We start from the raw sequence: 61,325 nt of genomic DNA, 5'->3' as shown, positions 1-61,325 counted from the left end.
TATCTATAAATGAGTTCATGTCCTTTTCTTAAGACCATAATATGTATCCAGGTTTGAGGGGCAGAAACAGACTGGTGAGATATGAAACAGATAAAATGGTTCCTGCCTGTGTGCATGCGATAATCAAAGCCAAAAATAAAAGATGTGCCGGAACAAAACGAGATAAAACGAGATAACAGTGAATGTGATGTATCACAAACTAGATATAGCCTATTAAAAAAAATCCACTTCCACCCAGTCCACAATGAACAAGCCCCAGATTTTGAGAACTTTTTGTGTGTTGATAATGGCGCGAGGCTTTGCTGCTAAGATGGGCACAATTAAGATGGCGGAATGACTGGAGGACAGTCAGAACTCCAGGCTGGATCCACTTCGCTCTTGGGGGTGTTGGAGGTATAGAGACCTCCTTCCTTCCTCTGTCTGCTGTCTGAATGCTTAGTGAACACCACCCTCTGCTGGGTCTGGGTGGTACAGATCTCATCCGGATACATGATGTGTTCAAATCCCTGAATAAAATGACTGCTAGATCCACAGATTGGTTGTACCGCAGTGTGTGTGTGTGTGTGTGTGTGTGTGTGTGTGTGTGTGTGTGTGTGTGTGTGTGTGTGTGCGTGCATGCGTGCATGCGTGCGTGCATGCCAGACAAATCAATCTTGAGTCTTCAATGTCAATGCCACACCCTGCGTTCAAGATTTCATGTTCACAGCACTGTCCTCTTGGTCTGCAGAGAGATCACATGCAAACTACCTAAAACATGGCTAAGGTGCTAATGCTAACCATAACACTGCGTGATAAAGACTTGGAAAAAACATTAGATACACTCTGTTCAATGCAGAATGAAGTTTGTCAAACTTTGTCTCCATCTACTGGGAGTTTTGGGAGAATCTCTAAAATAGACTTGTCCCACTCTTCCCAGCAACCTATTATAGCCTTTTTATTGCAAATATTGAGTATTTATTGCAAATACTCAAACCATTGCCTCTGACCTGAGGTAGGTGTGCTAGTGGTTGATGTAGACAAAGAGGCATTTCTATAGAATATGAAGACCTAGAATAAAACTCTAATTCTTGTATCTGTTTTGACACTAACAGTGATAGCTTCTACCTGCGATGTCATCAGAAAAAGTAGTGTTGAAGATTGTTCTGAGGCCTAAAGGACTGCAGGGACCTTTATAGCCCACAATGTGACACACTGCATAGTTCCATCCATGAACATACCGCCATGTTTCATTCTGTGAGATGTTGCTCCATCAATATATGACTGGACATATTATTAAAAATATATTGTACCACACACAGACCCACCGACAACATCAACACAGATGAATCACAATGACAGTAGGATCCAACCGCCCATTAAGTATCAACATATCCCTCAATATATTTAATCACTAAGGCCGGAAAGATTTACATTTCTGAAAACGTGCAGTGCCAAGCCTGTGTACGTTTGGGAGCTATTACAGATATATTTTCAGCAAAATTATGAATTATTAAGTTTATGGCCCTGTTAGACCACAAGTAAAAGAGGAATCTCACTGTCCACAACAGTACAGTATCTTCCCTTTCCTGTGAGTTTACGTCTACGGCGCTGCCAACTTGCCCTACAGTAGCTACAAATTTCAGCGGATTCCAGTAAGTAGCATTTGACAGCTTTCCTGGGCTTAACGGGAAATCTCCCGAAGGGGACGAAGATTATAACCTCTGCAAACCGCCGGTCAATGGAAAAGTCTTAATCCACTCATAGCCAACCACTCCCTGGTGTAATATTGGCTTCGAGAGATACGGAGGTGGCCGATTTTGACCAAAAGCAAATAAATTCTGCGAAGAAGAAATAAATGCCCCAGGGGAACAGGATGTGAGGGGTAGTAGGATATTTCAGGTCCCTCAGCCTGCTGCTCACTGGTAACTTTCCTTCCTAGGCTACTTGTTGCAATTGAATGCCAAAGGAACAAAGACTCAGTCATACGCATGTCGGTGAAAGTGAACTTCCATGGTCCATGGTATCTAGTATGGCGGCCCCTAGCTTCACTCAGTTTCGTCCCCCTGTTCAGGGCCCCACTCTATACTGACTATTGATCTAGTTTTAGGTTGTAAACAGAGGACACTTGGGGCTCAGTGGAAGGTCATACTGTACCCAGACAGCAATCCGATCAGGGCCATATACAGGCCAGATCTGGCACTTGTGGCTTAGTTCCGGCCCATGTATGGCCCAGATCCGCTTGCTATCTGGGTAGCAACTTATCCCACTTAAAGGTCTGCTGAAGGACAATTACACGACACTCCGACAGAGTCCCCTCGCAGGAGCTGCTGAGGAACTCGACGCCCCAGTGTGGCCGCTACGTCATAGTTCAAAGACGGCCTCTGACCAAACCGTCCCTTAATTCTCAACGAAAACACATGCAGTGAACTCATTTCACCGCAGCGAAATAAAACCAAACGGGAAGCCTTTCAAGTCCGACAGCTCGGCTTTATAGCAGGGCTTACTCTACCGACTGAAAATGTAATTTTCATCGCTGCGGCAGCTGAGGTAATGACTTGAGTGTGGCGTCTCCGCTGCCGGCTGTTGTCACCTCAGTCATGCACACAACAGACGGACGGACGAACGCGAACGGAGGTGACCGCGGATAAGAAATGGCAGAGGAGAAGAGGGAAACCGTAACCGTAGACAGCCGCAGACCAAGGTGCCCTTTGACCTCGTGTGGAAGAACCCAGAATGCTCTCTGCTGCTGTAGTTGTGTTGGAGTTCAGCTTCCCAGCAGGGGAGTCTGGGTCGGCAGTGGTGACAGTCTGTCCCGCGTCACCATGGAGAGGTCTACTTCCCTTTCGCATTGACCAAGGGGAAACCAGGGGCCGACAGACAGACAGATAAACCACAGGCACCCACACTCGCCTGAGTTGAAATAACGGTCATTTCTCACAGGAAGTCCAGCTCAATATGATGCTCCATCTCCGGGACACGACAAAGCAGGCTTTTCAACGATAGCTTTTCAAGCTCTCACAAACACAAGCATGGATTTCCCCTCGGGCCAGTTACAAGATGAGAGTGTGTCTTGCCTACAAATGTTTGCAGTCAAATTTGCATATTTCGTGATCCGTGTCCTTGTTCGTCTTGAAAGTAAGGGTGGCATTGGCCTAAACAGCTTCTATGAGAATCATTGTACAAGATATATGCAAAACAATACACAGTCCTTTTCAATATGTGTATTGCTACAGTAATTTACATTACCAAGCAACATCCACACACTGTTTGACGGTTAGCAACACCAGACTCTCTCTCTCCGATTGAGATGACAGGTTACTGTTGTGAAGTTGGTGGCCCAAACAAGCAGTGGGTAACGTATCCATCTAAACAGTCTTTTGTATGTGTGAGGCCCTGTATGGGCTCTCTCCCCACAGACACAACAACAAAGACCTGTGTTTGACAAGTAGCCTCATGCCAAACCTGAGGCCACACGGCAGACTAGGACACTCTGAACTGTTAGAGGACACACACACACACACACACACACACACACACACACACACACACACACACACACACACACACACACACACACACACACACACACACACACATACACGCTATACTGTAGATGAGACTGTTGTACCGATTGCTTTCTGGTACATCCAGAAAGAATACAGTATTTACTAGGGCTGCCCCCAACTAAAGATTTAGCTGCCCCTGTCCCTATGAACACTTGCATGCAACTTTGCAATTTTGTTATGTTAAATTAAATTTGCTAATGTTAAATTATGTTTTAATTATTTAGCATAATGGAATGATGAAATATTTGATCATTTTAGTCCATAAAACTATTGGATATCTAGAGCAGCCACTAACCACCTGGCATATGCTGCTCTAGATTTAGCCAGGCTTAAGTTAGAATTGAAGTTAAGTTAAGTTAGAATTAGCCTGCATGTTTCAGGTTATTAATCATGTTTGACGTCATTGAATGATATGCAAATGTTTATTTGCAAAGTTTGCATGTCACTTTCTTAGGGTCAAAATGATCCAAGTTCAAAATGATCCAGTTTGGATGATTTCCTGCCAGACATCGACATGTCTAATAATTGAACAGCTCCAGAATGGATTTTGAGTTGAGGGTTTTCTGTGACTAAGTGGAAAACCTGGCCAGCTAAGACTCTTCTTGTTGTGTCGACTAAAGTTTAGTTGAATATTGGGGGCAGCACTATAGGATAATCCTTGTCTAATCACTGTATAATCTTTGTCTATGCACTACCATGTACTAGGCATAAGAGCCAATGAGGAACTAGTTGATTAATAATAATAATTTAGTTTAAAAATGTTAAAAATGTTTAATGATGATTTCATTATAAGTTAAGGTTTAAAATGCACAATCTAGTAATGTATGAATGATCATTAATGATGGGGGGTGGGGGGTGGGAGGGATTTCCTGCCATATGGATATGATGTCATGGTCTAGTGCGGGTAGGTACGTGACTTTGGTCAGTTGAAGTCAGATATTAATGGAAACAACACCGTTTTTTGACTGGGCGTTTGACACTGTAATTTTATGTTTTCAGAAGTAGCCTAAACATAAAAAATGAAGTTATCTTGTCCTATCGTTTGCACTACAAATACTGTCTGCTACATTGATTATACCAAGTGATACATCTACAAAGAAAAATAAGTAAATGGATTGCCACTACAAGGCCAGTTCTGTAACGAGCCACCCTTACGTGTAGCGGTACAGGCTCTAGCAGTAGAAGAGTATATTTTATTGAGTATAATGTTGCACATTACAAGAAGTCTGGCCATGAAGTATGACAGTGTTGGGGAGTCGATTTGCTCAACTAATTGCTTCTTATCTGAAAATTATCTACAGTATCATCTCCATTTGAATAGAGACCCTTCCTTGTGCTCTGAGAAAGGCACAGACTGTTGTGACAAGAAGCATTTCTATGTAGTTTCTTTACACCGCAATATTAGTCCACCATTAGGCCTCACTAACAGTTGCCAAGCCATCAATGAAGATGTGTGAAAGTTCTAGAAGGCCTGCCTTGATATCAATACCTAATGTTTGATGTTATGATGATTAAACATGGAGAGACCTTGTATCACTGCCAAGACAGGAAACCACAATATCATATCTAAACATATCAGCCTGTATTGGAATAAGAACCTTGAACTGCCAAATGTCATGTACTTGTGTAAAGGTAAACACTGTGAATCAATGAAGGGCATGGTAGGAGAGAACGAGAGCTGGGTGAGAGTGAAAAGAGATACTTCCTTTAGCGTGGAGAAAACTCACTAACCTCTGCCTTATATGGGAGCCTACTGCTCTATGCAATAGCAGGCTTGAACAGAACTGCCTTGCTGTTCTCTTCTGACCAGTTGAAATATTCACAGCATGAAAAAGCAAAACACCATCGATCAGTCGATCAAAACAGGCGAGGGACCATGCCATGTGCATTGCTGAGATTCCGATGGATTTCTCAATGAACTCGGCCCTTGCTTTTTCAAGGGATTGTGTTCAGACGCCATCTCTCTTTGCCGTGTGTGTGCGTGTGTGTGTGTGTGTATATATGTGTGTACAGTATGTGTGTATGTGTATATGTGTGTGTGTGTGTGTGTGTGCGTGCATGCGTGTGTGTGTGTGAACAAAAGCAAGGCCTTTGAGTGTGGTTGAATGAGTAGGGGACGGAAACGTGGGCTGTTTGAACTGGGTGCAGAGCAAACACAGACAGTGCACTGGCCATTGTGTGGGAGAGAGAGAGAGGGGAACGGACAACCCACTAGCACGGCAAACACCCCCAGCTGTTCATACGGCTAGGAGAGGTGTGTGTGTGTGCGTGTGTGTGACCATGACTGTGGTCAGGTGCAAAGACGAGGCCACACCTTCAGTCAATGCACTCCGTTTAGCTTTTACAAGTTTGTAAACGCATGTGGACTGTCTGCACATTTTATGTTTCCGAAGTGTTTACCTAATGAAATTCTAGGGCATTAAAGTTTGTGCCTCGGCCTCCCAGATAATTCCCTGATATCGATCCATATGAAACAAAACAAAGCTTCATTCAGACGTTCATAGCCAATATGTCTGCCACCAAGTGACTCGGAGGCAAGCTGGTTGGGTTATTAAAGACGAAAGTACTTTACAGTATGTCCTTCTGTCTTGCAATAATATCAGAACTATGCAGAGCAACAAACGTCACCTCATGTCTCACTACTTTATGATTGTCTGTCTTTGTCATGTCATCTTTTTGAAAAACAAAACTGCAATTATCTAGATGAGCTGTTGCCATCTGACACACTGTAAAGTACATTATAACACACATTTTTCAGATGAAATCATGTCCAAAGTGCTAAATTACTATTTCTATGTCTGTTCTGAGCCATTTTCTCATATCCTCTGCTTTATTAACATAGAACTGAGGGATATTGCTTGTATTCTCTTCGCTGTACAGAATGTCTGAAGCCATGTGTCTATGTGGATTTTATTGCACATGTAAATTCTTCACCCCCATTCCCCGACCGGCAGAATGAATGCGGTTTATGTTTTTTGGTAACAGACGATCATTTTTTGTTTTGTTTTTGAATAATGAATTCACATATGACTGCATTTAGCCATTCTCCCTCTGTCTGCTATGAGATGAACCGGTCGCTCTCAATGGGCTGTACGAAAACACAATTAAACTGAAGCTCGATGCCGTCGTCCGTCTGACGCACAACCAACGTCCAGCCAACGTCCTGTCCTCATTCCATCTGACAAGCCCGTCCACAAAAGTGGTGGGATGGACTCTTGTCCCTCTGATTTCCATTGAAGCATCCGCATCCACATAGCTGCTACCCAGAATGCAATGCCCGAACTAAGCCTTCACATGGAATGAATCAGATTATTGATACATAATGACCGGATCTCAGAATGGATTAAGAAGGAGTACATTGTCTCTGCATGCGGTTGGCTTACATCTTGTATGGCTATGGAGACAATGGGGATTATGAAGGGAATTCTGGGGTTTTGCTATGACTGTCTCATAAATTGGCCAGTGTGTTTACTTTTTGTTGTGTCTGTTGTCTCGGGCTTTGTGGAGGACAAGTCACACAATAGAGACTAGACGTGGGTATAAGTCACGAGAGTGTCACCGTCTACAATCATGACCATCATGAGTCACCTCTCTGGGCCTTCTCTCCACCTCTGCAAGTATATGTGCGGGCATTTCTCCAGTCAAAATGCTCGTTAGTTGTTGAACACACACACACACGCACACGCACACGCACACACACCCAGTGACCCAGACACATGGCAGTAGCGCACACTAATCTCAGACATAAAGAGGTCCTCTCCAGATTGAAACTGGACCCTCTTCTTTCCTCTAAGCCACCGGGTCTTTCTGTGAATGTGCTCGTGAATAGAAGGGTTTTGGCGTTCAATCCCGCTCTGTCAGATCTGCGTAAATGGATCCCCCTGCGCTGCACTGTCTCTGAGCCTCTGCCTGACCAGGAAAACACACTTGACAGGTTGGCCAAGGGCCTCAGTGAGAAGTGAGCCCCTATTTAAAATAGCAACATCGCAAATTTATGTTTGAAACTTTAACATGAGAAAAACACCGACTCAGCTTTAGGTTGCCCAGATAGCAAGCGGATCTGGGCCATATACAGGCCAGATCTGGCCCTTGTGGCTTAGTTCTGGCCCATATATGGCCCAGATCTGCTTGCTATCTGGGTTTGCGATTCAAGCTTTCTCCAAGCTCCCAATGTGGCGTTGGGGCTCTGGCAAGCTGGGGGAACCCCCAGAAAACCTGCTTTCCATCGGTAGGGCATGGTGCAGCATTTCAGACCCCCCTAATCAGCCAGTGGAGATACATGTGGACACAGTTTGGCGGATCCACACACACACACAGACACACACACACACACAAACACATACACACACAGGCGGCCCCCTCGGGGTGGGGGGGTGAATATCAGTCGGAGAATGAATCAGGCCGCACCCTTTGCCGCCATCCACAGCTGTGCCTGATCGGAATGAAGAAAGGTCAAACCCATTGGTCAGGTAAGGAAGCCCTGTCCTGTGTATCTGACCTTTGACCTCTGGGTGGTGAGAACCTCCCACTAGTTTATGTACGAGGAGACATCCAACTATTCATTTTCTTAGGTCACTGCCCCCTCTCTCACTCTCATTCAGTCACGATCTCTCTGTCTCAGTCCATCTCTTTCTCTCTCTCCTCCCGTCTTTTGATCTGTTTCTCTTCCTCTCTCCCTACCCCTCTCTCTCAATCTCTCAATCTCTCTCTATCCTGCGAATCTCGTCTCTGATAGCTTCTCCTAGCTCTCGTTGGGCCTCCTTTTCAGGGGTAGCCTCCTTTCACCAAAGCAACTATAACAAAATAACTCTGTGCCAAACTAAATCTTCCCTTAGCTAATGAAGGGAAGTGTTAACGCTAGGGGAGCAGAAAGATCTGGTGGAGCAGGGGCCGTTGGGGGGGGGGGTCGGGGGGCCGTTGGGGGTGGTTCTGCCTGCCTGGGGCCCTATGTAGATGTGGCGGAGCCCCAGACGGCTCTTCTCGGTTTGGCATGACCCACTCATTCATTTCACTGCACTGTTACAGACTCTTTCCAGCTGAACGGGCTCCTATGCAAACATAAGGGTGCACGGTGGGTTTTCTTATTTAGTTGTCGGTCAAGAGCACTTAATAACATTCAAAAAGACAGTGCGACATATCAGCCTGCGCCTGCCAAAAATACTCTTTTTTTTCTTCACATTTTCCCCCTTCCCTTGCAGAACATTGCACATGAAAAGAGGCAGATAGAATTGTGAAATAGTTTTTCTGACAGTTAAAACTTTTGCTGCTGTATGTATCCCCAAAAGGTCACCAGACTTTCACCAGGTTAAGTAAATTACATATATACGCCGCTCAAAGAAATTAAGGGAACGCCAGTCATCATTCATCATTGTGGATCTCCATGATCGAATTAACCAAGTTGAAAATCTTTATGATTACAATTCGCAATTGTGCAATTCGCCAAGAACATAATGACGGTCAATAGAAACCACAATCATTAACCCATTGAGGGCTGGATGTGATTAAGTATGAGTAAGTGTTCCCTTAATATTTTTAATCAGTATATATATAAAGCTGCTTTATACATTTTGATTTGTTAATACTGATAACTTATTTGACCATCAAAAATCTTTGTTGTATGGGTAGGTTGGTTTCGTTCTCTCCCCCCAGGCTCGGGGCCGAGGGGCTATCTTTTCACCACTCCGAGCCTGGGTGAGGGGGTCACCCGGGCTATATATCCGGGCACACCTCCAGGAGCCATGTCACCGTTTCATCATCCACGACCGTCAGGCCACGCATTCCATTGGGTGTCTGGTATATTGGACAGTCCTGGATGACGTGGTCTGCGGTTTGTTCCTCAGCACCACACTCGCACGACGCACAGGATGCCAAGCCCCATTTGTGCATCGATGAGCGGAAGCGTCCGACGTCGGTCTGGAGACGGTTAGGCCTCACCCACGCCGGTCTGGGTAAGTCCATCCCAGCAGGAGATCCCATGCAGCTGGCACAAAAGGGTGTCTCGACTTGAGACGCCGGGGAGGCTCCGCTGTTGCAGTGAGCCTGTCGTGGAGCAGGTGATTAGGCTCCACGGCCCGGCAGGCCAGACGTGCTGTGGTTTCTGTGCGGCGAAGGCCAGCGGGCTGGATGCCTGCGAGGATGGGAAGGTTGTCCACAGGAGTGGGACGCAGGCATCCTGTCACAATGCGCAAGGCTTCGTTTATAGGTGGATCGATGAGGCGGTGGAGTAGACCAGGGCTAGGGCTGCCGTATGCAGTGTTTTTGTGCCGGCACCCCTGCCTAAATAGACCAGTTGCCCCATTAATGCAACACGAGCTGGTAACTTCTTGTGCAGTGACTCGAGGTGTCGGTGGAACATGAGCGACCTGTCCAATGTCACGGCGAGATAGGTTGGTTCGAGTTCCATTGATGTGTATTTGGAGCTCACGTTTATCTTCCTTGTTGTTAAGGTGGAAGGGTGCTGACACCGTCTTTGCCTCGCTGAGCTTCAATCATTTACGGAAGTATGCCGCTAGCGTCTGCATGTCCTGGCTCGGGGTCTCCTCCACGGCCTGCCAGTCTCCAGCAGAGTACACCAGCGCAAGTTCGTCTGAGTAGGCGTACTTCCTGGAGACTGTGTTCGGCAGGTCGTAGGTGTAGATGTTATAAAGGAGGGGGGGCAGGACAGATCCCTGGGAGACGCCACTCTTAAGGCATTGCAACCGGCTTCGCTGTCTGCTACCGGTGGTGAGGGTAAAGCTGCGGTTTCGGACAAGCTCCATGATCATGCAGACCATGTGCCTGTCTAGCAGCAGGTGGAGCAGCTTGCAGGTGAGGCCGTGGTGCCATACTGTGTCGTAGGCAGCCGCCAGGTCTATAAAGATGGCTCCGGCCTTCTTTTTGGCCGAAAAGCTGTAATCGATGACTTGAGTCCCACTGTACATCACTTTGGTCAACCACTGTTGTTTTTAAATGTGCTTTATTAATAAAGTTTGACTTGACTTGATCTCCCACGTCGGAACCCAGCCTGCTCCTTTGGGAGCAGCGGGTCGAAAATTGGTTCGACTCGGGCGTTGATGAGGCGCTCGAGAATCTTGAAGGGGATACATAGCAGAGAGGTAACTCTTGGGGTCCCCTTCAGGCTTGTTCAGTTTAGGGATTGCGACAACTAGGGCTCTTCTCCATATTTTGGGGATCTTGAGTTTGGCGGCAGCACGAAGAGAGGACGTTCTTAACCAGGACTTCAAGGCAGGCGTGGCATGGAGTATAAGCTCCAGACAGATAGAATCAGGCCCCGGAGCTTTCCCTGGCTTTACATGCTGGAGGGCAGCAGCGAACTCCTCCAGTGTGAATTCACCCGAGATGTTACCACCGCTAGGAGTTGTAGCCTTCCAGAGGCCAGACATTTCTTTTGCCACGAGACGTGACGATTTGCGGTCTTTGCCCTTGTATGTCCCACTTTTCACAAATAGTGATGCGATTTTGTTTGCAGAGATGGGGCAGTGACGGGGGAGTGTCTAGACCTACCAGTGAGGTTGTTAAGGATGCTCCATGCCTTGCGGCTGTAGTGTGAGAAGTCGATGGAGTTAATGACCTCCTTCCAGCGCTCTTGCCTACTTCGGCTTTCACTTGTCTTGACAGCAGGGCAGAAGCAAGCCTGTCTGATTCAGCTCCTCGGGGGGCCCGGAGGAAGGCACAGTAGAGACTCTCGCACTCCACATTGCAGTACGGTTTGTAGCTGTTGCGACATCCGCATGGGATGGATTTTTTGGCCGCTTTCACCAGTATGCTGCAGAGTTCCCGGTACGCCTTATCCACATTGTTGGTGTTAGGTGGTTAGCTGGAACTTTCCTAGCATGTGTCTATGAGGGAGCCGGTTATCAACGTTGACACTCGCGAATGCCGGTGAGGATTCGTCACGGTTTTCCAGCGACCGGAGACAAAGCTGGCTGCGCCCTTGGGATCGTACAACAGGGCCAGGCTGTTGTTAGCTGCCCAAACAGCTAGGTTCTCTCTGTCGGGTGTATTGGTGCTGTACCCCCAATCCTCCTGCTGGCAGTTGAAGTCGCCAGCATAGAGACAAGAGCAGGGGAAGACTGGGAGATACGCTGGTGTGATTCGCGAGGGTGGAGGCTTGTAGACGTTGACGATTTTAAGTCACAAACAACCACTCAATCTCCAAGCCAGTCGAGGATTGTTCGGCGAGAGTCCAGTTCAACCTTTGGTGAGCAGAGCAAGCTCCGCCGGCTACCCTCCCCACCGGTGGCAGCCGAACACCAGCTGGGTGGTGACCCTCAGTTGGCAGACTTTGCTTCGCTTGTGGTGGTTAATCGCAACTACTGACGGGGGTGCGCCACAAGAAGGTGTCTGCCTTGCCCCCCCCAGTTCTGAAAAATCTGGGGGGGGCATGTAAAATGGCATGTAAAATGTAAAACATTTTACATCACATCTACAATGTGATGTAAAATGACATGAGGGTGCGTTATCATACATCCTATGACTTGCTCATATGTATACTTTCATTCTTAAGTGCTCATCGTTGCTTCTGTCCTCGAAGCTCTAAAGTTAAACAAACACTACGCCTTGCCACTCCAGTGTCTTGTGTGTGTGTGTGTGTGTGTGTGTGAGAGAGAGAGAGAGAGAGAGAGAGAGAGAGAGAGAGAGAGAGAGAGAGAGAGAGCGTGTGTACTGTATGTCTGTAACATGTCTGCGATGACCGTGCACGGCGGGTGACAAACAGCCCTGACGCACATTGTCCCTGGTCTTTGAGGATTCAGCTTAATAAAATATGTTGGCCCTTTGAACATTTTAATTAAGCTAAACAGGACCATCCCCACCCTGCCTCGACCCAGAGCAACAGTACGTTTGAAGACAAACAAGGCCATCTTTTACGGGGAGACATCAAATATGTGTCTTTTTATGTCACCCTGGTTCTTTATGTTGACTTCATTACTTCTGAAATCCATCTGGTATTTTGATGGCCATGTTTTGAAGGAAAGGCCTGCGGACCACAAAGCAAGGATGTCTTGAAACAAAGGTTTCAGCGGTTTCCTCTGTTCCTCGTGGTCAACAACAATTCACTGCGCAAGGACGTCTCATGTCTGTAATTTCAGTTTATGCGGTAATTATTAAACCAGTTTGGACATTTTCATGCTTATAGTTTTGTGCAAATATGCTATATGACTTATGTGTTGTTTTAACAAAATATTTCACAGTCATAAAACCTTGAAGACATGCATAATTTCTTTGCAAGTCGTTGCCTGCAATACAAATAATTTTGAATCATTTATAGCAAAGTTCAAAGTGCACCCCACAGTATTTGCATATTATGAAACCTACGTGCCAAAACATCAGATAATATTATATAATATCAGCAAATAACAATTAATTAACCTGTTGACAGGTGATATTTTATGTATTTTGTCATGTACTGGATGTTTAAGTGTCTTTAAGTATCTCCAAACCCGTTATCAAATATACATGTATTTTTACAGAGCTGTATCTAACACAGCAAAGGGACACCAGCCATTGTGCTGTTGGGTCCTCGGAGTTACAAGATGTCGCCTCTTACCACCAGGGGGTGTTTTCCAGAGTAGGCTACAGCTCGGATACTCAGGAAGAGAGCACAACTTTGAGCATCACACAGGTATCCTATTCTTCATCATCTTCCTTTCTTGGAAGCTTAAAACAATTAAACGGTCAATATTTCACACTAAGCACATCCCTGCCCATTCAATTATAAACATGGGTAATGTTGATCTCATTTATTATTGTTGATATTGTTCGGCTTTAGATCAAAAAGATAAATAACAACAATGTTGTGTAAATATCATGCTATAAATTCATTATCAAGCTATGGCAAATTAATCAGCTTATCTAACGATGACTAATTCCTTGTCTCACTACTTGAGATGGGCATAACTAGTAAAGGGTGGTTGGTGGGCAACGGCCTAAGTCGCCATCTCTCTTATACCAGTATATAAGGAAGTTCCAATTCCTTCCCCTGTTTAATTCTGTGGCTGTACAACAAGTGCACGTGTTCAGCTCAGCACTGAAGCCCTTCCCATCCGCTGCATATCCATGCAGATTGAGAGGAGGAGGCGTGGAGAGCTTTTGTTACCTGTACCCATTAGAATACCTGCAGCTACATGGAAAGAATTTAAGATGTCGTCAATAGAGAGGGACTGCAAGCGATGTGTCAAGGCTTCTGTACAAACGATATTCCTGCAATCTGGGTACCGCTGCACCCGGTGTAATTTTACCTGGCGTTAAAGAACAAATGAGAATTCATCATGCTATGTAACCCTATTTTTAAACTGAGGACGAAAACATTAACGCTTCCTTGGAGAACTCGTTCACCTCTCGACACCGTTCCCTCGCTCATGTTGCGTTTCCGAACCCTTTAATCACCTTTTGGAACAAACAACCTCACCTCGCGGCTCACCTGTGCACGCAGAACATGGATTTTAGACGGTTTAAGATTTCAAAGGAGTTAATCATTGAATTCGTGGAGAACAAAACTCATATTTGCATCTGGAAAGGTTGAACTGCACATGTGAAAGCAAGCGTGACCACTTGATTATAGTGAATGGCCCGTCCTCGAAGTGGGAATGATCATGCAGAGACCCCTGCGACGGTGGAGATTCTACGTGTTCTTGTGTTTTGGCATCATTTACCTGAGGCTTGGGTGAGTGTGAATGTCATCGTGTTTATTCATTCGTTTATCTTGTTTACTCTGTGTGGTTAGTGTATTCACTTGCATGTGAAATGCAATGTAGGTTATCAATCAACGTGTGTGGACTGGACACTGATGCCCTCTGACCGATTGACTTTACTGGTTTCAGCCAAAATTCGCCTTCTAGCCGATTGAGGCGTGCGTAAATGTGTGCAGTTATTCAACAATTGGCACTATATCGGATTGATTCGTGTTATTGTCAATGGTTGGTCATCCCCTCTCGAGTGTAGGTTTGTTCTTCTCTGTGGGCTCCAGCTCACTGCATACCTTCATTAATAGCGGCAGGCGAGCTGTATTTCCACATTCCATTGCCCAGACTGAGTTTTTACCTGTTTTGTGCAACAGGCCTACCTCACCTTGATGCACGCCAATGACTTATATCTTCTTGTCTGTTCACAATATGATAGCAAAGTTCTATTTGTTATTACTATTATTATTAATTACCATGTTATTACGTTTGTCCTGTCTGTTTTGTGAAATAGCATTCATGCAATTAGGCTATAGCCTTATATATAGAACTAGTTACTTTAATTTAGGCCTAGCCTACTATGTTGTCAGCTTTTCGGGTTATAATTGGAGCTATAATACATGAAGCTAACGCTGCAGTGCCCCCTTTGAAATTCTCAAATCCATTAATCTGCCAGACTACTGTAATATGACAAGAATTCACAAACTTTTGTTATCTTAGCAAAAACAACAGGTGTAATCCCTCCGCGTGCGTTGCTGGTGTGGGCCCTCATGATGTCAAATAACAAACGGCATGTCTGACATGTCCAATAACACATCTCTGCATGGCTCTGTCACGCACCTGGAGTAGCTCATGGAGGGTGCTCTTCGGTCTCCAGGAGTGTTCAGTCGACATTTCAAACTTCAGAAGCGAAAAAACGTCACATTACGTGAACATTCAACTGATATCTCAAGGGTTTATCAAGCCTGCTCTTCCCGCGCAATTCCTCCCTTGTTGTGCGTCCTGGGGAAGTCTTTCACGATGCCCTCTTCACACGCAAGGACTGAGTCTGCAGGTGAAGAGTGATGTCAGGTTGGGCTGAGGCGAGAGTGCAGAGAGAGCGCTTCACTCCACATGTTCATCTCGCTCTAGTCTAGATCATATGACATGCTTAACTCAAATGCAATAATGCCAGATATCAATTAATTCTGAAGCCTATAATTAGCTTATACATAGTCTAGCCTACATGTTGTCACGTTTTCGTTTATGTAGCCTAGTGCATCACCTATGACTTGGTGACACTTCGGCAGTAGGCCCCACATGTATAGGCCCTAGTGATTAATTAGGCTATAACTGTAGGCTACATTTAATGCTTGCACACCAAATCTGATGGCGCAAAGCGGGAATGATGCTACAGTCACTGTGTCAGAGTATGTTTACGTTTGCCTCAGATTTAGTGAATGAAAGCCCTGTCCAGTGGAATGGATCAGTGTCACCCTATTGTCCTGTTGTGGCGCAGAAGTGGGCGGATAGCAGTGTCTCTCTCTGCCCAATGGCAGCCACGAGCCTCAGAGAGTGGAGAAAGGCACTTTTCTGCCATCCAAAATCCCTAAAACCATCATCATTCCGGCTCGGGAACCACACTCTGTAACTGCCTCTACCGCTGAGAGATGACAGAGCCAATCTCCGCGCCCGCAGCACACTCACGGCCCTGGGAGCTAGGAGCTGCATAGCACCGCCACTCAAGCAAGCACCACAGACTCATCGCACCAAACTGGAGTCCGCTTTTTTGATTTTGAGCAAGGGGAACTAAAACGCGCGACAGGAATTAAGGAGTTTATTCTTTTTTTTTTCTCACTCAATCCCAAAGCGGCCATTTGTTCAATGTCATCATGATCATCTTCTCGTCGCGCAGTGTACTGCTGTCAGTCTACTATCCACAGATCTTCCTCATCCTCACGAGTGGGAGCTACCTGTAAGTTGACCCAATTACCGGGCCCCTAATTAGCCTAATTGTCTGTGTTCGCTCGTGTTCATGCACGGAGTTTATGGTTTGCATTGATACACAGGGTCCATGGGGAACGAGGATATTATTTTGCTGGGGATCTTTCTCCCAAAGAGCACGGAGCGCAGGTTGTTGGATATCATTGGAGAGAATGAAGATATCTTCTTCAGCGAGTCAGAGAGCCCAATTAAGCCCATCCGAAACGATTTCAAAATTATGTATTAAACCTGGTCAATGTAAACTACTCCATAGCTAAATGAGGATAGAAAATTCTGTGAGAGTTTGGGCGCATGCATGAGCACTTTTAGCGCACCGAATGAGATTTAAATAGGCTAGCCTATGTCATTTTAACTAAATTGTACGATATTTTGGCGAAGTCCTTAATCTATTGAACAGTTATTGAAAATATTAAACGCATGCTTGTTGCCTCAAGTAGTGGGGAAATCCAACTAGCCCACGTGGGTATAAAGTGATGAGATGGAGTTGATAACCCCCGCGGCCGTTCCGCAGGTGGTAATGCGCAAGATGTGATGCGTGCGAGTGAAAATATAGGGCTACGTTTTTGTTGTAATCGTTCAGAGCGACATACATTATACTGTAACATTGTTGTTATGACTGTTGGGCACGATTTAGTTTGGCCACAAAGCGGCAGAGATGTTCAAGACAATTGTGATGCAGAGAATATTATTTCATTATTTTCTGTAGAGTAGTCTACAAACTAGAATTGCAGATCAAGGTATGGATAGCTTTTACGCATGCGGGCATGGTTAGCCTACCTGTCAGAACTTGTGAGGGATTATACTTTATGCATTACATCACCGTACTCTTAGTTGCAGATTTTCGAGGTTATAATTTAAACCCACATCTGGCGGAAGGACAATAAAACATATCATGTGATTGACACCCGTTAAAATACTCGCCGAATCAAAAGAACGAGTTGCTCTCGCTGGAGAACACTGCTTTTATTTTAGTCTCTAAAATAATAACTGAAACATACTTTCCCCTTTCCGGCGATGGAGACCCCGAACTTGATACTGAAATAGATGTGGTTTCTGGTCGCAGTTAAAAGTGGGCATGTCTATGTTTAGTGTTGGTTTGCATATTACTGACTATACCATTTGTTTGTTTTTATAATTAAAAATGCTTGAAATGCAGCATACCGCAGTAAAATGTGCGTTTTATGGACGAGGAAGTGTTAAACATGGAATGTGAAATAGAGAGTGCGATACCCCCATCATCGAGTGTTCTTCTACATCACACATGTGCAGCTAATGTTTATGCGTGTTTAACTCACGGTGAAATTTGTTGAGCTGCATGGGTGGCAAATTAGCCTTCTGTAAGGGGATTCCGCAAAGCACGCTATCCATTAAGAAGATATCCTACACCTTCGTATCGCATCGTTTAATCCACGTGTAAGAGCTTTTTTGAAATTAAAGTTATAATGGTTTTAGGGTTATCTTTTATCACCTGAGAATTTTGATAGGACAGGACTTTCTGTTTTTGTTGAGAGAAGGCCAACCTGACAGATTTTTTTTTCCAGAGTTCACTAAATAAATCCTCCAGAATTAGTTGCTTCATGAGAAGATTATGTGTTGACACGCTATTTCTTGTTAAGTGTACCTTTGAGCTGAATGTGCAGCGTCAGATCAAAGTGTAGGATTGTGATGGAGTAGGTGTGTGCTGGTGTGTGTGTGTGTGTGTGTGTGTGTGTGTGTGTGTGTGTGTGTGCTGGTGTGTGTGTCAGTGTGGAGAGCCAGCCTTTCCTCAGGTCATAATCCTATGTCATGGAACTGCCCCCCCACCCTCCAACATCCACACACACACACACACACACACACACACACACACACACACACACACACACACACACACACACACACACACACACACACACACACACACACACACACACACACACACACACAGAGTTAGAACCACATGAGTATAGACAGGCAGTTGTAAAGCAGATGGAAGTGCCATACTCCTGTCCAATTTCGATGACGGTCTCTAATCGATTTAATTCAAACATTTAATTATTCATTGAGGTTATACTCTACGTTTGACTCTTTTCGGGTTCTTAGCTTTGTTTGGGTCTTAGTTCTTATTTTGCTCTGGTTCTCCTCTTGAAATGCTGGTCTGTGGGGACCTCATGGTTGATACAAGTATTGAATCCTGAGACAGATGTAAATCATTTTGTAAAGTATAATCAATATGGTGGCTTAAAGAGGAGTAATTCTTGTCAAAACAATTGCCTTTTATTCACCTGTTGTCACTGATAGCCTTGTGATTGCCCGCCACCCGATACTGATGGAGTATGACAGTGTATTCAAGTTCTACTGGGTCTCTCTCCTCAAAGCCTCTAATTGGAACGGGCTCTCTGGGTTTGAAACCGAGGCTACAGTATGACCGAGTGGTCCCAGACTGCCAGTGTGCACACAGAATCGTCACTAAGCAAACAGAATCGCATTTGTGCACTTTGATGATGCAGGGATTTAGAGGCTTAAGTATGGAATGCCCTGTTTTGCATTGTCTGATGGTTTTGTGAGGCCGTGCCCAGCAGTGATTCTGTGAATTGGCAGGTGGAAGTAGCAAGAGTTAACGGAAGGGAAGACACTTACTTCCACAAAAGATAAATAGCATTTTCATTTAAGTCTTTTAGTCACTTTAACGTTGGCGCACCGTGACTTACTGAAAGAAAGATGTACAAGAGTTGTATACTTTATGAATACAGTTTTTGGCACTGACGAATAACTCACCTGTCTCAGTGTATACCAGTATACTGTAACCAAATTAACTTATAATTATCCCTATCCATCCATATGTGTAGCCTATATAACCAAGTGGACTTTAGATTGTCCCTATCCATCAGGTGCACTGTTTACATCTTATGGACAACAGCAGTTCAATAGTACAAGTTCAGATTAAGATTGAAATAGTATTTTAAATCATTTCAAATACTTACCTGTGCCATACCTTGATTGATCTTTCCTGGCACTGTGGAACCAATGGACTGGTCCCAAAAATTGAAACTCCACAAACCTGATATTCTAGATAGACTCAAGCAAGTGTTCAACGTATTTGCAAGGATTTCCAATAATATTTTGACTCAGGTCTGAAGTAAATATTTTTTCTGTGAACCCTATAGGTCCAAAGGTCAAGAGAGGTCATGGATTTTAAATAACATAATTTGACTGGATATCTATTGGCAACAGGAATCAATTCCCTCTATGGACTTGAATGAGACACTGAGGTCCTGGTTATCAAGCTGTTACAGAAGTGAGGGGATTGTCATGCATAGTTTATTCTATTGCACATTAATTATGCACATTCTACCGGACATTCAACTGAAGATGAGAAATTTGGACTTCTTCGGTACAGTATATGTCCTACACACGTACCCTCATGTTTATAAGCTATCAAGTCAGGATTTGTTTTAATCTCACTTTCTTATGATGGTAATAGTGACTCTACCTTTGCAAAACCATGAACATGTGGCCAAGAGAGGTGCCTTATTCACGCTTCAGTAAATCTTTTGACATTGGGTTTCATTCATGATTAGCTAACTCAGTGGACTTAAGTTTTCACTTTGAAAAGGAGGTCGAGCTCAGTTTTGTCAGATACATGTCATCGTAGTTATGTTTGCAGTTGAACATGTGGTTTTACATTTGAAATTGACGTTGGCCTTTGTGGAGAGAGTTAATTACCAGGAAGGGAACATGGTTGCCCTTAAGCAATTTCCAATCAACATTCACATCTTTTGTTCTCGAAGTCAGGGGGGAATTTACAAAATGTAGTCAAGTCTCTCTCTCTCTCTCCCCTACTCTTCCCTTTCTCTCTCTTCCTCACGCACTCTGTTTTCCCTCACTCACACTCTCTCTCCCTCTCACCCAACCTCTCTCTTTCCCCTCACCAAACCTGTCTCTCCCCCTCACTCACCCTCTCACTCACTCTCACTCACCATCTCTCCCTCTCACTCACCCTCTCTCTCCCTCTCACTCACCATCTCTCCCTCTCACTCACCCTCTCTCTCCTTCTCACCCTCTCTCTCCCTCTCACTCACCCTCTCTCTCCCTCTCACTCACTCTCTCTCCCTCTCACTCACCCTCTCACTCACTCTCACTCACCCTCTCTCTCCCTCTCACCCTCTCTCTCCCTCTCACTCACCCTCTCTCTCTTTCCTCTCACCAAACCTGTCTCTCCCCCTCACTCACCCTCTCTCTCCCTCTCACTCACCCTCTCTCGCCCTCTCACTCACCCTCTCTCTCCCTCTCACTCACCCTCTCTCGCCCTCTCACTCACCCTCTTTCTCCCTCTCACTCACCCTCTTTCTCCCTCTCACTCACCCTCTCTCGCCCTCTCACTCACCCTCTCTCTCCCTCTCACTCACCCTCTCACTCACCCTCTCTCTCCCTCTCACTCACCATCTCTCGCTCTCTCACCCTCTCTCTCCATCTCACTCACCCTCTCTCGCCCTCTCACTCACCCTCTCTCTCCCTCTCACTCACTCTCTCTCGCCCTCTCAACCTCTCTCTCCCTCTCACTCACCCTCTCTCTCCCTCTCACTCACCCTCTCTCTCCATCTCACTCACCCTCTCTCTCCCTCTCACTCACCCTCTCTCTCCCTCTCACTCACCCTCTCTCTCCCTCTCACTCACCCTCTCTCTCCATCTCACTCACCCTCTCTCTCCCTCTCACTCACCCTCTCTCGCCCTCTCACCCTCTCTCTCCCTCTCACTCACCCTCTCTCGCCCTCTCACTCACCCTCTCTCGCCCTCTCACTCACCCTCTCTCTCCCTCTCACTCACCCTCTCTCTCCCTCTCACTCACCCTCTCTCTCCCTCTCACTCACCCTCTCTCGTCCTCTCACTCACCCTCTCTCTCCCTCTCACTCACCCTCTCTCTCCCTCTCACTCACCCTCTCTCTCCCTCTCACTCACCCTCTCTCTCCATCTCTCTCACCCTCTCTCTCCCTCTCACTCACCCTCTATCTCTCACAACCCTCTCTCTCCCTCTCACTCACCCTCTCTCTCCCTCTCACCCTCTCTCGCCCTCTCACCCTCTCTCGCTCTCTCACTCACCCTCTCTCTCCCTCTCACTCACCCTCTCTCTCCCTCTCACTCACCCTCTCTCTCCCTCTCACTCACCCTCTCTCTCCATCTCACTCACCCTCTCTCACCCTCTCTCCCTCTCACTCACCATCTCTCTCACCCAACCTTTTTCTCCCCCCTCACTCAACCTCTCTCTCTCCCTCTCACCTCTCTCTCCCTCACTCCCCCTCTCTCTCACCTAACCGCTCTCTCTCCTCTTTACCCAACCTCTCTCTCTCCCTTTCACCCAACCACTCCCCCCCACCCAACCTCTCTCTCCCCCTCACTCACCTCTCTCTCTCCCTCACTCCCCCTCTATCTCACCTAACCGCTCTCTCTCCTCTTTACCCAACCTCTCTCTCCCTCACTCCCCCTCTCTCTCTCCTCTGTACCCAACCTCTCTCTCTCCCTCACTCCCCCCTCTCCCCTTTATCCAACCTCTCTCTCTCCCTCACTCCCCCCTCTCTCCTCTTTACCCAACCTCTCTCTCTCCCTCACTCCCCTCTCTCTCCTCTTTATCCAACCTCTCTCTCTCCCTCACTCCCCCTCTCTCTCCTCTTTACCCAACCTCTCTCTCCCTCACGCCCCCTCCTCTTTACCCAACCTCTCTCTCTCCCTCACACCCCCTCTCTCTCTCCCCTTTACCCAACCTCTCTCTCTCCCTCACCCCCCCCTCCCCTTTACCCAACCTCTCTCTCTCCCTCACCCCCCCCCTCCCCTTTACCCAACCTCTCTCTCTCCCTCACTCCCCCCCCTCTCCCCTTTACCCAACCTCTCTCTCTCCCTCACTCCCCCCCTCTCCTCTTTACCCAACCTCTCTCTCTCCCTCACCCCCCCCCCCTCCCCTTTACCCAACCTCTCTCTCTCCCTCACCCAACGTTTCTCTCTCCCTCACTCCACATCTCCCCCCCCCCCCCCTCCCCCCCCCCCCCTTCGCCCAACCTCTGTTTTTTGCTGACACACCGCTTGCCTGCTCCGTCCTGCCCGGCTTGTGGTGAATGCCTCGGAGGGCCTACGTCACCCTTCAAAGCTGGCATCCGCCTCCACGCTCCTTAATGGCCCCTTGTCTCTTGACATGTTTGAAAAGGATGTATCTGTAGGCCTCGCACGGCTATAAACACAAGAACATTTTGTTTAGCCGGCCGTCAGCGGCCCCAAACCCGTCCAACATGTCGTGATGTTATCACATCCCGTGAGCCGATCAGATGGGCTCCCCCAAAGTGGAAGGATCGTTGTCTCGTCCGGAGTTATACGACATGATGGTTACATAGGGCTGAGTTTTAACCCTATAGTATCCAACAACCGCACAATACAGCGGGTTATGGGGTCAAATCCCCTGCATAGGCTACAGCCAGGCTTACACTGTACTGTGACACTGTGGATGACGACAAGAAATGTCACAGCGGAAAGTTATTAATAGGCGACGTATTACACCACAATGTGTGTGTTCACTTCACAAACACATAAATCTTGAATTATTAGGGCTTCCATATTTTTGCGTGACTTCTCTGTCGGGATGTGAACCCTGGATCCATCTTTAGAAGCCCAGTTACAAATTAGAGCATCTCCGTGCCAAGTCTTGCCCAGCTTCTCTCGTGCCTGGAAACAATTCCTCCCACGTTACCTAAAAATTAACGCAAAACCTCAACTCATTTCTCTAGTGTCGCCTGCCAAACCGATGTGGGGAGACATTGTCAGCAAGCAAATAAATACAATGTCAGTTTTTTTTTCTTGGGGCTGTTTTAGCATGTCTAGCTAGTGTTATTTTTCTGTGTTGTTGGTTTCAGAGGTTCCCTTTGAATCACTTCTAATCCATTAAAGCGAAATATTTGTGCAGCACAGCACACAGTTACAGAGGAATTCTCATCAATCATTGGTTGAATTTGAATCCTATCCTGAGGAGATTCATATGTGTGACTCAGTCTGTCTATACTCCTGTGGTTCTAACTCATTGTGTGTGTGTGTGTGCGTGTGTGTGTGTGTGTGTGTGTGTGTGTGTGCGTGTGTGTGCGCCCGAATGTGTGTGTGTGTGTGCGTGTGTATATGTGTGTGTATGTGTTGTGGCACATCTGAATGTGTGTGTGTGTGTGCCTGAATGTGTGTGTGTGCCTGAATGTGTGTGTGTGCCTGAATGTGTGTGTGTGTATGTGTGCCTGAATGTGTGTGTGTGTGTGTATGTGTGTGTGTGTGTGTGTGTGCCTGAATGTGTGTGTGTGTGCGTCCGAATGTGTGTGTGTGTGTGTGTGTGTGTGCCTGAATGTGTGTTTGTGTGTGTGCCTGAATGTGTGTATGTGTGTGTGTGTGCCTGAATGTGTGTGTGTGTGTGTGTGCGTCCAAATGTGTGTTTGTGTGTGTGCCTGAATGTGTGTGTGTGTGTCTGAATGTGTGTGTGTGTGTGCGCGCATCTCACTCTATCTCCACAGGGCCCTGTCCTCTGTGGTGGCTCTGGGTGCCAACATCATCTGCAACAAGATCCCCGGGCTGGCCCCTCGCCAGCGGGCCATCTGCCAGAGCCGCCCGGACGCCATCATCGTGGTGGGCGAGGGCGCCCAGCTGGGCATCAATGAGTGTCAGTACCAGTTCCGCTACGGCCGCTGGAACTGCTCCGCCCTGGGGGAGAGGACGGTCTTCGGACAGGAGCTGCGAGTAGGTCAGTCTGGGTCCTGTCTGGGGCTCTGTCTCTGCAGGGTGGGACTGCTCTTCTCCTCTCTGCTCTGCTGTGTGGGTGTTTGGGATGGTGTCCTCTATTTCTAATCAGTCAGTCAATCAATCAATCAACCAATCAACCAATCAATCAATCAATCAATCAACCAATCAATCAACCAATCAACCAATCAATCAATCAAATGATACTGTAGAATGGTGGGCAAATTGTTATTGAGAGATGCTGGGCTTTACATGCTATTTATTTGCATGGAAGCTTAACTTAGAAGATACGATTGGAAGTGGCAGAAGGCAGAATACAGCCTTTAGCCATGGCCTTCGATATCATCCTACACGAAATCATCCTACACGATATCATCCTACACGATATCATCCTACACGGCACGAATGGCCTAACAGAGGATATATTCTGTCTTGTATTCTCCCAATGATAAAAAAGAGCCGAAATAGAGCACCAGTTAGACAGCACTAGTCCCCTCTCTCTCTCTCTCTCTCTCTCTCTCCCTCTCTCTCTCTCTCTCTCTCTCTCTCTCCACTCTGGGCTCTCCCCAAGCCAAACCCACGCTACACACATCACAGAGTCAGACTTTAACCAACAACACACAGACCTCTTTGACTCGCACTCTATTGTAGAACCATTCACACTGGTCTGGCTGCTTTCTCTCTCTCTCTCTCTCTCTCTCTCTCCCTCTCTCCCTCTCTCTCAAGCAAACAGCATAATGTGTTACCATTCCTGCAGAGTCTCAGTGCCTCTTCGCTGCAGTTCACACTGGTTGCGCGTCTCCAGGCCGGTCGTGAGAGATCTGTTGATGTAAGATTTGCATCGAAACGTCTGGTTAGGGCCATGCCGCACATTGCTGGCTGCACCGGAGTTGTGGAAAGGTTACCAAAAGCACTAAAGCTTAATGGGGGAAAAGTAGGGTTGAAAAATGATATGTTAAAATGAGGAGACAACTAATGGTATTATTGTAGCGAACCCAAATTATAGATGGACACACATCTGTTGCTAATCTGGCTAAATTGGTTGTGTCCATTCCCTGCTGCTTTGTGTGTGCGTGTGCGCGTGTGTGTGTTTGTGTGCATGCCGTGTGTGTTTGTGTGCGTGTGTGTTTGTGTGTTTGTGTGCATGCACGTGTGTGTTTGTGTGCATGCATGTTTGTGTGCGTACAGTACATATGTGTGTGTGTGTTTGCGTGCATGCACGTGTGTTTGCGGGCATGCTTGTGTGTGTTTGTGTGCGTACAGTACATAATGTGTGTGTTTGTGTGCATGCACGTGTGTTTGCGTGCATGCATGTGTGTGTTTGTGTGCATACGTGTGTGTGTGTGTGTGTGTGTCTGTGTATTATAATGTACATACGGGCAGAGAGAGCTACAAGCAGACAAAACATTTACATTTGCTGTGCTTTTGTTCAAAACCCCACATTCCGCAGAACTCTCTTGCATGGCTTTGTTTTACAGGGACTTTTATACATTTCCTTTCATTTAGAGAAGTTTTGTTGCTGTTAAAGTGTGGTTTTCGACTGTGCATTTAATCCAATGGCTCTGTTAACAATCACCGCCATTTAGGAGCGGCTGACTTAGCTCCAGACCCTCTAAAAGCATTTCTCTTTGTTGTAAATGTGGCGTTCTTTGTAATGGATCTCCACTTCTTTTCTCCGTGGCCTCCGCGTCTCCCCATCGCGCTCCTCTCTACCCCCTCCTCAGTGGGACTTGTTCGCCACCGAGAGACCGATCGGGTTGTGTGCTCCTCTTTGGGGTCGGCGGAGTATCATCTCGCTTGTTTTCTGTTTTCTCCGTTGTAAAAAGCACCAGGTACCGTTTTTTAGCGGTTCTCTGTATCGTTTAAGTCGGCCTGAGCAGTAGTTGGTTTGTTGGGAGAGTTAGACATTGGAGAGACCCTTTTTCAGAGGGAACCATGATAGATATTATGTCGTTCAAACAAACTTGCTTTCATTTTACTGACGTGGAATGTCATCGGATGGTAAATAAACATTCCCTCAGAACTTCAGCCCAGAGATAAGCCAGTGTGGCTCATTAAGAGAGGGTACAGGTCACCGATTGGCTCCTAGGGAAGCATCTCTGAGCCAATAAATGGTGAGGTCACACTCTCCACTACAGTAGGTGGAAAGGTCAGTGGTTGGCGGAGACGGCCCAGGTTCTTACCCTCCCCCTAGGGAACCACCAGGACCACAACTGAAGCATCTCAACTTCCTGTTTGAGAATGTGGAAAAGTGGCTCATTTAGTGGTTCCTGTCAACACCACGTCAAAGCTGCCATTGGCTTGCTGTCCACCGTTAGCGCGTGTTTTTCATATGCGTTTTTCCATTGTAAGTTATTCCCAATTAGCTAACGAGAGGAGCAGTAGCCATGTCCTCTGACTCGGTCTGTTCTGCACACTACTGTATGTATCACAGTCTTGTTTGGTATGGAATATGAAATCATGGAATACACCCCTCTCAGATAAATGTTCCAGTCCCTATTCCCGAATCTGCAAATTCCCACATCATCATAATCAACTGCGGGGGAAAAAATTCTTGTTCCGCTCGTAGTGAAGTTTTTTCATTTAAATCCCCAAATTATGAACACTAAACCTTTCCCCCTCTCAGCGGTCCAGTCTTAGTTTGGGATTGGGGGAGATGCCGGCGTTTTCTTTCGAGAGCTAAAGATCAGCCGACCGCAAGCCTAATGCATTCTCTCTGCTCTGCCTAGTCTTGGACGTCGTCGGTCACTTTGGACCGGTTCCGTGGTATTGCCTTCGCTTTCCAAGAAAGCACACATTAATAGCTGGGTTATTGAGTATTACAGAACCCCAAATATATTTATTCAATGAAGGAGTCCGTTTCCGAGCTATTCGATTCTGCATTATACTGTAAATATACTGTAAATATGTATATATATAAAGTATATATATCCCTTTAAAAATAACTTTGCACTTTGGCAAATGCTGCATTTTAACACTGGAAGCTGTGGAATAGCACTTGAAAGGATGGATGGATACAGTAGATGGAAAAATGGATCGGACCCCATTGCCTTACAGTCACATCACTCAACAGTTCCTCCGTTGGCTCCCCTGTTCTGTTTGAACAGACAGATCTGAGAACGAGGCCATGAACACTGATGGGGTTTTGTTTGTTCGTTTTCTCTGCAAAGGAACATTTAGCAATCCTTGATCCCCATGCCTGGGAATGGCGTTGGCACGGCGTCTGTACCTCAAGTCCATAAAATGTGGAGTACATTATTTTCTGCTAACTGAAGTGGGTGGTACTGGACGGCATATTAAACCTTATAAAGATTTAATAACAGATTCAGATTCTGAGTTTATTCGTCACATACATAATACAACGCGGTGAAATGTAACAGTCGGCTCCATAGTAGGTATACACACTCGACTAATCTGACACAACAACAGACAAAAGCAATAACAGACAATTGAACACAGTTGAAGTTGAGTCCATTGTGAAGGCAGAGAGGGAAGTAGTAAGTAGTTAGAGCGAGGCAGATGTGAGGGAGAGTAAGGGTGAACGACTTTGTAGTGGTACTCAGCTGCTTACTGTAGCTTCAATACTGTTCTGTGCTGCATAGTGGCTTCACCATAGCGCTTTACGCACGGCTTTCCCTCCTAACTGAATAGTTTCTTACAACCTGTAGTAAATCAGTGACCTATTCTCAATGGTTTTTACACAATAGTGCGCTTACTTTGTGTTTAATGTTTCATACTACTACTGAACTACAAACCTACTGCAGTAGGCCTGTATGATTGCATCATCTGAAGCCGAACTGAGGCAGAAGTGTTATGTGATGGCGTTCTTGTTTCTACTGCAGACTGTGATTCGCTGCTCCATTGCTTACATGACCAATCATCAGATGGCGTGTGATGATGTCACAAAGCCTTATCTTGCGTGACATCACACAGCGTGTTTGTCGTCCACCTGTAACGGACGGACACCCCCGGGCTGAAAGACCCTGAACCTGAACGTCCGCGTCGTTAACGGCCTCAACGCAAACAGCCCACCTCCGCTTGATGTTAGCGTTTAGAACATGAAAACGGACACCTTTCAACGGCTACACTCAGCATCAAAGGCCGATACAACCCCCCCCCCATAAACTGGGCCACTCCAGTTACTCTCTGTTTAACTTTCGAGCCAGTTTGTCACCATTGTGATTCAGGCTTTTCATCTGAAAGAAGGGTTTTGTTGTGCCGACGGTGAAATATTGCAAAAGTTCAATCGCTCTGGCCCCGGCTCATTACACAAGAATGGATGCTGTGCAGGAGGGGGGGGGGGGGGGGGGGGGGAGGGCAAGTTGAACCACTCGGTGTAGCAGGGGCGTTGTGGCGTTTGTGTTATTTCGTACACACGCTAAACGACTCAGATTGGCGTAGCTGCGATAGCGACAGAGGACTCCACGTGTGGGACTCAGTGACGAACAATGGGACTCAGTGTTGTTCCTTTTGTCACGTCATGTGATCCTTACGCTAAAAATACCTGCTCCGTCACCACCGAGGGCGTCAGAAAGCAGGCTATTCTACTCTTTGACCTACATTGCCTGTCTCTCTCTCTCTCTCTCTCTCTCTCTCTCTCCCTCTGCACCTTTCCTGCGCAGCCTGCAGCGGACAGGCCCTGAGTTATAGCCCCCCGAGGTCTGACTTGATACGTTTTTTAAACTCGGACGGAGAAGGCGCGCCAAGGCACCGGCCAGGGGAGCGGGGCGAGAGACATGAGAAATGCCTCAGAGGCCTAATCGCTTGGTCACCGACTGAAAAAGAGGCGGGGGGGGGTGGGGAGGAGGAGGGGGGGGGGGGTTTAGACAAGGGGGAATACCAAACTCTAGGTGGAATGTGGCGAGCTGAGGGGGGTGTGAGGGTGGTAATGGAGGGTGGTGGGGGGGGGGCAGGGAGGGAGAGAGGGATGGATGAGCTCCCATGTCTGTCCCTCCTCCTCCCCTGGGCGCATACAGTATCATCCCCCCCCCCAGCAGGGCCTTCACTCCCACACTGCCCTCGGGGGGAGGGGTGGCGGGGGGGGGGGGGGCACGGGAGGGGGGGGGGGGTCACGGGGCCGCTGGCTGGGCACGGGGACCCGAAAACAGGCGTCTACTCTAGAGCAGATAAAAGATGTGTAAGTCAGCAGGTTGATTGAAATCCACTTGAGTGGAAAGGGCTCCTGGACAGGCACGTACACGATCAGGAGGAGTACCCCTGGCTCACAGCTCCTCCGACAGGGAGGGCGGGGGGAAGGGTCACCCCCCCCTGGCTCACAGCTCCTCCGACAGGGAGGGCGGGGGGAAGGGTCACCCCCCCCTGGCTCACAGCTCCTCCGACAGGGAGGGCGGGGGGAAGGGTCACCCCCCCTGGCTCACAGCTCCTCCGACAGGGAGGGCGGGGGGAAGGGTCACCCCCCCCTGGTTCACAGCTCCTCCGACAGGGAGGGCGGGGGGAAGGGTCACCCCCCCCTGGCTCACAGCTCCTCCGACAGGGAGGGCGGGGGGAAGGGTCACCCCCCCCCACACATAACCGCCACAATACAGACAGCTTTAGGGGGTCTTGTCTTCGCTGCAGCGAGAGAGGTCGGAACCAGGATTCGGGATCATCTTCGAACGAGACACGTTGGATTAACACAGGTGTTTTAAAAGACGTCTAATTCCGCGTCGTGCTTTTTCTTTTGGAACCCCGCAGGTCACAGGGTGCATACATGAGATCCCACTTTGTTTTTCCTGCTTCAAAAAGCCCTCCAAAGCAAAACCGTGCACACTACATGTATTGTATTCTTCTTAGTCCAGTCGAGTATGTTAATATCAACCCGCAGAATAAATTGATCAAATCAGGGATGATTTGGTTGGGGTCGTCTCTCATTCCAGAAGTATTGTGGTGGAGGCTGTGTTTTTCCTGAAGTTGTGGTTTGCTCTGTGTTCCTCTCGTATCCACGCTCTGTTATTATTTGAGACAACCCTCTGGCTTGAGCGCTATAGCTATCTGCTATCAGTGCAAATCAGCTTAACTGATCTCACTGTAATAGTAGATTGAGCTGTCATATTTCAACTCATACAGGCTATGATAGATGGCATTACTTCGCAGAAGATAAGCAGTTTGGTTTAAATGGAATCATCGCCGTTTGCCTAAATTGGGACTCGTCTCCTCAAGTTAAACGCCATCGTTGCAGTAGTGATGAGGCACGACTGAAAAAGGTTGCATGCATTCTCATCAGTATCGTATCTGAGGCTTGTGATTGTAGGACAACACCGTTCTGGATGCCAATTATAAATGAATTGTTCGAGCCCCTTGCTTTTCTCAGAATAGCTTGTGGTGAAACTGGACACTGCACGAATGCAGACACATTATCTCAGATCTGAGTTTAATTATGAACTACTATCCTCAGACAGTTAACAATGGGAATGCAATGGTATGTTTGAAACCATAAACTTGTGGTTTAATTTATGCTTATATTCTTTTTTTTTCCCCCAAGTTGACAACATGAAAGGTAATGCTTGGTGAAATATTGATTATGTCCAGCTGAATATTTTCAACAAGACCCATTTTTCTCAGAAGTATTTGAGAAAGGGACATCAAATTGAAATGTGGAAAGACAAATGGTTCTTTTAAATATCACAAAAACAACTTTCCTTCAAGGCAAAGACATCAGACAAATGCTTCATTCACTCTGCATATCAATTTTCTGTATATTTGATTCCCCTTCAAAGTAAACACAATAAATAAGTCAAAATGGGTATTATGGACTCAAATGTGTTTCTTCTCATATACAGCATTCTTGTCTCTACCCATATTTCACCTCAAACATACTGGAGGGAGTTAAACAAAGTAATTAAAATTCTGACTACAATCATGATTTGATACCCCTCACAAGATTGCACAAGAGTCTGACACAGTACCTAAAACATTCCAACTCCTGTAGCCAAGTGTTGTACCCACAGAGTCCTCCTCGTTTAAAAAGACAGTAAAAACACATGATTCAACCCTAGATGTTTGCAGCGCAGCTAAGTGGAAGCTCTGACACTGGTGAACTCTCCCCAAATATCATTAGTCACCTCAGCAAACAACCACCCAGGCCTATCTTTATAGCTACACACAAGTTCTCCTCTCCTAGCTTGTTCCTCACTTTGCAAAAGCAAATTACGGTTATCAAAACAGATATGCTATCTCCCTCTTGACAGCAGTATCAGAGATATAGTATCTTTGTTATCTCTGGTTAGCTATAGTATCTTTAGTATGTTATTATCCCAGATAGATCAAGTATCCGTGTTGATTTTAGACAACATAGCACTAAGCCTGGTGATACCGCGGCCCTCGGGACGAGTGGGGTTTGATATCATGCGGATAGCCCTATGTAAATGATGCGTGTATTGTGCTATGCTGGAACAGAGGAGAATAAAAGGGCCTCTTTTTGGGAGCCGTCATCATGTGGGTAGTCCTAATCCTCCCCCCCTCCTCCCGTCCTCCTGACAGGCCCAGAGAAAACAGAGCGGGGATGTGTGCGTTGTGACGTAAACGTGTAGGATCTCGCCGCCTGGCTGTATCAGATAGGGAGTCTGCGCATGGCTGCACTACAGAGTGGTGTGGGCTGTGGTCGCCATAGCTGGTTGAAGGTCAACACTCTCTCTCTCTCTCTCTCTCTCTCTCTCTCTCTCTCAGATGGTGCACACTGTTTTCCTCCAGCATCCGTGTAGCCAGCCAGAGTGGGCCCCCTTCTTCGACAGGGGCCAAAACAGTATAGTGCCTATATCACTGTCAGATTCAGACAGCTCGGTGGTCCGCCCATCTCCACCCCTCTCTTTCTCTCTCTCTCTCTTTCTCCATCGAACACCCCCCCCCCCCACCGCGCTTCCCCCTCGCCCTCCCTTCTACAGATTGTCTGCTGACGTGGCCCGCGAACACACACACACACACACCCACACACAGCCGCGTCCGTCCGCGGGCGGGTCCGTTATCGGCGGGATCTGTGTCCGTCTGCGTCCGCCCCATCGCTAGACGCGGGGGAACAGGATGTGAGAGGATCAAGTGTAATCTCGGGGCGCGCTTTGTTCCACACAATCCCAGCGCTAACTGTATTCTCTACACGCAGCAGCGCGGAGGCGCGGGACAGTTACATGTGCCAACAATCACAGGAGCGCTAACTTGCTAGCTTGCTGCTACGCCGGCCAGTGAGGAGGGCATGGACATAAATTAAAAGCTTTCAGAGAGGTTGGATTTGGCGGAGGACAGTGTGAACAGGGGTTTGAACCTGTTGTAATTTGGGTGACAGTCTGAGGGTTTTGAGGGTTTCAGATGATCCATTATCTTCTGTGGTGCTGGTTGGATGTGGGGGGAAAATCTATGGGTGCCCTGTAGGAACAAACAGACATACAATTGAAGTGATCCGGTGCACACCAGGAGAGTCAGAATCGACTTTGATTTAATTCACGTGAAAATATGGCGAACGATGCGTTTCGCTCTGTGGCTTCCTCAGGTTTGCTTTTGGTCTTGATAATGCCGTAGATACCGTATCTAGGTGTGTTACTGAAGCACGGCACGTTTTTTTTTCTTCAAAAAGTGACAGAGAAACTTGATACAATTTGAAATTAGAGTCAACTTCAAGCAGTTACCTCAAATGAACTTCAGACCACAATCTCTCTCCTGTCATGTCACTCGCTATATCGCAAACAGGTGGGTTCCTGATCTGGTGTCATTATAGTATTATCATTGGGTGTGTTAGATTTGTGCTTGTTTTTGCCAGTCTCAGCACTTTATATCTTTATATCTTGATCTCCACCTCGGGGAAATGCGAAAAGAACACACATGCCTTCTTCGGCCTATGCCAACGCTACTGTATGCCTCGCAGGCAGCTTAGCTTGATCTCCATTCAGCGTCCCAAACTTTCAAGTCCAAACATCATCGTGACCCAGATAGCAAGCGGATCTGGGCCATATATGGGCCGGAACTAAGCCACAAGGGCCAGATCTGGCCTGTATATGGCCCAGATCCACTTGCTATCTGGGGAAGGATTTTGGCTTGAATTCTCCTCACCAAACTCTTCACAGCCCCATGTCAAATCGTACATCCCCATTCAGTAACCAAGAGCAAACTGTGCCACAGTTTGCCACTGTCCCGGTTCTACCAGAACTCTACAGTGTGACTGCGTTCAGTGTAGCCTAGACTATGTAGTTCTGGTAAAACAATATTATTTTATTGTACAGGAACATGGCTGCGCTAATTCCTCTAGCTGCAAACCTCACGGACCACAACTTTGTCTATAATTTGCCAGGAGCATATGTTCATAGCAACCGTACATAAAGCGGAACGGAAAACAGTTGTAGAGCGAGAGAGAGAGGGAGAGAGAGAGAGAGAGAGAAGGGGGGGGGGGGCATGGAGAGAGAGAGACAGAAGGGGGGGCATGGAGAGAGAGAGACATGGAACGAGACAGAGGGGGACAGAGAGAGGGAGAGAGAGAGAAGAGGGAGGACATGGAGAGAGAGAGAGACAGAAGGGGGGGCATGGAGAGAGAGAGAGAGAGAGAGAGACATACGAGACAGAGAGGGACAGAGAGAGAGAGAGAGAGTGAGGCACATTAGTCAGCTCAGCGATTGGTATACAAAGCAGCAGCTAGGGGCTTTCCTCTTCTCTCTTCCCCCCTTCATGGGGCCCTGAGACGGGTCTCCGGCTCTAGCACCACACCACAGGACCTGGGCGCCTGGGGCTCCGGCTCACTCCACTGTTGTTCGGGGATGTACACAAACGCAGTAGTACAAAGTTGGCTTGAAGCGCTTTGGTGATCTTTCGAATGAAGATTGCAATTTCTGGCCACTTTTTTGAGGGGGGGATTAAGTCGAACTTATTGTCTTGGACCACGTCTAGAGCTCAAGAGAGGCTTGTAGTGTCATGTGTCATGTTATCATGCCTCTCTGAGGTGTAGATTGAATAGACTGAACGATTGAGCCTATTGATTTAGAGTGAATGTAGCACTCCACTGCAACACCTCATGGCCACCAGCAGGTGCCACTTTTTTCTTTGTTCTCCCATGATGCAGTTTGATGGATGACTTCAGGCCCCCACAGAACTGTCCTGTTCAGAAGTGATCTTGCCTCAACGCTTCCTGCGTAATCCCTTTGTCTCCCTGGCTATTGGTTGTGAGCAGGGGTGGAAATGAACTTTTTGGCTCACGGTGAGTCACCTGCCAAGGGGACTGTAGATTAAAAAATCTACCTTTTTCCCAAATCTAGTCACCAATTGGAAATTTTACCTGCATTTGGCCGGTGGCAGGTGTTAATGTGCACCTCAGGAAACACACAGGAGCTTTGTCATCCACAGGACAGGGCCTCGTTACCCACTGCCCAGACAGCAATCCGATCAGGGCCATATACAGGCCAGATCTGGCACTTGTGGCTTAGTTCCGGCCCATATATGGCCCAGATCCGCTTGCTATCTGGGTGTCTAACATACATGCAGGCACTGAGCTTATGTGTGTGGAAAGGCCACTGGATAGCCCTGCTGGGCTCAATGTGTGTGTGTCGGTGTGTGTGGTTGCTAGGAGGTGGGGGGGTCTGGAGTGGGGGGGGGGGTTGCGTGTGCGTGTAAGTATATCAGCATGTGTGTGTGCACGTGCATGGATGTGTATTTTGCACATGGTTTCCGCCCCCCCCCCCCTCACCTCACCTCCCCTCCCCTGCCTCCCTGTGCCCCACCCCAAAATGGTGGTCAAGTCATCCCCGTGCTGCAGGACTCACTGATACCTCTCTCTCTGTCTACTCTACAGTCCTCTCCATCCCTTTCACGCCCTCATTCTCCTGGGAGGAGTCTGCACCACCTTTCCAACTCCCACCCAGCCCTCTCCCCAGATAGCAAGTGGATCTGGGCCATATACAGGCCAGATCTGGCCCTTGTGGCTTAGTTCCGGCCCATATATGGCCCAGATCCGCTTGCTATCTGGGTCCCATCCACACCTGTGCAAAGTGAGGGCCTCTGGATTGTTTCTGGACATGGCAGTGTTTTTTCTCCTCTATCCTTAGTTACTGTGTCCTCCTCTGCCCATTTGTCTGCCCTTGTCAGCATTAGCATCAACAAAGGGCTGTTGTGGTGCCTAGCTAGCCAGTATATATTTAGCTGTGGCAGCTAGCTAGCTAGCTAGCTAGCGAGTTAGTGAATGTGTATTTTGCTGTTGCGGCTAGCTACTGTAGCTAGTGAGGCAAAAGAGGTCAATTGGAGTGTTTCTGCGGTAGGCTAGTTCAGCTAGCCTAGCACTGCCTGTACTCTCTCAGGTTGTAAATCACATGTGCTGTGTCATGTGAAATTAGCTTAGCGGTGTGCTGTCCTCCCGTTTAAACACAGATTGTCGTAAAAAGCGGCGGTCACCACATCCAGAAATGTTGTTTGGGCCCGTTTCGGAAACAGGGAAACATGATTGGGACGGCAATGCGGAGGATGGCCGGCCATGTGGTCAGCCCATGCGAAGGCCACAGTACACACACACACACAAACACGCCCACTACACCTCCGTGTGTATCCCAGTCATTCAGGGTGCAGCGACAGATTCTACACCCCACAGAACTGGTCATCTCTACTACCTGTTGTCAGTGAAGTGAAGCTCAACCCCCTTACCTTCCTCCCTTCCTTCCTTCCTTCCTTCCTCTCTCATCTCCTCCATCTTGGACACTGTCACAGACACTTGCCACTGAACTCCATTAGACATCTGGTTTAATACCCCCCTATTCTTCTTCTCCAGACTTTTCCAAGTTCATTGAGGTTTTTTTGGTCAGTCCAATTTTCCACTGGCAGCAGAGGAGGCCATCCCGGGGTGGTTCCTCTCTGGAGGCCAGTCGGGACTCTGGGGCCGGCCTCTTTAGGGGGGCCGGCCTCTTTAGGGGTTTTTGTCGTCAGTATTTCATGAACTGCTGCCTGTTCAACGAGCAGGGCCTCCTCAGATGGAAGCATGCGACCTCATCCACCGATCCCAGATAGCAAGCGGATCTGGGCCATATATGGGCCGGAACTAAGCCACAAGGGCCAGATCTGGCCTGTATATGGCCCTGATCCGCTTGCCATCTGGGATACTAAACACACAGCATATTTCACTATAGAAATCATTTACCAATACAAAATCAATCATCTCACACTGGTCATTTCAAATGTAAAAAGATACACTTGATCAGCGCTTCGCGAACAGCAGAACAACAGAGCATCACTCGTCCACTGTTAAAGTAGTGTATTTTGGCTCTTACCCAGATAGCAAGCGGATCTGGGCCATATACAGGCCAGATCTGGCCCTTGTGGCTTAGTTCCGGCCCATATATGGCCCAGATCCGCTTGCTATCTGGGTACAGACTGAGTTTTTAATTTGCAGCGTGTAGTGTATCTATCTAGTCCCTCTCTCCAAAGAGCCTTAGAGTGAGACCAGCTTACACAGGGTGGTTCCAGCTTCACAGTACGCCAAATAAGGGCACTAAACTCATGATGGAGAGGAAATGGTATCTCCCGTGATTTTAATGAATGAATGGTGCTTATACTTATACTAGCTCACTGCCATTGTAGTTAGGGGAGAGGGGCGGGGGGTCCCCCCCTAGTTCCATGGACTCTGTAATTGGCTCTCATTATGTCCGGGCCCAGCCTTGGCAGGGCCAGACCCACCAGGGGGTGACAACCAATCCGAAGCCCGTCATCATCATTTTCCCCATGAGCAGCGCCGGCTCAATGGACCCAGAAACAGGCACACAGCTATGGCCCCGGGAACCACCCTTTCCCCTGGAAACTGCCTCCATCCTGTTTTTGCCATTACACTGCCACTCTGTGTGCGTTTGATTGAGTGCATTTGCGTGCGCGCAACTGTGCATTGGGTGTTTATGAACGTGTGTGTGTGTGTGCGAGAGAGAGAGAGTGTAATGACGTTTGAGCATGTGTGGGTGTGTGTGTGTGAGGGGGGGGGGGACGATACCACAAGCTGGTGGTGCTCAGCCTTCTCGGTGAGTGGTAGCGAAGCCAGTGGTTGTGAGTCAGTCCCGGCCAGCCAGTGGCCAGGGCATTAGCGACGGCATGCAGCAGTCACGGGCAGGCTGGGCTCCAGCGGCCGGCTATACCAGCCTCCACTCCAACTGTATTTGACCGCAGTGTTTGGGGCTGAGAAAAGGTAACATAAGCAGTGATTTTAGATTTAGTGAGTTTCGTAATTGTTTAATATTTATTTGGTTGGGCATGAAACTTTGAACTGCACGTGTTTGAGGCTTTGCGTGGTTGTTCTGTAATTTCGCTGAATCTGGGGTAATTTGCTGATGGCAAAACATCAATATTCCTTCTCATTCATCTTGCTGACATTCGGTGTTGTTCTTTCTTATGGGGAGGAGACCACAGATACTGTATTTGTAGCATATATATATATATATATCTGCTATCCCAGATAGCAAGCGGATCTGGGCCATATATGGGCCGGAACTAAGCCACAAGGGTCAGATCTGGCCTGCATATGGCCCAGATCCGCTTGCTATCTGGGATGTCTTTTAGTGATACTCCAGATAAAATACTTCCTCACAGAGTCATCCTCAGCACTTCCTCTGTGGGGCAACAAGCAAAACATTGCAGGCTTCTAGAAACAGTCTGTACTGAAACTACCCCAAATATTTCAGATATATAGCAGAAAGACCCTCTGAAGCTGACAGGCTGGCCTCGCCTGCCCGTGCGTCCTCTCAGATGCCCGTGGGTCCCCTCAGAGACGAACACGAAGGCCCTGGCTCTCTCACATCAACACCCGGCCGAGGAAACGTCGGGTCACATCCTCTGGCCCCTCCCCAGATAGCAAGCGGATGTGTAATGATTCTGGGCCATATATGGGCCGGAACTAAGCCACAAGGGCCAGATCTGGCCTGTATATGGCCCAGATCCGCTTGCTATCTGGGTCTCAGACTGGAGTAGTCCTTTAAAGCCAACTCGAAGACAGAGGACAGATTTTAAGCTCAAGTGTCAAAAAAGCGTCATATCAACTAAGAATAGTTCTTAAAAGTTCAGTCTAACTGTAGCATTGACTATGAATCCATCTCCCTTGTCTTAACTATCCTCTCAACTAGGCTACAACAATTCCATTACATCACAAATGCGGCTTTATCTAACCTTTGAACCTGATACTGAACTCAGAACCAGCCCTGGATCAGAGGCATCCCGCCCACACACACGTTGTCCCCAGGGTCTTAGAGCCCTCCAGAGTGCAGCATACTGGGACTGGTACACGAAGCAGGCAGACCTGCAGACCACAGATGATGTAATGTGGGCAGCAGTACAAGGTGCTCCTGGAGAGGAATTCAGCACTTTGGACAGCACCTAGACCAGACTAGCTAACGCTCCCCCACTCTGTAGAGCACAGCTTGCATGGAGAGCTGCTCCATGGGAGTTTGAGGTCAGGGCTGTGACCACATATCTACCAAGGTGCAGGGGGGAGGCAGGGGGCGGGGGGGGGGGGGGGGGGGGGGTAGACTGTGGGGTTCACTCCACGCCCTATCTAGTTAACCAAATGGATTATATATGTGATTATTTTAATATCCCATTATTAACTGTCTGTTCAGGGTGGATATTGATTACCTGCCTACCGTAATCAATATCCACATTTAAGAGTGACATCATGGTACAACTATGTTCTTGTTGTCATCATTCTACTTTGAGTTAGTCGGAGTGTTTATTGTTTCATTCATTATAAAGCAAAAATGAACAATGAATCTACATTCACACCTTGAAGTTAAACCTCTTATTTGTCAGACAATGTCATGCAATTCCTCTCTGCTATCTGCTATTCCTTTAGTCATTTTCAAAGCAGTCCTTACCTCCTGATAGGCTAACATCCCTCTATCCCGCCCCCCTCTCACCTCCTGATAGGCTAACATCCCTCTATCCCCTCCCCCTCTTACCTCCTGATAGGCTAACATCCCTCTCTCCCCTCCCCCTCTCACCTCCTGATAGGCTAACATCCCTCTATCCCCTCCCCCTCTCACCTCCTGATAGGCTGTCATCCCTCTCTCCCCTCCCCCTCTCACCTCCTGATAGGCTAACATCCCTCTATCCCGCCCCCCTCTCACCTCCTGATAGGCTAACATCCCTCTCTCCCCTCCCCCTGTCACCTCCTGATAGGCTAACATCCCTCTACCCCCCCCCCCCCTCTCACCTCCTGATAGGCTAACATCCCTCTCTCCCCTCCCCCTGTCACCTCCTGATAGGCTAACATCCCTCTCTCCCCTCCCCCTGTCACCTCCTGATAGGCTAACATCCCTCTATCCCGCCCCCCTCTCACCTCCTGATAGGCTAACATCCCTCTCTCCCCTCCCCCCTGTCACCTCCTGATAGGCTAACATCTCTCTCTCCCCTCCCCCTCTTACCTCCTGATTGGCTAACATCCCTCTATCCCCTCCCCCCTCTCACCTCCTGATAGGCTGTCATCCCTCTATCCCCTCCCCCTCTCACCTCCTGATAGGCTAACATCCCTCTCTCTCCTCCCCCCTCTCAGGCAGCAGGGAAGCGGCGTTCACCTACGCCATCACGGCGGCCGGCGTGGCCCACGCCATCACGGCGGCGTGTAGCCAGGGCAACCTGAGCCAGTGCGGGTGCGACCGGGAGAAGCAGGGTTACTACAACCAGGAGGAGGGCTGGAAGTGGGGCGGCTGCTCGGCCGACATCAAGTACGGCATCGAGTTCTCGCGGCGCTTCGTGGACGCCCGCGAGATCAAGAAGACCCCGCGGAGGCTGATGAACCTGCACAACAACGAGGCGGGAAGAAAGGTGAGCGACCAATGGGGAGAGAGCGCCATCCACGTCCGCTGATGCACGTCCCAGATAGCAAGCGGATGTGGAATGATTCTGGGCCATATATGGGCCAGATCTGGCCTGTATATGGCCCAGATCTGCTTGCTATCTGGGGCTGCTTGTTGTTGCTTCCTTTTATTGTTTGTATAGTCTTTGGTTTCCTGCGTTTGGCTTGATGCGAGTTGCCGATTGTCATGTATAGAGAGTGTGTGTGTGTACAGTATGTGTGTGTGTGTGTGTGTGTGTGCGTGTGTGTGTGTGTGTGTGTGTATGTGTGTGTGTGCCATGCATGCATTCTTTCCTTCTATCATATGAAGCAGAGGAGTGTTAACACCCCCAGATAAAGAGTGGAAATCTACAGTGACGTGGCAAAGCTCTGTGATTGGCTGACGAGCAGATTGATTGATGCCAGCCTTTCAGTAGCTTGTTTCGTTTTAGCAATCACCGTTTCTACCCATCACAGTGGGGAGTCCTTTTTCCTTAACGAGAGCTTTGGCGCTCTTCTCCATGGCAACGTGTGTCGTTGCTATTCCCAGAACATAGAACGACACGAACCCCAGATAGCAAGCGGATCTGGGCCATATATGGGCCGGAACTAAGACACAAGTGCCAGATCTGGCCTGTATATGGCCCTGATCGGATTGCTGTCTGGGACCGTAGCAGAGACATAGGTTGCGTTCCGAATCGCATACTTCTACTACTACTACTTACTACCAGTACCTACTACAGCTGCCCTTAGAAAGTACGTACTTTGCAAGCAGTAGGCATCCAATTGGGACATACTACCTTGTCATAACATTGCGCCTTGAAATTTGCCCACATCCGTCGCTGTCCATAACGCGACATTCGTCTACAGCTGTCACGACTCGCACATGTGACGCACATTTCCGCTGCACACAGGATTGTGGGTCAGAATAGCCAGAAAAGCCTGCTGGCTTGCATACTGCAAAATACGACCGGATGTAGTAGGACATCCTGGTATTTTTGCCATACTGCATGTGGCATACTATGTATTGGGACATACTACATCCTGTTTTGGCATACTATATAGTAGGGTAGTATGCGATTCGGAACGCAGCCATACAGACAGAGAGCGAGAAAGAGAGGAGGGTCTGTTAGCCTCTACTTCACTGGGGTTCTGGTGAGAAATGGGTCTAATTAATAACCCGAGGGTTTTATCGTGCGCACTGGGAAAACGGAGCCCCGTCAGCGGTTGCCAGGTGGAGGTCTGCCATCCCCCCCTTTCAGTCCTTTCATGGAATTATGAAGTGTCAAGTCAGGAGCAGGATATTATTGCAGTTCTCTGTTCTGTACCAAAACACGGCGCTGCCATTTCCCTGCGCCTATCCAGGGTGCGAATGCACGCCGACAATGGCAGCGTTAGCCGCCGCAGACCGCTAGCAGGGTATCGGAATCAGACATGACCTGTCTGAGTCAGGGTTGTCACTGGGTTCGAAATCGGATTCTATCTGACGTCGTTGTGGGAAACGGCGCGGAGAACGCTACCGCTCTGGAATGTCAAATACATAAGTGTACGAAATAAAATAAAACCCAGTGAATCGTCATCCTCCTCACTGGGATCAAGTGAGTTTTGACAAGTGAACTTTCGAGGCAATCTGGTCATATTTGACTAATTGGTTGCAGACAAGAGAGTTTGATGGACACGGCGTAAGTAAATGTTTCCATCCATTTGTCAGTCCGTCAGATTCTTTACCCAGACGTTCGTTGCGGTTTACGCCCATACATTTTTGGAAATCCTCCTTTCTGAATCAACATCCCAGATGGGATTGTCAGCTGACCCCAGTCTCATATCTCCTCGTCTAGCTCCGTATTCTTTCAATCAAACGTCCGCAAATTGGGCATTCCGACCACAGAATGCACGGATAAGTTGGGAATGCGCTAATGAACGAGTTTGTGTGTTTTGTGTACGTTGTGTAGGTGTCTGATAGAAATTATGGTCAAGGTCAAGCAACAGGAAAAAGCTTCACTGGAAAAAGGCCCCGCCCACACAACTTAAATATCTCATACAACAAATACATGATCGGTCCTCATAAGTACGAGTCCCTTAATCAGGTTAAAGGAGTCATGTAAGGACTACAGAAGTGTTAATTTAACCCCTTCAAGGACTGATATCCCTCCCCTTTCACTGGTATTTCACCCTCTCTTTTTTACACGCAAGCATTACTGTACATTTAGGGAGAAAATACAGTGAGGGTTTTTGTCTTCGGAGGCCCACAGACCTGGGATTGAAACCATCATGACACTTAAGTTCTCAGGACACCGCACAATATTTCCCAGATGCCCCAGGATTAGGCATTTAAGAGGAGTATCCTTCATTGCGTGCCATATGTTTGTGATGATGACCGGGGAGAAGAATGGATGAGGAACTGGGCGATTGAAAATCCCCTGAACATTTTTATACAGTACCCATGTCTGCTACCCAGACCCCGTATATGATGTGATGATGTGACTTTACTCAGGTAAGAACCAACAGGTATTATACTTCAGTGATGACTTAGACGAGGATGGATCTTATAGTAACATCCCAGATAGCAAGCGGATCTGGGCCATATAGAGGCCAGATCTGGCCCTTGTGGCTTAGTTCCGGCCCATATATGGCCCAGAATTATTACACATCCGCTTGCTATCTGGGATTGCTCCTCTTCAATTCATTACCAGTTTACTCGTCACATCCACAAACCTTTGGTTGGTAAACTTCGATGCTAGCATACACTGATCCAGATGCGAATAGTTAATGGTCACCCACTGGATATGTCTCTACAACGTATCTGCAACGCATTAAAACAGATGAATGATCCGCTTTTAACTGCAGTGTAATGGTTGACAGTTATTTGAGATTTATATTTATTTTTCCTTCCTATTGATGTGGTCTTGGGGAAGGTAGGGAGAATTACAGGGTAGAATATTACCAGTAAGTGCATTTTCCCCCTGTCTTTGACATATAGCTGGCATCTTATTAGTATTTCAGATATGCTGGGTTCAGTCCACTTCACAGTGAACTGTCACTCTAGGCTCAGCTCGAATGCTAATGTTTGGCCTAAGTGTTTGTGGCACAATGCACAGAACCAAGTCCACAGTGTAAACATGACTTCCTAGAAGTCCAAGGGCCCAAATTGTCTGATCAGAGCAATGAGCTAACCCCGTAATACCTAGAATATAAAGGGCAAAGCAGCTAAGGAATAGCATAGTGAAGTCAAAAATCTGTCATTTTGCATTGTTTACAAGTCATCTTTTGGTCAATCATGAAAATATGTGTTATCTTTTGGTCAATCATGAAAATATGTGTTATCTCAGACTTGTGAGTGCTTGCCCTATTATTCTAGGTATTACAGGACCTTTGAGAGGTTTCCACACTGCTCTTCACCAGCCAAACAGGACCCAAACTGTCAATGCAGATGAAAGACACACCCAATCCATCATTCTATGAGCATAATATTAATGCAGACCTTTTGCAATCAAAACAAATGTGCCGACATTCAACGGAGCTGTCATTTTCCAAATCCGTTTCCACTTACAGGGCACTTCCAAACAAAGGCTGCATTCACCGACCATCTGCTTCGTCTTCTTGGTTATTCATTAATAAACTCAGTGTTCAATTCAAATAAATAAGTCCTCCTGTCTCAGAAATGTTTTTTTCGACCCTCTCTTATGAATGACTGCTGAGAAAACAAACCAGGAAGACGCTAGTGTGATGGCGCTGAAGACCAATCAGATTCAAATTCAGATTTATATGTCATGTGTAAAAGTGCAGTACAGTGGACAATATTCAGTGAAATGTTGCTGCCGGCTCTGGCACAAGGCACAAAGAACCACACGGCAATCCATGTATCTGCTCAATCCATAGGTGCACTGTGTGTCTGTACATTATATATATATATATATATATACATAGATTTGTCTGCAAACTACTGTACAGACAATATCACCAAGCACTGGACTTGCAATTTGTCACGTTTTAGTTCTGTATAATTCTCTCATTTGAGAGGAAGAGCCGAGCACTATGAAAGAGATTTTTTAAAAACCTTAGGCTCCAAGCACTTTCAGGATTTATCTTGCATGCAAAATCCAGGTGTGTCCCTTTTCACACATCAGAAGAAACATTGCGACTGTCAAATCAGCAACATCATAAATATGTCTCATCATTTTTCAACAAAAGAGCAATGTGTCTCCTTGCCCAGCAGTGGGTACTTACGTATGTGATAACAATTCAAGTTAGTTTGTTGTCCTATCACCTCCACAGTGTACAAATGAATTTCACTCACTTGTACACTGTAGAGGTGATGTCACCATAAACTAACTTGAACTTGAACTTGAACAAGTACTGTAAACATGTTGTCCCCCACCCATTATGCATGTTCCCTTGTGATATCAAGCCCCCTGCTTCTCATTAGGCGTTTCTATACAGAGATCCCACTATATTGCCCTGTAGAATACCCCTCCATTTTCTGGCTTTGTTTGTGTATAATGAACCAAAGAAAGACAGCATAATGTGTGATTTTATATAGCATGCCGGCAATCTGGAATTGAGAGGCCCTTGAACGCAACATTCACTAGCTGTTAAACAAATCCATGCACCTGTATGGTCAAAAGTCCTATAATGAATGTTGAAATACAGACATATCTAGCGCTACTAATGTCACATCATGTGTATCAATGATTGTCCAAAGTAAGCTCTCTACAAACCATGGTAGAGTGAATAAGAGTACAATAACGTCTCCATCTAGTGGGCAAACAAGTCCATGCACCTGTATGGTCTAAAGTCCTGTAATGAATGTTGAAATACAGACATATCTAGCTCTACTAAACACCTCAAGCTCTACTCTCTGGTTTCCTGAGTAAACGTGTCTGAGACTATACTGAGACACCAAGAATAGTTTTTGATGTAAAAATCTAAATGTACTTGTCAATGGAAAAATGCATTGGAAAGGCGCCCCTTTTGTGGTGGGTTCTGGTACTACGGGGGGACTGACAGACTCACTCAGTCACGACGTGACACCGGCCAACCTAAAGTCCCCCCCCCTTCGGCTGTCACCGGGTGGGGGACAATTAACTCCAAAGGTGCCGTGGTTCAAACCACAAAACAGCTGGGTTGTGTCTTATGTTGTTTTAGGCTTTCACAAATCTGACGTCCAACTTACATTTGTCCTCCAGTTGTTATATAGGACAACGACTTTCAGGTAATGAGCCACCTCATACCCATGCTATGTTCTAGCTGTGTATAACCTAGCCTCTCTCTCTCTCTCTCTCTCTCTCTCTCTCCCTCCCTCTCTCTCCCCATGCAGGTTCTGGAGGAGAGGATGAAGCTGGAGTGCAAGTGTCACGGCGTGTCAGGCTCCTGCACCACCAAGACCTGTTGGACTACACTTCCCAAGTTCCGGGAGATTGGCTACATGCTGAAGGACAAGTACAACGAGGCGGTCCACGTGGAGGTCGTCCGGGCCAGCCGACTGCGCCAGCCCACCCACCTCAAGGTGAAGAAGACTCAGGGCTACCGCAAGCCCATGGAAACTGACCTCGTTTACATCGAGAGGTCGCCAAATTACTGTGAGGAGGACACGGCCACAGGCAGCGTGGGGACCCAGGGGCGCCTGTGCAACCGCACCTCCCCGCACACGGACGGCTGTGACCTCATGTGCTGTGGGCGGGGCTATAACACGCACCAGTACACCAAAGTGTGGCAGTGCAACTGTAAGTTCCAATGGTGCTGCTTCGTCAAGTGCAACACGTGCAGCGAGAGGACGGAGGTGTTTACCTGCAAATAAGGGGGCGTGGCACACAATGACGCTGGGGGGCGGGGCAGTGGACTAGCAGGAAGCGGAAGACCCAAGGAAGAGGAGAACGAAGACGTGTCTTGGAACAATGAGAGGTTTTGAAATAAAGTAATGGAATTTACAATATCAGCTCTTCATGGCATCGTTTTGCACAGCAGAATCTATATTTGCTTTTGAGGAAGTAAAGGCTAAATATCAATAGGTTATACCCCAGATCTCGTCTCGAGACCGAATGATGTGTGCTTATGTACTGATGCGTTCTCTGTGACGGTTGAGTCAGGACTACAGGAAACAAATGGTGCCCTGGATGGGAACTGTGCATTGCACTCTGGGATTTGTAGTATTTTCTTCCACAGGAGGCTTATACTGTACATGGCAAAGAAAGACAGGAAGGCTCTTGGGATGTGGTCAACAATGACAGTGACTGTTGAGGGTGACTGGGAGAGAGTCCTCTTAAGTCTTCTAGTTTTCTCTTATTCCACAGAGGAGAACAGAGGTGAATATTTGAGCCCCCAGACTTGGGGTTGTCTTATTTTTTTGGAGCAGTGTAGAAATGAAGAACGCTGTGTAAGCATGGTGCCTCGGGGCGCACCGAAAGATGAGTGGAGAATTCTCTACGTTAAGCCCTCTGCTGCCAACTGGAATACGGTGGAGTATGTTAGTTTTCCAGTCACACTGGAACTGTCTGTTTGAACACTGAAAATAAATTGTTTATTTATGTTATAGTATCTTAAAACAAAGCACTAACGGGTAGAAATGTCTTTTTTGTACTAAGTGTAAAAATACTTTTTAGAAACTCTGACTGAAGATGCGTGTCTTTTAGAAAATGGCCCCCAATCCCCAACCAATTCCCCTTTTCTAAAATGGTTTCATTGCCACTGGTGTGTTGACTACAAGACAAACAACATGACCATGTTTTCACATTCAATCACATTGGTTCTATTTTGCTGTAGCATAGCTTTTGTTTGCAGTCATTGATGCACCGGACGAGATGTCTGTCTGGACTCTTTTGCATTTTCAAGCATAGACAGTAGCAAAAGAACTCAGTTTAACCACAACGATCCTTCCTTAATTCATTTAACGTGAAATTGATATGTCGCTGGATGTGTTGTCGAGTGCTGCACTGATAATATTTTCTATTCCGATACGACTCAAATGAAACTGAATAAACTCCCATTTGACTGAGTTTGGAAATTCATTGAAAATAAGGACTTAACCTAAATGATTGAAGGGTTTGCAAGTGTACACGTTTAGAGCTTAATACATATTTGTTTGTTTGGTAAATGCAGTTAAAAAAAAAGGAAAAAAAGAAGTGTTGATACAAGTAGATCGCTGATAAATTATTCGGAAATTACAAGGAATCCATGTTGACACCATATTTTTTTTGCCAGATGGCTGCATTTTGATTGAAAAAAAGTACTTGGTACATTATCATTTTGGCACTTTATATCATAACCGATCTTTATTTTCTCCACTATTCTTTCTCAAGCTTAAAGATAATAATGCTCTTGTCGATTTGAAAAAAGTATATGTACTCGGTTACATGACGTTTACCTATCAGGCCAGTTTCTCTCTTTTTAATAATATTGGTTTACATGTTGATGAATGCTCTGTCAATGATAACCACTCAATCTATAGAACTGTAGCTAGATTACACATAACATCATAAGGTGCTATTTGATTTCTATGAAGCATGTGAGTCTTTATACCATTTACAGTACTTTGCCTATATGATAACAGTACAGGTTGGGATTGAAGTACAGCAATAGTTACAGTACATTTACCATACGTTCTTGTGTTCAGCATTAGAGTACTGAGGTCAGCCCCCATCAAGCTGCCCTGGACAGAGGAAGTGAAGAAGTTTTTTTCCCCATCATAGACAAAACTAACATTCATTTTATCTTTTAAATTAAAATGTTTGACTGCTCGAAACGTCCACATTGTTATCATTTATACAGGAAGCTATCACTGAAAACACTGTTTAAATATTTTCAACTGGGTGCATAATCAACACATATCTTATATGTGGATGATATGAGGCTGAATGCATAACAGACACTTCCTCAGTCCAATTAGGGAAGAGGGCATGGCCACACAAGTACTCTACTGTATACAACTAAAGTGATTTAATACCACTATTTCTACAAATAACTAGTTATTTAGTCTAGAGTAACAGTCTACAGTAGATACAGGTTTAGAAGCAAGGATATAAACGTATTTTCTTGACTACATGGAAATGAAGACACACAAAAAAAGCCATATTTATCACACTTACTGGAAACAAAATTATTTCATATTTGAACATATTTTGAATATTATTTAAAATGTTTGGATACTTCAAAAGTTACACGTTAAAAGAACCGCAGTAATTGATGTGATAATGCTGTGGAGATGTGTAACTTCATCAATCATCAGGGCACTATAAAAGGCTACCCAAAGCCTCTACAGTATTGCTAAAGATTCCACATTCTTCATTTTATTGCTATTGCATGTTGGTGCAAGAATGTTACTGGATGCTGCTTGTTCCAGTTGCTTGTGTCAACTGTTATCAAAATATCCAAAGCCTGTTTGAGGCTCACTCCCTGAAATGGAACACACTGTTAATATGTCTGGTCATTGTATGTTTATAGGTTTTTAGCCAACGCCTTTATAAAATAAAAAAGTCCCTTATTCAGAGGTTCTAACCACCCCCTAATATTGGCGATGCGAAGGAAGCATAAATCATTAAATATCACGAATAAATACAAATCAAACAGCGTGCTGACTTTGACATTATTTTTGTACAGTACACAGCACATGTTCATAATAATCTGTGGTCTTCTGCCTTGATTATGGCACGCACGGAATAAAAGTCAATTATCTCCCAGAGTGAAGAAGGAGCCTCATCTCAGAGTCAGTCACATGTTGAGAAGTGAGCTGGGAGGGAGCCCAGATAGCAAGCGGATCTGGGCCATATACAGGCCAGATCTGGCCCTTGTGGTTTAGTTCCGGCCCATATATGGCCCAGATCCGCTTGCTATCTGGGAGTGCTGAGCTGGTCTAAGCCTTAATACAGCATCTTACAGTATGTTAGTCGGCTATCTGAGACACCGGTTTTTACATCCTATTCTGGTAACTTGGTTTATTTCACCCCTGTTTACACACACACACACACACACACACACACTTTAGCATTAATATCCTTGTGGGGTCCCTAAACCTAACCGTAGCCATAAAATGTAAACCTAACCCTAAACATAGCCTTTGACCTCTAACTCTAACCTTACTTTAACCCTAAGCCTATAACCCCAGAAAACCCAAAAACATAACCCTAAACTTAACCTTTAAAAGTAACCCAAGCTCTTAACTCCAACATTTGACACTAAAATGAACCCTAACCTTATGGGGCTGATCAAAATGGCCCCACAAGGACATTTTGTGTGTTTCACTATCCTTGTGGGGACATCTGGGCCCCACAAGGGTAGTTTTACAAGCACACACGCACACACAAAATAGAAATTGTCCATTTAATCAGCAATAATCTGGGTCATTTTCTGTCAAATGTGAATGTACGTTGGCTATTTTATCTCTCCAGCATGCTATGCTGTCACCCTATTATTCATGTGAATAAGGCCTTTTACAATATCCATTAATGTGGATGGGGTACAGTTACTCGCTCAACACTTAGTCCCCCCTCAACATTCTCTGTGTTGGCAGTCGTGTCCGGAGTCAGTCAAAAGGAAGTGGACCTCCATGCAAATGCACTGGTGTGAATGGGAAGTGGCTCAGTGTGCCTCTTGTTTTCAGACACACAAACAGGAGTGTGGTTCTTTTGTGAGGGTGTTTTTGAGATGGATGAGATGTAACAAGGAGGTGCATGTGCAGCCGGAAGCAGCGAGTGAAAAGAACGGTTATTTAGGCGAGAAGCTGATGAAAACGCTGGGGAGAAAGTGTGGGTACATTATTCAAGGAGGAAAATCTTCTGGGTTCGAGGATGGATAAGGGATTAACAGTTTTTATATTGCTCGTTAAGTAATAACAAAGAATGCACTTCTGTTGAAAAAAGTGATTACATTTGGTAATTGGATGTTTACGTAAACACAATAGTGTTTGAATATGGTAGATTATGATGCAGATATAATCTATTTTATGATACAGATATAATCTATTTCATCCTAACCAAAGCATCTACAGTAAGCATTTCAGAGGGACCAGTGTCTAAAACTATAACTCTTGTATGAATAAATTAATGACACAATGTTAACTTTCAATATCACTGTGTGTTAAACAGAAAACACGGTCAAATCAAGCATCTATTTCCAAAAAGGTGCTAACCGCTACTTTATTCATTTGGTGGACGCTCCCTCTCGTTCTCCTGTATCTGAAAAGCATTGCAGGCAGGCAGCAGAGCAGAAGTAAGATGTGTTTTGTTAGTTGTCTGAAACCCTGGGGACCGGAACCACATAATCTCCCCCTACTATACCCTGGATTGAGAAAAAGAAATCCATTTGTTTCTGACAAACATTTTGTCATTAAAAAATATGAGATAGAAAAACAGACTTTGCTGTGTGTGTGCCTTCTTCTAAAGCGGCTATTGTTTGGGTGTCAGAATCATTAGTTCATTGGGATATATTCTGCAAGCTAATGCTTCTGGTCTAATTCACACTGGGAGCGACGTGTCTGCTTTTCCAAATCAGGGCCGGGTGGAGAGCAACACAGCCATTGGCATGTTTGGGAATGGATACCGGTTGAGTATGCAGCCATGTTTCTGTAACCCGTTCACATTTATGGCCACAATAAAGAGTGTACCAGGAGGATAAACAAAGGGGGGAAGTCCGATGCGTACCGTTTTGGCAAGAAAACGGGAGCTGTTAATTTACGTTGACTGAGTCCAAATAGCCAGAGAAAGGACCAAAACACTGCCAATTCTCTCTTGAGATCCAGAGCTGAGAGAATAAGGAGAAGGCAGGAAACTGGATGGCCTTGTGAGTTTCTGATCTAAAGTAGTGAATGTTTTCTTCCTCCACTGGAAATCTATAGAGCTCCAATCCAGCGAAGGGCATCCACATATTGACCCTGTATGTTACCCTCCTGCAACTGCTCATTGACGGTTCCTGCCTAAAGTCCATTGGGCCTTGGCCAGGACCAACCCTCAGTTCCAAGAACCAGACCTGCCTAGAGAGGGCGTGTGTACTGGTACCAGGTGGTCAACGAAAAGGGTCAAAAGAAGTCACACTCTAGAATAGGACCACTAGGACAAACACCACTCTAGATGGCATGGTCTTCTTGTCTTCTGCTTTTCTCTACTAATTTCTCCACAAGTGACTAAAGCACTATAGATTCCTTTAACTCGGCTCAAGGGATCTACCTCCGCCCAGTCATTTGTTACTTCGGTGAAAACAAGACGAGAAACCTTAGGATCAGAGGCTTTGCCCCCAGAGATAAGACACAGCTGTGAGAGGGAGAGAGAGAGGCGAGGGTGGCGAAAAATAAATTACGGAGAGGAGAAAAAAAAAGAAAATCAAGGAGTCAGGGGGCTCTGCTGCTGACGTTTGAGATTAGCCAGATACCAAGGGAGAAGAAAGGACTGTTGTCTTGCAGACGTTGCACATCAATAACCGAGCTCCTCAGACGTGTAAAGAGCATGTGTAAAAGTTCCGGCTGGAATGATGCATGGCTCTGGAGCATTCCTTCATGCCTTGTTTGTTATTGGAGGACATGATGGCTTTAAACGAGTTGATAAGAAGCCAGGGACGAACTACTGTTCTGAAACCTTCGGTTGCTATTGTAGATCCATCCCTGACATGGGCAACAATCAAGACTGCTGGTCTTAGATTGTTAGATCATCAACTCTTTCCTCCTCCCTCGTAAGCTCACCTCCTCTTCATCTCTTGCCCCACCGTTCACCATCTCACACGACAAAGTCTTCTGCAAGCAGTTATGAAACGGACATGTCTTTATTTATTTATTATCCAACACTAGGGTAGAATGGTGCTTCTCTGTGTTTCTCTCGACTGTGTTTTGACTGCTTGTCTTACTGAAAGACCATCATTTGGAGGTTTTGCATCATCTGTTTGATATTAGTGGCGAAGAACACATGGCCATTCAAAGGCAGGGGCCTGAGTGACATCATAGACCACAAGGCAAGAGAGAGCTAGGAGAGAGCAGCAGAGACACCAGTCAGATGGCTGTGAACTACCTGCGGCCCCACCTCCCCCTGGTAATGTCTTCATCTCTAGGTATCACCTTGGTCTCCTCCTGCTCAGGATTCAGTGAACCATGTCCATAACAGTGCTACTTTACAGGGGTTTGTTCGATCTTTGCCAAACACTTTTGGTGAAAACATTGGCAACTGTAGATCTTAGGATTTCTTCAACTACAGTATGTTTGACTATGAAGTGTTTAATCATAGGGCTGTATAAATACTAGTCGGTATTCATTATTATTATTGATCACCCTTTCTAATAGTATACAAGTACAGTAGTATGGTTTTAATGTATTAATACAATTAACAAATAATCAGCATTAACAATGTGGGGAGGCTTTTACTGTAGGAACAGTATGTGAAGTGAGAAACGGTATTTGAGGTGAGAAAACAACGTGTTCAAAAGTGAATTCCCAGGCCTGATATACGAATACACTACACAATGATTTATATTTTTGCAGTGCAAGTATATCTGATAATAGATATTTTAATAACTGTGGTTCAGCAACTGTAAATAACTCCAGATTCATAGATACCAAAGTGAAAGTTTCAGATATATATATACATGGAGACGAGACATTAGCCTGGGGAGTAATGACGCCCAATTTGGCCTGCACACCTGTTTATGTTGGACTGGGGTGGTAAGCGTTGCTCGTAAAATACGAGCGAGGTTAATACTTATGCGGTAACGCCCTCAGACCCCACAGCTACACTATAAGGACAGCATCAGCAGTCTAAGACGACGGGATGGGTTTTACCCCTAGACAACAGTGTGTGTGTGTGTGTGTGTGTGTGTGTCCAGTCGGTAGTAACTATCTGTGTCTGCATTAATCTGTTTGTAGACATGCGTCTAGGTCAACAGGGGTCTATGAGTAAGACTGTGTGTGTGTGTGTGTGTGTGTGTGTGTGTGTGTGTGTGTGGGTGTGTGTGTAAAACAGATCCCCTTGGGAAGTGGGTTTCTACGCGGAGACGTTGGTGGGAGAGTTCGAGGACAGCCCACACGCGCTTTGTGCAGCTCGGTGTCCGGCGGTTGGCTAGGCCACGGCTTCTCCTTGAGGATATTTTCTTCCTTGTGTTTTGTTTTCATGAAGTGAGGTTGGGGTTCTAAAAGTGGACTCCACCAAGGGAAAACTCAGAGAGACCCTCCAAAACCCTTTTCTTAGCAGATCTATTGAAACCTGCCCCCCCCCCCTCACAACTCCCCCCTCCTCTCAAGAAACAGAGAGGTAATAATGCTTTGAAATAGTAAGTGACTCACAAATAACGTTGAACACATTGAAAATGACCTACATTTTGATAACATTTTACAGCTGATTCATCACAATATTCACTTAGATATGCTGTAACATGATAGACATGTTAATAACTTTTGAATCACATGTTAATAATCAGATTTTGGTTTCTCTGAGATCGTTCCTTCAAACACCATGAAGCTTTGCTACCATTTGTCCAACTTTTGGTCTTGCCTTTCCACTCTGATGATAGAGTTGAGAATAAGAAAGAGTCTTTTTTTTTTCTTTCTTTCTTTGCATTCACAGAGTCCAAACCAGAGAAATAGAAAAAGCGTACCAAGTGCCATGGTCTGAGTGATCTGTTCTGAATTGATAAAACAACATCAATGTGCTACACAGCTGAGACCACAAAACTTGATACCCCACAGTTGAAATCCCTGGACATTTGGAAAATATTTGCATTTTCATCGGTTTGGTTAGTTCGCGCAGCACGCGAGATGTTGTCAACAAGTGAAGAGAAACTACTGAAATGATATTTTGAGGGGACATCAGACTTATAGAAGTGACATTTTCTCTTTTTTGTATTCCTCCCATGTACTGAGTAGGATTGAAAAACCGATGAGGTGAGCACATTTTACTGTCCAAATGAAGAACACCAAACATGGCTTTTTTAGGTGTCTGTTTACAATGGAACAGACATTTCCGAATGCAACTCCAGGAGGGAGCATCGGCCTTAATTCCCTGTCTGGTCTGTCTGAAAGACTAGCGGTGAAGGTAACGATTACAGAGGAAGCTACTGGTCTCGGTCAACGAGTAGGAAAGAATTGTCTAACCCACTGGTTTTCCATGGGGATGTAACAGGTCACAGGAACAACACACAAACAACCGCAGCCTGTGGCTACTACACTACACAGACACAGGGGGTTGTTTAAACAAATAATCTGGTTCATGGATGACCTGTTACAGGACTATTTATTCCCCACACTAAAATATATTTTAGGATCGTTTTAACTCCTCTCTTTTAGTCAGCTGAGTGTGCTGAGGGTGCACAAAAAGGGGTGCACGGAGGCAGATACCAGCACGCTTGTCCGTCTTAGCTTCTGAAGGTTGATGGCTAACTCCTTCTGTCAGCCGAGCACACCACACCGATGGCAACATCAGAGGGATGGGTTCGACCGGCGCTTGTATATTTCAGTCTCCATCTGTGTCACAGGGCCAGAAGTGGGCTAGTGAACATGCCTTTGAATGTGCAGGGCATTGGACACCAGCATCATGTGGTTTGGAGAAGTAAAAGGATGGTTGGGACTGTAATCCCAGCCCTCCTCCCAATTTTTTTTTCGCTCTCCTTTCCCCCAGGCTTGTGTATGCTGGTCCAGTTCCGCACTTTAGACCCTCACAGCTCCCCACCTTCCTCACCAACCTCCCCCCCCCCCACCCACCCCACACCCACCATCACTTCCCCTGCCCCCCCCCCCCCAGATCATGCTCAGCCACCAGTCCTCGCCCTCGGCCACAATCCCAGCATCCTAATGCCTGATGGATGCACCGAGGTCGTGCCGATGATCCACCAGAACTCCTTTGGTCCATCACCGAGCCTTTGATCAGTGCAGTTAACCCCATCTCTCCCCTGCTCTCCTCCGCCCCCCCCCCTCCCCCCCACCACCACCACCACCTCCCCCTCGCTGGATGAGTGTGTGGAGGATTGAGTTACACAGTCCTGAAGAGGCAGGCAGGGCAGGCTGACATCCTTTGGCAACACGTGTCTTTGTTTAAGTCACCCCCCCCCCCCCAGCGCTCTGGCACTGCCTCTCCTTGGCCTGGGTGTATGTTTGTGTCTCTGGAAGCTCCAGAAGGGGACATTGTAGTCCTAGTGTTGTGTAATCTGGAGTGAGTAACCCTGGTATAGCTGTACAGCTGTTACTCTTCTTGGCGCTCTAGAACAGTCTAGAATCAAACCCGTAGAACATGGCTGCACTGTGTGAGCACCTCGTCAAAGACTGTATATCTGCTTAGAAGCAAGTCTCTGTTTTTCCGAGGGTAACTTTTTCTTAGCGTTGGAACTTGTACACCGACTGAACTTTCGTATGAGAGTGACTCTTGTTGATTGTCAGTGAGGGATTGAGGTATGACACAAAAGTACCACGTGTTGTAAACATAACTCAAGGAGAAACAAATCCATGCATCATTACGGGGTGTTAATGAACGCCTTTTCTTTGTGCTTACATCCAATTGGCATCTACGCTGGAGTACGCAATTATACTTTAGCATCACAAACAATCTGAACTTTGAATTCACCAACTAATTGACTTCCAAAAATCATATGCATTAGAAGCTTTCAAGCACTACTGGTTTGACTGCATGGTTACACAGTGCAGCGGCCATTCTGTGCGCGCCTGTTCGAAGCGTGCCGATCGCTCATCCAAACGTCACATTCGACACTGCACATGCCCGTTCATTGCGAATGCCCTTTCAAAACGTGCCTGCTCAGAATGCTATAGACCTTAGGACTCTAGTTCCCAATATGCATTGCGAGTTGCGCATGCGCAGTAGTCATGTATACATTGTATTGACTAGAACAATTAACCGATTATAATCCACCACGCATCTGAATTCAACACTGATTTGTCTGCATGTGTGTTGATCACAGTTAGACGTCATGCCGAAGAGAGTCGCCACCAGAAGTCTTACCCTTTTCTTTGTGAAGTAACCGCCAATGAAAATGCTGCGTTCTGCACACACTGCCTAAGTTTTTGGTTGCACACGGTGGATATGCAGACTTACTGTAAAGGATCATAGTGTGGTGGAATCGATTCACTAGGTTAGCTATTGAAATAGCTAACTAGTTAAACAGTACAGGATTCAGTGGCAGAGTAGCTAACATTCCAGAGTAGACTACTCGATTTTACAGATTAGCTGGTGTTATTATAGCTTGTGGGGCGGCTGTGGCTCAGGAGGTAGAGCGGGTCGTCCAATGATGGTAGAGCGGGTCGTCCAATGATCGTAGGGTCGGCGGTTCGAATCCCGCCTCCTCCAGTCTACATGTCGAAGTGTCCCTGAGCAAGACACTGAACCCCAAAATGAGTGAGCAGACTATCGCATTGTATGGCCTGCTGGCGCCACTGGTGTGCGTGTGTGTGAATGGGTGAATGAGAGGCCATTGTAAAGCGCTTTGTCCCTTAGGGGTGAGAAAAGCGCTATATAAGTGCAGTCCATTTACTTTTTAAAATCAACTGTTTTTGGTGGATTTTTTGAGACAAATGTTCATTTTTCATTTACTGAGGAACTGTTCTTGGTGATGAAAGGTACAGTCACTGCTCAGCAGTGGCGAGGACAGCATTTTTTTCGAAGGGTGGAAATCAGGGTGGGCCACTATAATTTAACCTACAATATAATATGCGGCTGGTCAAGCGCAGACAGGTCTGCAGGCGGAGTAACATTAGCGTGACCACGTTTCTCTCAAGGAACAGAGGGCTCAGCATTGGCAAGGGAGGCCGGAGGCTCTTTCCGTGGTGTAGGGACCGGATCTGGACCGGATCTGGACCGGATCTGGCGGATCGTCATTATCAGGTGGTGTGGTTATATCTTCCCTTTCCTCTCTGCGTGGTATTTTAAGACGATTTACACGTGGTTTTCAAGTGTTTATTGACACAGTCACAAAGCCATGATAAAATAAACCCACCCATGATCTATTGTGTTGTGTGGAGGCTGGACATCTTTGGTGGACCATCACCCCCTCCCCCCATTCTATTGTGTCTCACACCCTCCCCCCATTCTACCCATGATATATTGTGTTATGTGGAGGCAGTACAAGCCTACCAGGCCGTACCGTTGGTGTAATTCCCGCCACCACCCCTGGGCGGACCCTGCCACCGCTCGCTGAAACTTGAACCGTCTCAGATTGAAAGTTGAAAAGGACTTTGAAGAGAGAGTTCAGGGCGGTGTGCTGCGACCGGGGTCAGCTAGGAAGGGCTCAGGTCGAAGGTGGTCCGGTCAGAACACCAACGGACACCAATTACCCCCTCGGTGAGTTTCTTGTCTTTGAATTCGAGAGTTTAACATGTTTTTTTAATGATTTTTCACGGTGCCCACCCACATCCATTGTATGACCAAAACGGTGGTAGAGCAATTATCAGACTTGCTAGTTTTGTCAACTTTTTGATCTGAACCATTGTACATGATCATAAGTAACCTTAAAACAGGGCTAAACATGATTTCCCCCTTTACTACTCCTTTAACTAAAATGTTTTTTAATACCTAGTTTAATTTTTTTTGTTAGTTTTCATTAACTATAATAACCTTGGGCCAGACGTAAACAAACACATTCATGCTATGATGTGCTATGTATGAATTTATGCACAACTCCAGTATATTTTTGACATTTGTTGCCTCTATCGGTATCGGTAATCTAATGTCACTGTACATGCTGGCGACATGCATTCATGGGCAGAGGTATGCAGTCTCCAAGTGTCCTTTCTAGTCTTTTCTAGTTAAGTATATAACTGTGACACAGGGCAAAAATTACAACATACAATACTGCACTGCACACTCAACTTCATAAAGTGGTGGTTTCTTGAGATAATTGTCTGTGATACAGACATACATACATACAGTACTGTACATACAGACATACATACAGAGGTTTGTGGCTTTATAGCTAGATATTCATTTCACAATCACCTTACCAGTAGTCGGATATGTTGCATCAATTAGTGGGCTTGAGCTGAAAGAGGGGAAAAATTAATGTTTCTAATTTTAATATCTCATGGTTTTCACATGTGTGTATCATCTTTCCAAAGAAAACTTCTGCTCTAACATTTCTCCATGATCGCAATAAAAAAGAATCCACAAATACATAAACACATTAGAAGTGCCATTAGGTCTCTCTCTGTGCTGCAGTAAAATCCATTTTTAACTCTCACCAGTAGGCCTGTGACCCACGGCTACACCTCTCATCACCCCGACCATAACATTCTTCTCCTCTGGCCATGTTAAAAACAGTGATGGGGTGAACGCACACCCCTGTGCTATCCCCACTGTCTGTCTGGCTCCCGCTCCAGGCTTTCTCCCATGGTCCCAGCTGCCCAGGTCTGCGAGGCAGCTGTCAGACAGTGGTTGTAAGCAGGGTGTGGTGCCTGACCAGTGGGTCTGACCAGACACGCGTGCTAGCCTAGCCCTTCAGCGCAGCCACCATGGGCACAGACGTGACCCCAAACCCCCGGCTCTGTCTTCCCGTGACGCGATGCGGTTCGCATCGCCATGACAGCATGGATGGAACTCCTGAGTGAGGATGGCTGTGGTGTTCCTGGGTGTGCTCGTCTCATCAGAGGTCGAGGTGAGGAATCCGGGTCTTCTTTGGTGACTGTGGTCCTATTTCAGAAAATAGTCTCAAGTGACAAAATTCTATTAGACTCCCTTCATTTTATTTCCTTTTGATAGGTACCAAAGTAATTGAGAACTCTTAGTTTGAAGTACTCAAATCGTTCCCTTCTATTTTGGAATCCTCACCCTACTCTTTACTCTCTAGGAATATCGTCTTTAGAGTTTCTTTAGACTGCATCCAAAAAGATCTTTTTATTTGGCCTCAGGACAAAAACACAGCTTGAACCGAAGTCGGTTTGAGGAGTGTATGAGTGATGACTGTCACTATGGCAACCTCCCTGTGTTTTCAGTTGGAAGCTGGCATACCAGAAACTGCTGTTGTGTTGATATGTGGTTTAGTAAATGTTATATATGTATGAAGTATTAGGAAGTCTGATAATTACAGGGCCTTGAACAGGGGATAAATCTTTCCAATTACAGGCTGGATGCTGAAGCAAAACAAACCGTGAGCCCAGACAATTCTATGCGGACTCTTGCATGCGGACCGAGGGACGGTAGAGAAGATGTGCCACAACATTGAGGTTCGGCATAAAGCAGTCAGTGTAACTTGCAGTCTCATTAAGTCCATATAAAACATCAAATCTAGTTCAATTAATCGGTCAATATTGCCGTCTCATCCTAGGGCACAATGGGATATATCATTATGCTCTAGTGAACTATACTTACCTTTGCAGTGTCCATCCTTATCCGTTCGCTCACAATGGGGGGTCTTACCGTTCTTACTTCCTCCACAACAGCATAGGGGACGATAGGGGTGTCTATGGGGTGTCGCTTCATCGCAGTGGAGACATAAAGACGACGACATCACAGTGGAGACAAAGACGACGACATCACAGTGGAGACAAAGACGACGACATCGCAGTGGAGACAAAGACGACGACATCGCAGTGGAGACATAAAGACTACGACAGAGCGCAAACAAACACAAACATTCCTATTGGCTGAGAGCGGGCGGGCTGGAGTAATGACCGTGGGTCAGGAGGGAGCCTGATAGCCGGCCTCAGAGAGACAGGTCTAAGGGTCTGGACTATTGGCACACAATGAGCCGTGAGAGGCTCCTTTCTACACTGTGGCAGGCCCTTTCACAAGTGCCCCCCCCCCCCCACCCCTCAACGTCCTACTCCCCTCGCCTCCGGGAGCTGAGGGCTACGTTGAGAGGACGTTGTTGCGTCCCCATTGCCCCATCACTCTTGTTGTCTTTTTGCATGGTTCTTGAATGTTACAGAGTGACATGAAAGCAACGTTAGCATATAACCTTTGGAGCGCGCCATTTAATAATAAATAAATAAATAAAAAAACATTAGAAAGGCAAACATCCACATTTTGATCAGGGAACATAATCTGTTATCAAATACCAAATGAAACCAGCATGGTATGTTTCTGTGTGCAAAGCATAACTCCACTCTACAATTTTGGGGAAGCAATGAGATGTCACTGACACTCGATCCCACCAAAAAAGACATGCCATCATCTGCCACAGTGCTTTTGACATTTTTGGGTTTGGACAAAACAGGTGCAACGCCACCCTCACGGAAAGACTCGTATGTCTATGACTAACCCTCTATCACTCCCTATCCACATGAAGACCTTGTGGATTATGGAGGAGGGTAGTGGTGAATACATTTTGTATGAAAAAGTGAAAAACTGATATAGCACACTGTCAGTTGGCCTGCGCCAAAAATGCTGTGTGTGGTGGTGAGAAGAACCCTCAGAATGTTGGCAGCGGCCATATATGCATCCAGACTGCACATGTCCCATAATCCAACAGATTCTCTTCCCACTCTGTTGATTTTAGTCCATACAAACTTCACTGTCAATCGTGTGTGTGTACCTCAGAAGGAAGTCGTGGTTTTTATCCATATTTGTCAAATTTTACACATAGTGCGAGCTACGTTTATTTCTCTACTGTAGATTTATAATACTCTAAATAGTTGGGGATATTCAGGCTAGCTATAGCTTGCTAATTGCTGTTAGTACAGTAGCTAGTAGCCTATAAAACTCTTTAGTTGTGATCGTAAATATTGATCAGAACGAGAATTCTGAAATTTGATTTATTGATATTATTCTCACCACCAATCTTTTCAACTGAAACTTGTCCAGCCGTAAGATAAGATAAGATAAGATAAGATAAGATAAGATAAGATAAGATAAGATATTCTTTAATAATCCCTGTGGGGGAAATTGGGGGTTTCAGCAGTGGGAAAGCTACAGTAGCAGTGGGAAAGGTACAGTGGAATAGATAGAAAGATAATATACATAATAGATCTTAAATTACAAGGAAAAATTACAAGAAAAATTACAAAAAGAAGCGAAAAAAAAATCTATAGATACAGTATGCCATATCACTGACGCTTGGACTGCTCCTCAAACTGCTGCCGGCAGAATTCTTGTTCTTGTTGTCAAGGCAATTGGACATTAAATAAACACATGTAATTTGGTACAATGGCTTAACTGATCAAAGAAACATACCAAGTTCATATTTGGCCATAATTAGTTGTGTTGTTGTTGTTTATCTTGTTGCTAGCTTTGCTTTCTGAATGGGGCTCTACGTCTTGGTCTCACGTATTGCTGATTCTCTGTTTGAATATTTCTGTCAGACTTTCAGAAGTGTTTCATTACCAGAGGAAATGAGTCGTGACATTGGGGACCAAAAAGGATCCATTGCTGATTGAGACATGAAAGGTAACGCGGGGGTGGCTTTTGGAAATTTCAGACACAACTCGCAATTCCTAGGTTGATGCTAAAATAATGTTTATGTTCATCCGTGTGATAATGCTGTAACTATCATAGAGTCGACAGAGGACACAAATACCAATGGGAGTTCAAGCAATTGAAAAATTTAGATATGAATATTACCACAACTATAGCATCACATATTCTGGACAAAATTTGGGCTCTGGACAAAATTTGAGTAACTGTTCATTGAACAAGTACTACACAACACAGATACATTTCAGCATTGCTGATTTCACATCACTTCCTTTTCTACCCCCCTCCGAGGTATTAGGCAAAATGTCGA

At 46.3% G+C, this 61,325-nt stretch overlaps 1 protein-coding gene across 2 annotated transcripts; it reads left to right on the top strand.

Moving 5' to 3' along the window:
- Positions 1-14,131: 14,131 nt before the first annotated feature.
- wnt7bb (wingless-type MMTV integration site family, member 7Bb) lies at positions 14,132-45,501 on the top strand (the record flags this gene model as incomplete). 2 transcript variants are annotated; one of them, XM_084450873.1, is made up of 4 exons in its annotated part: positions 14,132-14,208; positions 23,719-23,949; positions 39,427-39,694; positions 45,022-45,501. In XM_084450873.1, the coding sequence occupies 4 exons, from the start codon at positions 14,132-14,134 to the stop codon at positions 45,499-45,501; spliced, it is 1,056 nt and encodes a 351-aa protein (XP_084306999.1). The 2 variants fall into 2 exon arrangements, with proteins under 2 accessions (XP_084306999.1, XP_084306998.1); XM_084450872.1 differs by lacking the exon at positions 14,132-14,208 and adding an exon at positions 16,096-16,178.
- Between the last annotated feature and the right edge of the window lie 15,824 nt (positions 45,502-61,325).

The sequence above is a fragment of the Borostomias antarcticus genome (assembly GCF_949987555.1).
Source record: "Borostomias antarcticus genome assembly, chromosome: 16".
NCBI classification, from domain to species: Eukaryota; Metazoa; Chordata; class Actinopteri; order Stomiiformes; family Stomiidae; genus Borostomias; species Borostomias antarcticus.
Note: the sequence above shows the minus strand (reverse complement) of the source record. Positions and strands in the feature narration are given on the sequence as shown.